The sequence below is a fragment of the Macaca nemestrina genome, chromosome 6 (genome assembly GCF_043159975.1).
Source record: "Macaca nemestrina isolate mMacNem1 chromosome 6, mMacNem.hap1, whole genome shotgun sequence".
Classification (NCBI taxonomy): domain Eukaryota; kingdom Metazoa; phylum Chordata; class Mammalia; order Primates; family Cercopithecidae; genus Macaca; species Macaca nemestrina.
This window is the reverse complement of record NC_092130.1, coordinates 119535229-119598749: the sequence shown is the minus strand read 5'-3', so window position 1 is coordinate 119598749 and position 63521 is coordinate 119535229. Positions and strand designations below refer to the sequence as shown.

At 38.3% G+C, this 63521-nt stretch overlaps 1 protein-coding gene across 1 annotated transcript; it reads right to left on the bottom strand.

Moving 5' to 3' along the window:
- Positions 1-8845: 8845 nt before the first annotated feature.
- On the bottom strand, positions 8846-63063 carry LOC105499399 (interleukin 6 cytokine family signal transducer). Its single transcript, XM_011771951.2, has 17 exons — positions 62884-63063; positions 51643-51730; positions 45086-45164; positions 38429-38734; positions 37132-37252; positions 33086-33252; positions 32284-32438; positions 29411-29570; positions 26211-26293; positions 25031-25241; positions 23800-23982; positions 21267-21368; positions 20947-21093; positions 20476-20616; positions 16159-16255; positions 11352-11433; positions 8846-10528 (listed from the first exon to the last, which is right to left on the bottom strand). Exons 3-17 carry the CDS (start codon positions 45147-45149, stop codon positions 9791-9793), a joined length of 2757 nt encoding a protein of 918 aa, XP_011770253.1. The 5' UTR covers positions 45150-45164; positions 51643-51730; positions 62884-63063; the 3' UTR covers positions 8846-9790.
- Positions 63064-63521: the final 458 nt, after the last annotated feature.

Here is a 63521-nt window from a genome sequence, read left to right as displayed (position 1 = left end):
GGCACACACCACCAAGTCCTCAAGCAGTCCCCTAATTCAATCAGCCGGGCTAATTCTTTTACTTTTAGTAGAGATGGGGTTTCACCATGTTGGCCAGGCTGGTCTCAAATTCCTGACCTCAAGTCATCCACCTGCCGCGGCCTCCGAAAATGCTGGGATTACAGGCGTGAGCCTCTGTACCTGGCCTCTCTTCATTATTTAAACACAAAAGTTCTGTTTGTGAAAGACCCATTCACCAAAATGACGTCATCCAATGTTAATTTTTAATTTTGAGAGGCTCATGGAGATCACCAGAAGGAACTGGCATAAAAGGAGACAAAGTCATAGAACAGGGATTTAGTCATTATTCCTGGGATATGATCTCAATATTAACTAGGTTAGATTTCAGTGTAAAGTTTTTTAAAGACCATTTTAAAAAGCAAAATGATAAGAGGTTACATTACTGGGATGGGGGAAAGTCTCTTAAGATAAAAGTGGATACTTAAGGCTTGAATACTGTTTTCCATGACAGCATCGTCTGCTGTCTCTCACACAACTAGATAGAAATGTTAGGAACGAGCTCCCAAAACCTGTGCCGATGATTCACAAAGGGGATCTGGTAATGATGAGGAAGGACCTCAGTGTCCAACTGCAGGTGAAGAGTTGCATGGAACTATCATGAGGTACGAGTGAAAAAAATCAATTCTGTATTTCTGCATTGTTCCACATCATCTTACTTAAAATACGGATCATAGGCAGACATCTATTTAATCAACATCTGTAAGGCTTACACAGTTAAGTTGTCCAAAAACTTTTCTTAGGATCTTCTCATTGAGGAATTGGGGGATTGTTCTGTATTTGGGGCTGCCTGATGTTTGGCCAGGGGTTAGTCGTAGTCTGCTTTGTGTGGCCCGAGCCTGCTTGCTTGCACTTTCCGATGTGTTCTTAAGGCGGAGCCTGATCCTGGTTCACTCCGTCTTCCTCGCTAGACAGTAACTTCCCAAAGGGCAGTGCTGTCCTTTTATAACCCACAAACCCAGCCTTTTCTCCTGTGCTGTTGGAAAGTTTACTGGCCCCTCTTCTCTGGACCTCATTTTCCTTGTCCAGGATGAGGAGTTTGGACAAAATGATTAGTAAGGATCCATCCAACTTTAATTTTCTCTAAATTTTTGCTTTTGGATTGAGTATGTATTTTGCTTCAAATGAAAGCTCTTGCCGAGGCATGGTGGCTCACAGCTATAATCACGGCACTTTGGAAGGTCAAGGATGGAAGATGGCTTAAAGCCAGGCATTTGAGACCAGCCTGGGCAACACAGTGAGCCTGTGTCTACAAAAAAAAAAAAAAAGAAAGAAAGAAAAATTAGCCAGGCATGGCAGTGCTGCTTGTAGTCTGAGCTACTTGCAGGCTGAGGTAGGAGGACTGCTTGAGCCTGGGCAGCAGAGCAAGACTCTCTGTCGGTGGGGGTGGGGGAAGCTCTTGCCTGTAGCCAGGGTGGGATGGGAATCAGGAAATGATCCCAGGTTGGAGGTGCAAACGAGGCAGATTCCTGACTGCCCATGGCACTGTGCAACTCTGGATTAGATGAAACCTGAGACATATTTTAAACATTTTTTTAAATTAAAAATAACCTGTTTATTCACCCACTTACCTCTTCATATAAGCAAGCTCTGCCAAACACCAAGCACTATGCTGGGCCAGGAGAGGACTGAGCCGGGGCCTCTCTCCAGAGGCCCAGCAGTAGGTGTCAGGGTATAGAAGGCCCTTAACTCAGGGGGAAGGAGAGAGGAGAATGGAAGATTTCCCTGAAGAGGGTATCTATTTAAGTTGATTTTTGGTGAACCGGTAAGAATTTCCCAGCTTAACAGGAACTGGGGACTGGAGAACATTCTATGAGAGGAAATCATGTGCATGGGCTAGGTTAGAAGAAACTCAGTATGTTCCGGAAACTATAAAGTGTGGAGCTAGGGGGTTGGAAAGGTCTAGCGAGGCCCCAAAAGGACAGAAAGCAAGCATGGGGAATGAGGTTAGCACAGCGGGGCAGCAGCAGGCAGCCCCTCTGGGAGTGGCAGGAGATGGAGTGGAGTGGCTGGCGGCATTGTGAAGGTGAGGCAGGCTGGGACAGGTGCTTGCGCTAGGCAGCAGGCCCGGGGAAGTCTGCCGACAGAACCACCTGGGACTGGACCGTGGACTGAGCACCCAGGAAAGGCCCCTGCCAGAGATCCTCCTGTCACTAGTTGCCATGGGCTAGATTCCACCATTAGAGGAGTCTTTCTTTGGCCAGAAGAATGAGACTCTAGGGGTCATGTGAGGGTGCATTCTCAGGAAAGTGGGACACATTGACGTCTTTGCCAGGTGTTGCTCTATAGGGTCAGAGCAAATGTATGTGCTAGTAGGGGTGGGGAGCCGGCCGAGGAGTAAACCTTGAGGGCATAAGGAGAAACACTGCTCTGGGCTCAGTTAGGACACCTCAAGGTAGGCAGTGGCAGGGGGCTGCTTGAGGGCATGAGGTGCCTCATATTCACAAACAAGGGTGGTGGGGAGGGAGACGACGAGGGGAAGAGAACCTCAGAGGAGTTTGAAGGGCCTGGGAAGCAGATGTGCATTCTCCACAAGTTAGCCAGGGCATGACATCATCAAGGATTTTGCTTAAGTGGTTGGGTACAATTGGCGTACACATCAAAGAATGCGGACTTTGGATCAGGTTGGAGTTGGAACTCCACTGTTTGTCAACCACATGACCCTGGGCAAGTTATTCAACCTCTTGGAGCCTGCGTTTGTAAATGGTGCAGGTATTTACCTCATAAGTTTCTAGGATTTCATAACCCACAGTAAACACTTCATAGATGGCATGTATTTGCTCACCTTTGGACACCCTGCTCCGGCATGTGGCCCCCAGCAGGTGATCAGAAAGGTCTTCTGGTTCATTTGAAGAGGAGCGGTCCTGCACCCCCAGCAACAATGTCTAGTCTCGATTCTGACCGTGGCAGTTAGAGTTTCTCGGGGGTCCTTTCTAGGCACTAATGCTGGCTGGGTAGCCCTGGTGTTCATATGTCTAGATTGAACAACTGGCAAAATCCACACTGACCTGAAGAGTGGCTGACTTTTCATTCTCGGAATGCTTATGCAGAATTATGGTTTCTACTGTCAGAATCTCAGTGCCTTTTTATTTAAATATTCCCCTTCACGCCATGTATTTAAAAGCATTATCCCTCTCATAGAAGCTTATAGAGCCTATTTGCTAGAATTTTCTATGAATTCATTTAAAAGCTATCATTAGTCAACAGGCTGCTTCTGGCTACAGGCAAGACTGCAAGGAAAACCCTTTCCTACAGGGACAGGACCCAGATGTACACTTAATAGTTGTGTCTTGGACCTGTTACTAAGTGAAGAGTGTTCTAGGAAAGTAGGCCTGGACTGAGGTATTAGATTTCTAGTCAACAGGCCAGTCTCATTCAGTTCAAACCAGCACTCTGGGGGAGAAACCACTTGTGGCCACTGAATTACTCTGGCTAGCCTGTCTTAGGACCATCCACAGCCAGGGCTAATGAGACAGCTGAAGAGAAATACTTTACCTGAGGGGTTTTTTTTTTTTGGGGGGGGGCTTTTATTTTTGTGTTTGTGGATTACCACCATATATCTCACCATGTTATCCCAGAAATACTCCAATTTCATACAGAATGCACAGATGTTTAAGTAAGAAGCCATTTAAGTGAGGGGATAACTCTCACTAAAAAAACTCAAAAATAAGAAATGACAATTCTAGATAAACTTTTTTGACATGTAAAGTGACATAACCATAGTCACAGGGAATAGAAGAATCAGGTTTGAATGTCCACAGTTTCTAAAACTAAGCTCTGGCTTCATATCTGTCGAAAATCTTTAGCGGTTGGGGAAAATAGCTGTATTTAAAAATAAATATTGAATTTTGAGTTGAAAGGTAGATTTTCCTCCCTCGATGGAGACAGAACTTTTAAGCTATGGAGAACCCAAGCAGCCTTTCCATGATCTAAGTTGTCCAAGAGCCAACCCCAATCAGCAGCAACAAGACTCGAGCTGTTCACCCTGATTCCGAGTTGGCTGAGCTTCATGCTGCTTTCACACATTCTTCTTTTTCTACCTCAGTTCCTCTTTGCTCGTATTCTGTTCACTCCATTAACTTGCTTAAGTATGGACTTAAGTATGGAAGAGCCTATACATAGTTGTAATATGTTTCATATTTTGAAAGTGTAGAAGTTTGTATTAATTTAAAAAGAAAAAGCTTAAATGGAAAGTTAAGCAATCCTGAACAAGGAAACTGTTTCACTGCCTTTGGGCTAGGGAAAGAGGATGCTCTCAAGGAATTACATATCTTTTCCAAAGCAGGATGGACTGTATCCGTCACAAATTAGGATAAGATGAGCCACTCACACCTTAAAGAAATCAGGCTTGAGCCTACACAAGCCATAACCAAATAGAAGATTTTAAACAAAGGAGCACATAGCCCAAAGCTGACATGTTATTTCTATAAACTGGTATATATGTGAAGGACTTACTGTTGGCTGGCTTGTGGGTTTTTTGACTCACTGCATTTTTTTAGATAAAATCACAATGTGAAGGCACATTAATAGTTGAGATTTTCTTTTCCTTCCAGGTGGACTTGCTGACTGATTCGTTTCATATAATACTTAGTAACCTCAAGAAGTAGCAGGAGGATGCCATGTATCAATCTCCTTCAAGTCTCACTGCAGCAAGGATGGAGACTCCAGCAGTGTGGGGTGGGCACAGACGGCCACAAGATGGCGTAGCACCTCCATACTTGGGCTCTTGACAACCAAGTAGTTTTTTTTTTTTTTTTTTTTTTTTTTTTTTTTTTAAGTCCACTAGGAGGGGCCGGGCGTGGTGGCTCACGCCTGTAATCCCAGCACTTTGGGAGGCCGAGGTGGGCGGATCACAAGGTCAGGAGATCGAGACCATGGTGAAACCCCGTCTCTACTAAAAATAGAAAAAATTAGCCGGGCGCAGGGGCGGGCGCCTGTAGTCCCAGCTACTCGGGAGGCTGAGGCAGGAGAATGGCGTGAACCCGGGAGGTGGAGCTTGCAGTGAGCCGAGATTGCGCCACTGCACTCCAGCCTGGGCGACAGAGCGAGACTCCGTCTCAAAAAAAAAAAAAAAAAAAAAAGTCCACTAGGAGGTAGGATGCTGCGATTTCAGACCTCAGCTATTAAACAGTAAATCTGGAAAACTAGTGGATAAATCTGCCATCTCCATTCTATGTTATTAAGGCCAAGATAGTGTACTGGTTTTCTTTTAAATCACATTCCATTATGTCAAACATTTAAAATGTCACAAAACCCACATGAAGCACCTCATATATGCTAAGATGCTTATTTACCTAACACCACTAATGATAAATGCTGTTACAAATATGCGTAGTCAGATGATAGTAACCACATACAGAAAACAATTTGAACAAGAATTTATTTCTTAAACTTTACTTAAGGGATTAGAGCTGATATGTAATAGAACATTTAATATAACATTTGGAGTTATGTCAACATAAAAATAGCTGTGGTTACAATTAGCACATGCAATTCACTGCAAAGGTAAAAATTACATGCTATACTCTAGACAAGCCTTCCAAATGCAGTTGAGTAGATGGAATAAAACAGCAAGTGAACATGAAAGGATTGCACTTAGAAGAAAGTGGGACACAGCTAGGATATAAAAGAGACATACCTAATGCTAATCACTGCATTGTCCTACTAGCAAATTGCACATTTATTTTTAGAGTATATTCAATACACATATACATTGAGACTAGAGAATTTTCAAATACCTACCTTTGAAATATCCCTTTGTTTCTAACACATCACATTATGGTATTAATGTAACAGCACTTAAAACCTGTAGTTATCATTCAAAGCTTGTGTTTAAGAGATAAAAGAGTATCATTCAGACAAAGCTTGTGTTCAAGAGATAAAAAAAATCTATCACTATTGGCCTTAAATGCATCTTATCACGATCCATCAACTTTAATGAAATGGGTAATGAAGTTAAACTAACCAGTTTGTACAAACCATTGACTGAGAAAAAGCCCTTAAAAATTTAGGAACAAATGAATAACAGAAGAGCTCACCCTGAGCTGCCACCTTTTAATTTTTAATATAATGTATATGAGAATATCATGCTAATGCACATACTAGTATCATGTATGATGGAGAAATAGGTTAATGCAAAAGATAATATGCTTGGCTTTGTGAAGTTTTGTTTTGACTTACATCTATCTGAATTCTGTTTGAGTCTGAAAAGGAACTGCTGCCAAGGACCAGTCCAAAGATTAGGCTGTAAGCCTGCTAGTTCATACCTTCTTTGAAATCGATGACAATGCCCAATTTTAGGCTAACCCTAAAACACGTGCCATTTTATGATTCCATATTCTTTTATTTTACAGAAAAGTACAAACTTTTTAGAAAGTAATCTTACCAGAGCGATATAATCTAACAATCCCTATAATAGAAAGCTATCCCAGTAAAGTTTTTTGAACAATTGAACTTTTGTCTTATGTAGCTTATAACTTTGATATTTTATTCATCTCAACAAAATAAAACTTTATTGAAATAAAAGTGTATAGTTTAGGAATATGCTCTTAATAATAACTGAGCAAAATTAGAATGATGTGGACTATAACAGAATGAAGGAAGATCTCTCTACTTGATGTACTTGCTCAATGTTAGTAAACAGAAACATTTTAGGGAATTCTGTATGATTATTCTACTTCTACATTTACATGTCATGGTTTTAACTAGTTAAATGGGTAGAAAAAAGACATCTTTAATAATTGATTTCTATTTCTCAAACTAGATACTCTAAATATGAGCTTTGATAAATGTTTTGTAACATTTTTAAGTTGTAACATTTGTAATTATACTCCACTAACTTCACAGTAAGAGCTAGGGACACTGGATGACTTCATGTGGTAAAATCCCTTATCAAGGAACAAGGCTGAAATTAAATGAACAATTAGGTAGAGAAGAGAGATGAACACAGAATATGTGAATGAAATTTGCTTTTTTTCCTTGCTGTTGTTCGAGTGCTGACTGATCCATCATAAAAAAGGATAGGATTAAAATTTTAGGTCTTAATGGTACAAAGTGTGAAGTTTTATAGTTTTCTAATAATTATTCAGTATTATCCCTTTCAGAGGTGAGGGTAGGATACTACAGACATCAATAACTGACAAGTTATAATATCAACACATGTAACATTTGGGTCCTTTTTCCTTGCAGAAGCAGTGAGTGAACTAGTTTTGTCCAGACAAGGTTCTCTGATGTGCTAGTGTTACTTTAAACACCACTTTTAGACTCTAAAGATTTAAAGTGATAAAGTCACTAACTTTATTAGATTAGTTTTTACATAAATAACCAGATTTGTTTCTTTGCCTACCTAAAGTACAATTTACATGCATCAACACACAGATTACTCTAAGACATGCTCGGGAAAGTAATTTTGAATGTAAAACAAGTTTTATAATTTATTTTCTCCTTAGGGCAGAAGATGTACATTATATATTAGTGCTCAAATGAATGTTCATTTCCGGAATGCATTTTTGGACAGTAATCATATACCCATTTAATATGTATCAAGTGTTCTTGGGGATGGGGGTATTCACTCACTCTACCATGTTTTATACAGGCTTTAACATGTACATTTGTTTGTATCATGGCCTTCAATGATCCCCCATTCTCATTCCCATAGATCAAGAGTTCACATTGTATAACTGACTCTGAAATGTACAAACCTCACACTAAAACATTCTTCATGACACTATTTGTTATAAGTTGCAGCTAAACATTACAGTCATGTGACTTATTTTGAGAAAATGCAAAATGTAATAGGTATAAATTTCCTGACACATATAGCAAGACAAATCCAGCCCAGCCTTTGATGACCAACTTAAACGGTGGCAATATCATTATCTTGTTGTGTAAATTTGGGTCTATCTCTACCTTTACTTCTCTGTGCCTGATTTTCCTCATCTACTTTGAATTAGTGACTCTATTAATCTAATTTTGTCTCAAGTGGGAAACTGAATATATCAGAAAAAAGCATTTTTTTTCATAAAGACGATCATATAATATGTGAAAGAACTTTGAAAGGATCAGGTGTTATATAAATGCAAGAATATAAAAGATAAACAGGAAGCCTAATGTGAATAATATTCTGAGAGTAAAAAGTGTAATTATATTTCAATTGTAAATGTATACCAAGTTTTCTTAGCTTTCTATTCTCCAATAACCTCTAGAAACTATTCTAAGCATGCCTGGTTTCTGTAACTTAAATATGGCATTAAAAATCTGTTTCCTTTGAATTCACTTGATAGCAGTAGTCAATCACTAATAATGCTTGCTAATTTCCTCTTACTTTCTTAAGAAAGCCCCTATATTTAGCCTCTGTCTCCATAATGCCAAGTGGTGGTTAGGGGACAGCATAAGTACACTAGTGGCTTTAGCATTAAACTTGAGGCCTGGGTCACTTCTCCCTTGAAGAAAAAGGGTTTTAAAAATTCCTAAATCACAATGTAGAACTAAGTTCCACCCTACCTCAGAACTGCAGATATTAAAATACCATCTCTTTACTGTCTCTACAATAAGGATATTTGCTAAGATCAAGATGTACATTTTTTGGGGTTCTGTTTTGTTTTGGTAAATATTGCCCAAGTCATCTTAGTTTGCTTCAAACATTCACTAAAAATAAAAAGTTTTAAATCTTTACCTACTTAAAAATTTTAAAAAGTACTCTAAACAAATTTAAGCTGAAGATATATACTATATAAAGTGCTTCATCTACCCAATTCTCTGAAGTCTTAAGGTCAATGATATGTGTGTATATATGTGTGTGTGTATATATATATAAACATCAGCAATTTAAGCCTTTAAAAATGCCATTTTTTTAGATGCTTTGTTTTTTTTTTTCCTCTTTACTACCACTTTCTTTTTCCCCCTTTATTACTACAATTTAAGCCTTTAAAAATGGCAATTTTTTAGATGCTTGAGATAGTTTGGGGGATCCTTAGCTCTTATCATGGCACTCTGTTGAGTTTGTGAAATAGTTCTTCAAAGAGGTTGTCAATAATATGCAAATTTTTGAAAACTAGTGAGATTACTAATTATTGATGAATAAAAAATGAGTACTTTTAACCTGCCAAGTTAAAGCTCTAGAATTCCTTTTCTCCAGTAATAACTGGCAGCATCACTACCAATGGAAGGGACCTAAGGAATATTGTGTACATTGATATACACGAGGCTGCTCATTTTTTTTTGGCAGATTACAACAGCTGGGCTCATATAGTTATGGCCTATGGATCTCTTTTTAAGTTATTTTAGCTGAAGTAGATGGTCTACACCTTGCTCCTCTAATCTTTTATATTAACTGTCCCTAAGCCACTTTGATGACTCATCAAAATCAGTATAGCTGTGCTCACTAAGCATATCACTGCTTATTATTTAAATACCTTGTTTTTTATGTAGCAAAACAAAAAGTTTTATAAATTTCAGATAAGCTTTCTAGTTTTCTTCAGTGCAAACATCCTGAAACAGCACAAAATCATTCAGCTAGTCTGAGGATGAAGTCAGTTTATGTAGTGCTTAAAGTAGAATCCCAGATATTCTGGAATGGAAATAGCTCATGTGAAACTTCAGTTCATTTTTGTCCTTAAGGGCAAATGATCATCTTCAGAGAGTGAAGACTTTTTGAAATCTGAATTCACAGATAAAATAATTTTAGCTTTACTTTATAGGTACTGCTGAAGTTGCAGCAGGAACTACTAGTCCTTCACTGAGGCATGTAGCCACCTTGCCGTACAGTCTGTGGTAAGTAACTTTTAGGCATTCCTTCATCAATGGCAGCCTCCATCCCAATTGTTTCAAATCTTTCTACTTGTCCCTCAGTACCTGGACCAAAAGGATCTGCTGCAGAAACTTCCTGAAACATTTTCATTTCCCCAGATCCACAGGATTGTGAAATATGATCTGAAATCTGTTGTTTAAGTCTAACAAAATCTTCCTCATTGACTGATGAAACTTGCTTTGACCTTTCAAAATGTGAAATATCGGGACTGGATTCATGCTGACTGCAGTTCTGTTTGAAGTACTGTTGCCTGGGCAAAATGTCATCACTGCCATCTACATGATCTACTAATTGTAGATCTTCTGGCCGCTCCTCTGAATCTAACAAGGGCTGGGTAGACTCGGATCTTGAGAAGACTTGCACAGATGGAACTTGGTGTCTGTAGCCACTGTGCACCACAGTAGAATACTGGACAGTGCTCGAAGTGTTTTGTGAAGATTCATTTTCATCACTGCTAGAAATGCTTGGCCTAGAAGATGACATGCATGAAGAACCCCCAATACCACTGCTGTGTCCTTCAGTATTAATTTTTTCCTTTTTGAACAGGTCCAATGATTTCAGATCTTCTGGAAAAGGTTTTTTGTCATTTGCTTCTATTTCCACAACACTTACATCAGTGAAATTGCCATCTGAATACATTTGATCTTTTGAACTAAAGTTGTGCTAAGGAAGAGAGAAAATTGTATATGGCAAGTATTAGTTAAAGCCACAGAGATAATGCATCTCTGAAACTTCCCAGTAACTCTCAGTGGTACAGAAATAACCTGCATTATGTCACTAAGTCACTGTCAACTACCCAAAATGCAGATACTGTAAAATGAGTCTAAGTAGTCTAAATCAATATTGTTGGTGCTACATTTTGATAAGCTAATGGTCTATAAATAGTATTTAATATTTCATGCCTAGACTAGGCAGCCTAGGATTAACCAGACAGAAAACTAGAAAACATTAAGGAAAATCAAATCTGAATGATGGAGATTTTGTAGAATATAAAAATACATAATACATTTTACTCTGTTAATATAAATTTTAAGGACTACTGGAGGATAATAAATACAAACGAGTTCCCCTTTGGGGCATATTTAAAATTCAGAGTTTAGAGTAGGTTCCCAGAGATCATTTCATCAGTGCTAAAATGATAGACTGTTGAACTTGGTCTTAATACTCAATCCAAAATGCTTGCCTTGAGGTAGTTACCATCACATAGCAGTTTCAGCACCTCAAGTTTTCAGTTTGCAAGTTCAACCAAACATCTGTAATGTTTACTAAACAATTTAAAATATCAGAACAAATACGCTATGATGGTGATACACCCCTAAAATGTGTCATACATATTAAATTTTGATTAAAATTTTCATTTATGTACCATTTTATTTTCATTTACTTTTTGACTCAGCTTGAATATCTTTTGGTACATCTGTAGATACTCAATATACCTACTAACATGTCGGTATATTATAAGCAACTCAGAAGCATTTTCTCTTACCCTTGGAGGAGTGTGAGGTGACCACTGGGCAATATGACTCTTTGAAGGATCTGGAACATTAGGCCAGATGTGTTTTTTAATTCTGAAGAGAAAAGAAAAATGGCCTATGTAAAACCACACATAATAAACGATGAACAGTCCCTATTTCTAAACATGTTCATCAAAAACAAACCAAACCAATCACCTAAATGAACAAAAAATACCTACTCTACCCCAAACAAAAATTATTTTTCTTATAAGGATTGTAATGTATTCACAATGAATTAACAAGGCTAAATCTAATCAGTGTTCAATTTTTTTTTTTAACTCTCAAAATTCTGCAATTAAAACAACTTAAAATCTTTATCCAGGCCACATGTTGTGGTATTCCAATTAAAAGAATCCAGATAACAAATTAATGTTCCCACTGATACCAAATTATTTTTAATAAGAAAAGGCTAACAATATTTAAAATTCATTTAGGATATCCATATAATCAAAAACCTACTGAAATATGTCTTCCTTACAGTTAATACAGTTCCTAGCTCAAAGGCGTTCATAAGTGCACAGGAAATGGGTCATCTTGAGAATAAGTTCAAATATAAAAATCAAATTTTAAAAAGTGACTACTGAGAATGGTACTTCAAAGAGTGAGAGCCTACCAGACTGACTCTCCTGTAGGAAATACCTATAACATTTGGAAGTAATATAAAAAGCAGTAAAGCTGACAACCTAGACAAACCCATGAATGAATCCTCGAAAGACACAAATTACTAAAACAGACTGAAGAAAAAGAAAGCTATGATATATTTATAAAGAAATTGAATTTTAATTAGAAACCTTCCCACAAAATTCTGGGCAAAAGGAAATAATATTAACACTATACAAACTCTTCCAGAAAATAGAGAAGGTAACATGTTTCCATTCATTTTATGAGGCTAGTATTATCCTGATTTTAAAACCAGACAGACAAGGCACAAAGACAGACTAACTTCACTCAAGAACACAGACACGAAGAGTATTAAACTGAATACAGCAAAATCCAAGGAATGCAAGGATGATATATGAAAATCAATAAAATTCACCATATTCATGGAAGGAAGGAGAAAAACCATATCACCTCAACAGATTCAGAAAAAGCACTTGACCAAATTGTGACACCCATTCATGATAAAAATTGCTAGCAAAGGAAAACAGAAATAAGAACTTACCCCTGGAAGTAGTAGTAAAGGGGAAAAAAACCCCACAAAGCAGCCGGGCATGGTGGCTCAGACCTGTAATTCCAGCACTTTGGGAGGCTGAGGCGGGTGGATTACCTGAGGTCAGGAGTTTGAGATCAGCCTGGCCAACATGGTGACACCCCGTCTCTACTAAAATAAAAATACAAAAAAAATTAGCCGGGCATGGTGGTGCATGCCATGTAATCCCAGCTACTCAGAGGCTGAGGCAGGAGAATCGCTTGAACCCAGAAGGTGGAGGTTGCAGTGAGCCAAGATTGTACCACTGCACCCCAGCCTGGGCAACAAGAGTAGCAGTCAGTCTCAAAAAAAAACAAAAAACAAAAAACAAAAAAAACCCCACAAAGCAAAAACTTCAACCTACAGCTAACATCACATGTGATGGTGAAAGACTAAATACTTTCACCTCTAAAATTAGGAACAATGCAATGCTCTTATATGGTCTAGATATATGTACTAGAGGTCTTAGCCAGTAAGAACTAAAAGCATAAAGATTAGAACAACTATAATTACTCCCAAGAAGCATGAATGTGTATGTAGAAAATCCTAAAGAATCCAAAAAGCTACTAGTAAATGAATTTATCAAAGTCTCAGTATATATGATGAATATATTTTAAAAAATCAATTGCATTTCTACATACTAAGAATTAGAAAATATTTTAAAATATTCCACTTATAATAACAAAAAATACTTTTGTCATGAATTCAAAAAAAGTTATGTAAGGCCTGTCTACTGAAAACTACAAAACACTGCAAAAGTAAATTAAACAAAACCCAAATACATAAAGAAATAAACCAGGTTCACAGACTGAAAGACTCAATAGCGTTAAGATTGCAGTTCTCTCCTATAGATTCAACAAAATCTGATCTATAGATTCAACAAAATCCCAATCAAAACTATAGTTTTAAAAAAAATTGACAAGCTGAATTAAAATGTATATGAAAAAGCAAAGAAATCTAGCCAAAATAACTTCTTTTAAAAAAGAACATACTGGAAGAATTCTACCTACTTTCAAAATTTACTATAGAGCTATACTAATCAAGACAATGTGGTACTGGCAGTACTGGCATAAGAACGGACATATATACATTTATGAAACAGAACTGAGAGTATGGAAATAGATACAGACTTATAAGGACAATTGCTTTTGGCAAAGGTATCAAAGCAATTCAATGGGGAAAGACAGTCTTTTCAAAATAAATGACAATGGAATTAGACATCTGTAGGAACAAAATGAACCTTGACGCTGACCTCCCACCATGCACAAAAATAGCCTGAAATGGATCATAGACTAAGAGCTGAAACTATTGCACTTGTGGAAGAAAACATGAGAAAATATTTTGATACTGAGTTTGGCAGAGACTTCTCAAACAGGACACAAAACTCAGGAACCACAGAAAAAAACTGATAAAATGAACTTCATCAAAATAAAAAATTTATGCTTTTTTTTTTTTTTCAGATGGAGTCTCACTCTGTCACTAAGGTTGGAGTGCAGTGATCTTGGCTCACTGCAACCTACGCCTCCTGGGTTTAAGCAATTCTCCTGCCTCAGCCTCCCAAGTAGCTGGGACTACTGGCGCGTGCCACCATGCCCGGCTAAGTTTTTGTATTTTTAGCAGAGATGGGGTTTCACTGAGTTGGCCAGGATGGCCTTGATCTGACCTTGAGCCGCCAGCCTCGGCCCCCAACGTGCTGGGATTACAGGTGTAAAACTTCTGCTTTTCTAAAGCCACAGTTAAGACAAAAAGGCGGCCGGGTGTGGTGGCTCATGCCTGTAATCCCAGCACTTTGGGAGGCCAAGGCGGGCGGATCACAAGGTCAGGAGATCGAGACCATCCTGGCTAATATGGTGAAACCCCGTCTCTACCAAAAATACAAAAAATTAGCCAGGTGTGGTGGCAGGCGCCTGCAGTCCCAGCTACCAGGGAGGCTGAGGCAGGAGAATGGCGTGAACTTGGGAGGCGGAGCTTGCAGTGAGCCAAGATCACGCCACTGCACTCCAGCCTGGGCAACAGAGCAAGACTCTGTCTCAAAAAAAAAAAAAAAAAAAAAAGACAAAAGAGCAAAGCATAGACTGGACAAAAGTCTGTAAAACGTATTTAATAATGTTGTAATCAGAACATATAAAGCACTTTTATAGCTCAACTGTAAACAAAATAACCAAATTTGAAAATGGGTAAAATATTTCAATAGACACATCACAAAAGAAAATATGTAAGTAACACATGAAAAGATCCATTACTAGTCATCAGAAAAATTAAAATTAAAATGATATAGTATTACACACTCACTAGAATGAAAGAAGTCTGACAGCACTAAGTGTTGGTAATAATATGGAATACCGTTGGCGGCAATCCAAGATGGTGTAGCCACTGTGAAAAAGTTTGGCAGTTTCTTATAAAGTTGAACATATACTTACCATATGACCCAGCACTCTCACTCCTAGTTATTTGTTCAAGATAAAGGAAAACACGCTCACAGTTTTGTATGTGAATATTCATAGCAACATTATTCATAATAGCTGAAAATTAGAAACAACCTAAACTTCCATAACAGATGAGTCTAAAAGTTTTGATGTATCCATACTACAGAATACTAGTCAGCAATAAAAAGGAAAAAGGTAGGCCAGGTGCAGTGACTCATGCCTGTAATCCCAGCACTTTGGGAAGCCGAGGTGGGTGAATCACTTGAGGTCAGGAGTTCGAGACCAGCCTGGCCAACATGGTGAAACTCCATCTCAACTGTAAACACAAAAATTAGCTGGGCATGGTGGCAAGTGCCTATAATCCCAGTTACTCAAGAGGCTGAGGCAGGAGAATCATTTGAACTCAGGAGGTGGAGGCTGCAGTGAGCCAAGATCATGCCATTGTACTCCAGCATGGGCAACAGAGTGAGACTCCATCTCAAAAAAAAAAAAGAGAGAGAGAAGTATATGCAACAACATGGATGAATCTCAAAAATATTACGTGAAAGACATACACAAAAGACTACATGCTACTTATTTGTATTTATATAAAATTCTTGGCCATGGCTCATGCCTGTAATCCCAGCACTTTGGGAGGCAGATAAGGGTGGATCACTTGAAATCAGGAGTTCGAGACCAGCCTGGCCAACATGGTGATACCCCATCTTTACTAAAAATACAAAAAAATTAGCTGGGTGTGGTGGTGGACGCTTGTAATCCAGCTACTTGGGAGGCTGACGCTGGAGTCTGAATCAGGGAGGCAGAGGTTGTAGTGAGCTGAGATTGCACCGTTGTACTCTATCCTGGGCAACAAGAGTGAAACTCTGTCTCAAAATAGATAAATAAATAAAAATTCTAGAAAAGGCAAAACTATCGTTACAGAAAAGCAGATCAATGACTGCCTGGGGTTGGGTTGTGGAGAGGACAGATTATAAAGGAGAACAAGGAAGCTTTATAAAAGTGATGAAAATGTTCTATATTGTGATTGTGGTGGTAGTTATACGTCCGTATGTAATTACAAAAATTCATCAAACTGTACACTTAAAATGGATAAATTTTATTGCATGTAAATTACAGCTCAATAGAGCTGGGAGAAAATGCAAAAATATGAATAAGGGTACTTACAGGTCTCGCTTATTAAAGCAGAACAGCACTCCCAGAAGAGTTGTCAATAGGAACGCTAAGCAAACAGGCACGACTATGGCTTCAATTTCTCCTTGAGCTTAAAAAAAAAAAAAAAAAAAAAAAAAAAAAAGGTGTGATGGGAAATAATTGTTGACACATGCACTAAGGAGATATAATACAACTTCCCAACCAGACTTGCTGTTGAAAAGATAAAATACAATCCTAATTATTTTTCAAGGTCTCTTCAGACTTGATGTTTTTTACCCTCTTCTCTCTTTGGTAAATCACATCCCAACCATTTATGTCTTTCAGTAACCTGGCCGCATAGCATAAAATGTTGGTTGGGGGATAAAAATGATCAGTGTATTGGGTAATCTACTGGGTAGGTTAGAGCTTTCAAACATAACCATTTGTAACATTTATGATCTGCATTCGGTAGAATCTTAGTAAAAGTTTATCTCTCAGTTCTAATATTGTATAACAGAGAAATTATGTCAGAACAAATATAAATACCGGGTAAAATGGAAAAGCTATAAAAACATAATTGAACTACACATTTAACCTTCTAAAAAAATAAAAATGCACTCTCAGAATTTTTAAGAGTTATTTACCATTTTTCAAAAAGACAACATATCTGATACAGGGCTAAGAATTTTAGGAGCTGCTCAACGGGCATGAGGAGTGGCACAAGTAGGAATAAACTAAAAAGTAAACAAGCCTAAGATCCCTAAATACCACACAAATCCTCATCTGCATTTAAAAGAGTACTTATTCATCAAATTAATCACTAATTGGGATAATTAATATTGGAGATTTTTTAAATGACTTTCCTGATGGTTGTTTCTGGTGAATTTTGAATTTTAATTAGTCTTTTACAGGAAAAATGTATGAAAGTAATATTGCAGCCATATACTACTCACTTAATTTTATCCTTCCACCACACATATCCCTTTGTAAGTAACTACTATCCTATGAAGCTCAGTAGAAATCAAGAAATCAGATAAATGCTTGAGAATAAACTATGGGTTGGCAAATATTAACTCTTTAAATGCTAAAGATTATATATATGGGTGGACGTATATATATTTATGTGTGTATATATACTGATATATGTGTGTATATATATTGATATGTGTATGTATGTTTGTGTATATATATATATATATAAAATGCCAAATCTAATTTAGGCAGAAACTTTTATTTATTAAATATCTGCTTTTATGTTTTCAAGCCTGTGCCTTTGCTCATGCTGCTAAGATGCCACCTTCTTCCTATTTGTCCACATATTAACTCAAGGCTCAAGTATTTTCTTCTCCATAAAACCTTCTTTGAAGGTAAAATTATCCATTACTGGTATATTTACATTCCTACTCTATTTACTGTCTACATAGTTCACAGGTTCTCCTTTTTCTGATTTACTTATGCAAAATTTCTTCAACTAAGCTATAAGGTCCTCATTGGCAAGACTCATGCCATGTGAAGAAGCCATAATGGATCCATGAGACTATACATAGAGAACTGAAAAAAGTAGGTTATAAAGTAATACTAAGTATAATTTAATTTTTGGAAAAAATATATACAGAGAAGAGACTAAAAGGATATACAAATATGTTATTTTGGGGTAAGGGACTAGGACTAATTTTTCTTTCTACATTTTACTGTACAGTCTAAATTCTCTATAATGAACATAATAAAAAAATGTTAGGCCAAGCATGGTGGTTCATGCCTGTAATCTGGCACTCTGGGAGGCTAAGGCAGGAGGACTGAGGTCAGGAGTTCAAAGCTAGCCTGGGCAAGATAATGAGATTTTATCTCTACCAAAAAATTGTTTTAAACTAGCCAGGTGTGGTGGTGCCTACCAGCAGTCTTAGCTACTTGGGAGGCTGAGGCAGGAGGATCGCTTGAGCCCAGGAATTTGAGGTTACAGTGAGCTGTGACTGCACCACTGCACTCCAGCCTGGGAGACAGAGCAAGACTCTGTCTCAAAAACAAACAAAAAATATATATATGGGTTTTTATGTGTGTGTGTGTATACACATACATATATACAGAGCTCTGTAGAGATGGCTGGTCTCCACAGAAATACGTAAAATATACATTTTTATTTTTTAATTTTTCTCAAGATTATGGTATAAAGTTTTATTTTAAATAACATATCTATTAACACGCCACCATATGGGACCAACCTTATCCCAGAAACTATATTCATTACTGGCCCTAACAGCAGAGCTCAGGATCTTTTTTTATCATTTATTTTATGTAGTCACTCATTCATTTATTCTCTCATTCAGCAAGTATTCAACCAACAAAGCACATGGAACTTACTACTTATCATTCAGTAGGTTGGCACTTGGGGGTGGGGGTTACAATTATGGTAAAATAAGGTAATTTTCTATAATGATTCAAAATGTAGTGGGAACAAGAAAGAATGTTGGTTAAGTTTGCTTTAGGGAAGATACAGAACAGCCAGATGATGAGGTGAAGACCTCACTGAGGGCAACGCACTAAGAAAAGAAAAGTTAGCACAAGGAGCTTGCAGTTGAAGTAAATGATGATGAAAGGGTACGCACAATCAATAGGACTTGACACTCAGCTTATGTGAGAGAAAAATACATTTATTGTAATCACATCTAAATTTCTGGCTTTGGCTAGGAGTTGGATAGTTGTGGCATAGAACGAGGGAGGGGAAATGTATTTGGGAAGGAAAGAGAGGATGGCTAAAGCCATGGACAGAGTTTGAATAGGCAAGTAAGAAAACAGGGTCAAGTGCGGTGGCCCACGCCTGTAATCCCAGCACTTTGGGAGGCCGAGGCGGGTGGATCACGTGAAGTCAGGGGGTCGAGACCATCTTAGCCAACATGGTGAAAACCCATCTCTACAAAAATACAAAAAATTAGCCAGGCGTGATGGTTACTAACCCCAGCTACTTGGGAGGCTGAGGCAGGAGAATCACTTGAACCTGGGAGGTGGAGGTTGAAGTGAGCTGGGATTGCGCCACTGTACTACAGCCTAGGTGACAAGAGCAAAACTCTGTCTCGAAAAACAAAAACAGAAAATAGGGTCAAGAACAGAGCTCTGAGGAAAACAAACCATTTAAAAGTTAAAAGTAGATGCCAGCCACAGTAGCTCACGCCTGTAATCCCAGCACTTTGGGAGGCCGAGGCAGGCACAACACAAGGTCAGGAGATTGAGACCATCCTGGCTAACACGGTGAAACCCCATCTCTACTAAAATAATACAAAAAATTAGCCAGGCGTGGTGGCACGTACCTGTAGTCCCAGCTACTTGGGAGGCTGAGGCAGAAGAATCACTTGAACCTGGGAGGCGGAGGTTGCAGTGAGCCAAGATCGCACCACTGCACTCCAGCCTGGGTGACAGGCTTTTTTTTGGTCTCAAAAAAAAAGAAGAGCAAAAAAGGAGAATGAGAAGAAAACAACAGAGAAAAAGGAGACTCAGGAGACTGTACTAGTAGAAAAAGTATGGTTAGAAAACCCAAGGGAGGAGGGAGTTTCAAGGATGGAAGGCCAACAGAGTCAAATGTTGAAAGAATAGAAAGGCTGGAGGCAGTGGCTTATGTCTGTAATCCCAGCACTTTAGGAGGCCAAGGCAGAAGGATCACTTGAGCCCAGGAGTTCGAGACCAGCCATCTCTACAAAAAAAAAACTAGCTGGATGTGGTGGCGCTGGTCCCAGCTACTTGAGAAACTGAGGTAGGAGGATCACTTGAGCCCAGGAGGTCAAGGCTGCAGTGTGCCATGTTCATGCCACTGCACTCCACTGTAGCTTGGGCGACAGAATAAGACGCTGCCTCCAAAAAAAAAAAGTAGAAAAAAGATGAAAACTAAAAAGCATGCAGTAGATAAGACGATCAAGAGGTCTTCTGAGTGACACCAGAGAGGTTTCAGTGCAGGGGTAGGGCTGGACCCCTAATTTCAGTATGCTGAAGACTGAGAGGGAGGTATGGAAGTAAAGAATAAAGTGGACTAGTCCTTCAAGTAATCTGTCTATAAAAGAAAGAAATGAGGATAGAGAAGGAAAGAACACACCCAAACCAGTGAAAAAAATGAACCCACTTGGAAAGATATACGAATTCTTTTGGGATTTTCAGTATAGCTGAATACAGTCAGAAGTTGTTAATAAAATACCAAAAAGGTGAGAAATAACACTTTCTATAAAGAAACAACCAACCAAAGCCATATAATATAAAAATCATGATGACTCCAAAGATGTACTTTTTAACACAATTTTAGCACATAAACTAAGTTCATTTCTAATCTAAGTTTGAGAAAGAAAAAAACCAAACTTCATTATTTCTTACCAAACTTTGGGGTAGTAAAAGTGAATTCTGGACCATCCTTCCCACCTTCATCTGTGTATGCTGCCATTCGTACCATGTACAATGTGTCACTAGTCAAAGAGGACAATGTATATTCTGTGTGGGAAGAATCCACATTCACAGCTGGAAGAAATAAAGAACTGTGCTTCATTCAACCATTCAATGCTTTTGCTTAACTGGCCTATATTCGGTATTGTGAAAGTATTAAAGAAGCGAAGTATTTTTGTCAGAAAACAACGTTTATAATGTTCTGACATAATTTTATGTTCTAAAGCACAATGCAGTACTTTTTAAATAAATCCATGAAAACCACCATAAGGCAAATTCTCAGGTGTCTCCTGAGGCCAACATACTATAATAAAATGTATAACATAAGAAGAACAGACTTAAATTAGTACTTAAAAGCTTAAGGAAAAAATAACTGATTCTTAATAACTGATACAGTTTTATTACCAGTTTCATTTCCAATGATGGTTCTATAAAATATAGTATAATTTCTGATAAATCCATTCTGAACATCAACAGGAAGTTGGTCCCACTCTAAGACAGCTTCGTTTTTCCCTACTTTCTTTGTCCGAACAGTAGGTCCTTTGGAAGGTGCTGTAAGAAAGTAAACACATTTGCTAACTGAAAATCATTTAGAATCTAGTAAAATTTCCTTGTCATAAAATTATTTGAACATATGAGATACATCTTTATTCAAAAGTGATAAAATGTGTTTGTTAATACAAAGCCCTAAACTTTTTTTTTCAAAGAAGTGAGTTTGGACTTACGAGCTTGTTTAAGGTATGCCTTTATGGATTCAGGGCTTCCTGGTCCGTCAGCATATACTGGAGTAACTGTTATCAAATAGCATTTGCTCTCTGCTAAGTTCCCTAAAGCAAGAACAGCAGATTAAGCATGTTTTTCCATAATGAAAAAGTCAAGTTAAAACCACAATTTATTTTACATTGTAATTTCATGACCACTTAATTTTCTTTTAAAACTGCAGTTGTCTAAGTACGCATTGCCTTTTGTGTACCGGATTCAAGCTTAATCTCTGTAAAAGTATTGCCAATGCAGTGGATAAAAAAATATATTGTTAAGAATAATGATGGTATTTATATCTGTAATTTATAAAACAACGATCTCAGATTACTCTGGATCTTACAGAGTCTGACAATTTTTGTATGGCTTACCTACAAGAGAGAACAGCCTAAGGAGCAAGATGACTAAACTAGTAAGACCTAGGGGAAAGCACTAATGGCCCTAGTTTATCAGGTGAGTTGGAAAAAAGGGTATCTTAAAAAACTTCCTCGGCCGGGCACCGTGGCTCACGTCTGTAACCCCAGCACTTTAGGAGGCTGAGGTGAGTGGATCACTTCAGGTCAGGAGTTTGAGACCAGCGTGGCCAACATAGTGAAACCCCACCTTTATTGAAAATACAAAAATTAGCTGGACACGGTGGTGGTCCCAGCTGCTTGGGAGGCTGTGGCAGGAGAATCACTTGAACCCAGGAGACGGAGGTTGCAGTGAGCCAAGATCGTGCCACTGCACTCCAGGCTGGGCGGCAGAGTGACTCTGCCTCAAAAAAAACAAAAACAAAAACAAACTTCCTTTATTTTTATCTTTTTTAGCATGCACCACTAAAATTTTTTTTTATACAGTATATTATCTGTACATATTAGAAAATGTTTTACTGAAATTTATACCTTCAACAAGAATGTATATTCCTTAACTATTACGCATGAAGTTACTTGCTCCTTTATCTTCTTAAACAGTGATTTTACCTTTTCTTGATGACTCAGTATTACCAAAAAATGAACAATTTCTATATTCTACTCTAACGTGATGCTTTTAGGGTTACTGAGCAATATACGACTACCTACCCAAACTTAATGTCTCCACAACCTATGCTAGCTTCTATTTTTTTTGAGATGGAGTTTCATTCTTGTTGTTCAGGCTGGAGTGCAGTGGCGCGATCCTGGCTCACTGCAACCTCCGCCTCCCGGGTTCAAGGGATTCTCCTGCGTCAGCCTCCCAAATAGCTGGGATTACAGGCATGTGCCACCATGCCCAGCTGATCTTGTTTTAGTAGAGATAGGGTTTATCCACGCTGGTCAGGCTGGTCTCAAACTCCTGACCTCAGGTGATCTGCCCGCCTCAGCCTCCCAAAGTGCTGGGATTACAGGTGTGAGCCTCCACACTGGCCGCTTCTTTAAAAAGTTTCTATTGGCTCTGAGCAGTGGCTCATGCCTGTAATACCAGCACTTTGGGAGGTTCATGTGAGAGAAATGCTTGAGGCCAGGTGTTGGAGATCAGTCTTTGCAACACAGTGAGATTCCCTCTCTACAAAAAAATAAAATAATTAGCTGAGTGTAGCATGTGCCTGTAGTCCCAGATACTCCAGAGGATGAGGCAGAAGGATCACTTCAGCCTGGGAGTTGAAGGCTGCAGTGAGCCATGATCATGCCACCATACTCCAGTCTAGGCAACAGAGTGAGACCCTGTATTTATTTTTTTTAAAAAAAGTTTCTATAGTTATTTCCAGCCTGTTTCCTCCCTAAGCTCTACCACATTTTTAATTTGATAAAGTCAGTAAACTAGAAAACCAAGCTTATTAAAACTGTATACTAATACTGTGTTATGACTAAAGTTCAAAAACTTTATGGCAGGAATCTCTCTGCTTAGGGCTTTTCTCTAACTAGCCATATTATTCACAGCTGAATTCTAATTATTAATTATCCTTCTTTATCAACAAAAGAACATAAACTGAATTTTTTTCTCTTCAAAGTTGTATCACTTTATAACCACTTAAGCAGCACCGTAACACACAGACTGGAGCGCTATGACTCATTACTTCTGTCCTTTGTTACTACTTCCAATTGAAAGACAAGGAAATCTGAGTTCTAGTTCTGCTTCCCCTATCTGACGGCTCTAAGACATTAAACAAGTCATCCAGATGCTCTAGGAAACTATTTTCTCATCTGAAGAATGAGGGTGTTCGGTACAGAGAACATACAACTATCAACAGCAAAGTTCGGACTATTATATTTCTCTATACTCTGTAGTTTTAGGAGTTTCCCCTTGACGATAAAATCATATTGGGGTACAAAAAGAAGAAAGTATTAACCCCACTCTGTTCATAAAGAGACTGTAATTCAGAGAGGTTAAGTATGACTTGCAGAAAGTCACACATCTAGTAAGTAGTGAGGCTATGATAAACTGGAAGCCTTTTCAATGGACCACAACACTGTAAGCAAAATAAAAAGCTGCCTAAAGAGTTAGAAAAAAGATATCAACTTAAATGTTTCTAGTCAGGTATACCTCTTAAATGGGTGCGATGCACAGTACCATCTTCCTGTTGCCAGTCTGCGATACAGGGCGCTTTATCTGATAACACACACCACTCAAGTATATATTTCTTTACAGATTCCCTTGGAGTAGTCCATTCTACCCAAAGCATGTTATCTTTGGGGAATGCTTTAAGATCCATTACAGGGTGAGTAGCTTTAAAACAAAGTTTGAATATTTAAATAATAAGTATTCACAAATTTGAAATTTCCATATTTTACAGTCATTTCCAAAACATGTGATTTATCAATTTTTGTAGCATTTAACATATATTTCCTTGAATAAAAGCACTTTATTATAACTTACAGGTAAAGTAGTCAATTAATTTTTAAACTTAAATTTTGCTTCCCCGCTGGGCATTGTGGTTCATTCATGTAATTCCAATACTTTGGGAGGCTGAAGCGGGCAGATCACTTGATGTCAGGAGTTCGAAACCAGCCTGGCCAACATGGTGAAACCCCGTCTCTACTAAAAATACAAAATTAGCCAGGCATTGTGGTGCATGCCTTTAATTCCAGCTACTTGGGAGGCTGGTGCACAAGAATCACTTGAAGCCAGGAGGCAGAGGCCGAGATTGTGCCATTGCACTCCAGCCTAGGCAAAAGGGCAAGACTGTCTCAAAAAGAAAAAAAAATTTGCTTTCCCTAAATTCTTCAAATGTTTTGTAAGTTTGTAATTGCAATTTTTCTTCTTTGAAAGCTACAAATAAAACTACAGATAAACATATTTCAGTCGTATGTATACAAAGTTCTCAAAATCTTGAAATAATATTTTAAAAACCAGGTAAGTAACCAGAATATGCTTAAATGAATGAAGTAGCTTACTGTGAAGTTTAAGTGAGCATGTAGTGATGGAAATGTTTCTTCCATCCTGATGAAATTTGTCTGCTGACTGATTCCTAAAAATGTAATCATTGGCTGGGTGTGGTGGCTTATGCCTGTAATCCCAGCACTTTGGGAGGCCAGGGGAGATTGCTTGAGCTCAGGAGTTTGACACCAGCCTGAGCAACCCGACAAAACCCAGTCTCTAAAATAAAGAAAATAATCATTATTTATAAAATTTTAAAAATTAAAAAATAAAACAGTGATTATCCCTGATACTGAGGAGACAGTCTTAGATAACTCATGTTTTTTATGGGAGCCCTGTCCATACCTAACCACCACTTTTCCATCCAAGAGTCAGGCTCCATCTCATAGATACAAACCTTGAAAGTCACAGGCAGGGATAGTTAAAACAGCTGCATCTGATTTGCCAACAAGATTTCTTGCTGTTAGGGTTGCTACATAGCGATCATTTGTGAGATTTACTGTCAGTTTTGTGTCATTAACTGTATAATTTTGTAAATGTGATTTCCATCTTGTGAGAGTCACTTCATAATCCAAGATTTTTCCATTGGCTTCAAAAGGAGGCAATGTCTGTAATAAAATAGTTTATTTTTAAAAACAATTTCATAAATCTTGAATAAAAATCAGTTTTTCTTCATATTCACAAATCGTGCCATCATGTCAAATCTCTAAATATTTAACTGCAAAGGATTCACAATCTCATTTTAAATTCGGTTCTGAAATAAAACTAGTACATACTAAATGAAGAGTAAAAGCATGACCTCAACTAAAAGAGGGTAAGTAGCATCATTCTGTTAGCTTTTGGTTCTGTATGCAATTCTGCACTGTGGCTATGTAGGCCTAAATTATTTATTTTATGCTTGAGTATTTTTCTACCTTCTTTTTTAGTATGATCTACTCATGCACTTATCAGCATACATTTTAATTATCACAAACTTTTATTATTTTCTGAGGTACTCCGGAAAATTCCAAAGTACAAAACAACATCCCTCTTCTTATAGAACTTACACTTTCACAGAACTGTAATTAAATACCTGTAAGGTATTATTTGTAGTTCATGAACCTGACTTCTACATAATATATATAAAGCATTACCTTTCTATTTAGTAAAAATAGTAATCAAATGCTTTGCTATTAAGATGAATAAAAATTTATTTAAAAGACCTCCACTCATAATACCATACAAAATACATTTATAAGGGCTGGGTGTGGTGGCTCACCACCTGTAATCCCAGCACTTTGGGAGGCCCACACAGGCAGAACACGAGGTCAAGAAATCAAGACCATCCTGGCCACCATGGTGAAACCCCATCTCTGCTAAAAACACAAAAATTAGCTGGGTGTGGTGGCGCGCACCTGTAGTCCCAGCTACTTGGGAGGCTGAGGCAGGAGAATCACTTGAACCCAGGAGGCGGAGGTTGAAGTGAGCCAAGATCACGCCACTAAACTCCCGCCTGGCAACAGAGTGAGACTCCGTCTCAAAAAGAAAAAAAAAAAAAGATTTACAAGAGATAAAGGACTATAAATGTGGTTTTTTACCTTCCACATGAGTTGTACAGTTCTATAGCCTTGAGCATGGGATGGATCTATTTTATACCAGAAACTTGGTGCTTTAGATGGTCCTAAAGAAAAGACATAAACTTCTTAAAATAAAAAGGTTTTAACAGTAAAATAAGATTCTGCAAATTATTTTTACTTTGTTCTTAGTACTCTTGCCCTTCAACTGCATGGTGTCTCTACCTCTTTATACCAGCATTTTCCCACCCCAGCATAACACACCGGGCTCTTCCTTTAGTCAGGGTGATAGCCTGATGATTCCAATTATACTGGAACTCTTTTCTAACCTCAAAATTGTAAAGGTAAAAATGTATCCTGAACAACAACTAAATACGCATCATTCTTTCTTATAACTTCATGCTCTTTATTCTGTTTGCGTACTGCACTGTATTCTTGTGTATTTATCTACTTGAATCTCCTGTACCAGCAGCCTTTTCCCAGCCTTCCTGGGTCTGCCTGTCCTCACTTCTGTTTTGTCATCTGTAATTGCCTCTTGATGATCAACACATCACTGCTTAGATTTTATTCAACTCCTCTCTTATTCTATTAAATACCAGGTCTTCTGATTATAAAAATTTTGAAAAATTAGTTTGTATGATTTTTAAAGAAAACATGAACTTTTTGAAACAAAGTTTTTAACAGTGAAAAATAAAAATGAAACAAATATAAGTTGATACTACTTATCGCTGAAAATCAAACTGGAAAATTTACTTAAACACATTGCTTACCCCTAAATATTCATAGGAATAATAAAACAAATTAAGATAAATGTACTAAAATAAGTTTATTACTTTATGTAAGGATGATTGAGAGTGATGGGATGTAATAAAAACAAATGCATAGTATTGTTATGATAATCACTAACCATCTGAAAAAGCACTCCATAAAACAGTGTTTTTTTCCAGAGACAGTGTCTGGCTCTGTTGCCCAGGCTGGAGTGTAGTGGATGACTGTAGTGCACTATAACCTTCAGCTCCTAGGCTCAGGTGATCCTCCCACCTCAGCATCCCAAGTAGCTGGGGTGTGGCCACCATATCCAGCCAAAACATAAATTGTTAAATACCAGTAATTAAATTTGGTTTTAAAAATACCTGCAGTATTTATTTTTTAAAACTTTTATAGTAGCCATTAAATGTAGAGTAGTATATAATTTTTAGCAATAAGTAATATCAACTGACATTTCATTTTTACTTACCATTGTTAAGCTTTTTATTGTAAAAAGTTTGTCTTTAAAAAATCAATGGCATTAACTGGTTTCTCAAAATTTTTATAAATATAATAGCAAGATATGGTAGTCAGTAGAATAAGAAAGGAGTTGAATAAAATCTAAGCAGTGAGGCTGGGTATAGTGGCTCGTGCTTGCAATCCCAGCACTTTGGGAGGCCGAGGCATGTGGTTCACTTCAGCTCAGTAGTTAAAGACCAGCCTGGGCACCAAGGAAAAACCTTGTCTCCACAAAAAAATGCAAAAATTTGCTGGGCATGGTGGCGCGTGCCTGTAGTCCCAGCAACGTTGGGGGCTAAGACAGGAGGATCGCTTGAGCCTTGGAGGTTGAGGCTGCAGTGAGCCGTATTCATGCCACTGCACTCCAGCCTGGGCAACAGAGTAAGGCACTATTTCCAAAAAACAACAAAAAAATCTAGGTACTGATATGTTAATCATGAAGAGGCAATTACAGACAACAAAACAGAAAGGATAGGACAGGCAGACCAGGAAGGTTGGGAAAAAGGCTGCTGGTACAGAAGTTCAAATACATAAATTCATATGACTACAGTGCAGCACCCACACAGAATAAAGAACATGAAATTCCAAAAAAAAAAAAAAAAAAAAATTGAGCTGGAAATATTTCCTAATATAAAGAGAACCCAGAGACTTCATTCACTCATTGATTTGACAAAGATTATGTACATTTGTCCATTAAAAATGCACACAGGCACTAACCACAATATTGTAAGTATTTCATTAACTCCTCCCCATGTATCTCATTTTAAGGATTCCTGGTTAAGACAAAGCAATCTGGCTGAGGACTCCCAAAGCAGCAATAGCAAAATTGCTTTCTTTCTCAGCATTTATGAGTTAGAGAAAATTCTTAGGGGAGGAGGGTACTTTTCTGCCTTTGACATTCTCAAGTCACATGACCTAAACCTCTAGAAGAGCTGGAAGTAAAGGGATATAGGTGGTAGGGGACTTTTTTCAGCCACAGCTAGTGCCACTGATAACTAAGAGATGAGTCTGTAATAGGAAGGTCTCAAAATGAAAAATCTATGCCACAGGATTATTTCTTGAACTTAGTAACATCAGCTGCTTTGCAGTGAAGATCTTACTTTAGACTGTACACTCTTTTTGTGCCTTTTAAATTCTATACCATATACATTATCTATAGGAGAAAAAGGGAAAATAAAAACTAACCAACCAAAATTCCAGGATCAACCGCTTCCCAGGGGCTTATCAAATGCTATTAGAAAAAAAATGAATAAAAGGTATAATACAAATATCTTTTTAATAGTGAGGATCTAAGGTATAGTTTGCTAGACTGTGTGATTTTAATGATTCAGGATGATTCTCTAGTTAGGAGTATCTCTGGAGAAGTCTCCTTGAGTAAAATGTTCTAGACTTATCAACAGTTAAGTCAACGGTTTTCTGATTATCTAAGTCACCATTCCATGATGACTTTTTTTTTTTTTTGAGACGGAGTCTCGTTCTGTCACCCAGGTTGAAGTGCAGTGGTGTGATCTTGGCTCACTGCAACCTCCGCCTCCCAGGTTCAAGCGATTCTCCTGCCTCAGCCTCCCGAGTACCTGGGACTACAGGCGCCCGCCACCACGCATGGCTAATTTTTGTATTTTTAATAGAGAAGGGGTTTCACCATATTGGCCAGGCTGGTCTCAAACTCCTGACCTTATGATCTGCCCACCTCAGCCTCCCAAAGTACAGGGATTATAGGCGTGAGCCACCCCACCTGGCCTCCATGATAATTTAATTAGGTATCAAATAGACTTATACTATCAATGATCCATATTAAATTTTACATCTTAATGTCCTTAAAAATGAAAACATAAAATACTGCAGTTTGAATAAAATGATCACAAACCAAGAAGCAATGAGGCTATATTATTAAAACCAGAACCAATTCACAGATGGAATTCCAATAGCTTTACTTCTTCATATACTTATTTACTTACTATCTTCATAGGTGATCCCATTTGCTTCTTCACTCCAGTCACTCCAGTATCCCTTACCATCTTCCTTCATACAGCAAATCCTAAACACATATTCTGTAAAAGGTTTAAGGTCTTGGACAGTGAATGAAGATCGGGTGGATGCTGTATCTTCAGGGGGAATCTGAAAAAAAGCAAATCAACCAACAGAAAATCTCAATTAGTAAGGTCTTCTAAGTTGTGTTAAAATTTAGAAACTTTTTTTTCTGCAGCACAGCCTTGCTCTGTTGCCCAGGTTGGAGTGCAGTGCTGTGATATTGGTTCACCACAACCTCTGCCTCCCAGGTTCACGCGATTCTCCTGCCTCTGCCTCTGAGTAGCTGGGATTGCAGGTACCCACCACCACTCCCAGCTATTTTTTGTATTTTTTAGTATCAACGAGATTTCACCATGTTGGCCAGGCTGGTCTGGAATTCCTGACCTCAAGCAATCCACCTGCCTCGGCCTCCCAAAGTGCTGGGATTATAGACGTGAGTCACTGCGCCCAGCCTAGAAACTATTTTTATTTATTTATTTTTGAGACAGAGTCTCCCTCTGTGGCCCAGGCTGGAGTGCAATGGCGTGATCTCAGCTCACTGCAACCTCTGCCTCCCGGGTTCAAGTGATTCTACTGCCTCAGCCTCCCGAAACTATTTTACTGAAACAAGACTAATACATTAAACTCAACCTCTGGAGAGAAATAAGTGTAAGTTAAAAAGCAGTCCAAATCAGTAAAGTTATTAAGTTTGAGGAGTATGGAAACATCTATTATCTTTCCTTTTTTCCCTTTATTTCTTCCACAGGGCCTATAGCTTAGGATTTCTGCAGGAAACAGATGGCACACTCCACTTAGAATAATTCAAGGAGGGCTTCATAAAGGGACTACGTGCAGAGTATATGGATCCTTAGAGAGTGCAGTTAGTACTCTGGTGCTTAGAGCTATTTCCACCTCTAGGCCCAAAGGGATGAGGAGAAGTACCAGAACCTGAAAGAAGGTCAGCTAGAGAGGGCTGACTTGACAGGCAGTGACCTTAAGTTGAAAGACAGCCAGCCGGGTGCGGTGGCTCACACCTGTAATCCCAGCACTTTGGGAGACTGAGGTGGGTGGATCACCTGAGGTCAGGAGTTTGAGACTAACCTGGCCAACATGGTGAAACCCCATCTCTACTAAAAATACAAAAATTAGCTGGACATGGAGGTTACAGTGAACCAAGATCATGCCATTGCACTCTAGCCTGGGTGACAAGAGTGAAATTCCAACTCAAAAAAAAAAGAAAAAAAAGACGGCCAGCTCCCAGGAAGAAGCGGGGAAAATCAACATGCCAATTTCACTGTTCTTCTATCTGTCTTCTCTCTTGCCTAGTCCCTTCCTTCCATGAACCAGTCACAAGGAAGCTACAAAGAATGGGAATCCACAGATGAAATCTATACAGGTCAGCATGACACAACAAAGAGAAGGGTACAGTATAGATGTGGATGGGCAAAAGGAAGATATCCAGCCCAAACAAGAAAAACAAAAGTTTTCCTGGCTTTTAAACTTGGCTTTCAGATAAAAAGAGGTGATTAAATATAGATAAATAACTGGTCATATCACTCTAATAATTTAATATTGGATACAAAATAAATGTCAGTCTTTTTTGTAGCACTGAATTAAGATTCTGTACTTAATATCACATTTTGAAGAACTTCAGGTATGTATATTCTCTGTACAACATGAAGCATTAATCCAATTTTGTTTTATTGCTTTTTCTGATTGTATTCTCAGCCCTTTAGATAAGTGGGGTAAGGAGACAAGTAGTAAAGTCATCAGCCCAATTCCCTTACAAGTTCACTGTGACCAGAGCAACAAAAGCAAAGACATACTGTTTGTGATAAATGGAATCAAAACAGAGAAGAGTATGGATAGCTGAATGCTATGGTGATAGCCTTTTTAAAAGCTCCAAGTATTTCTTTTGCCAGCAGCATCATCTATCCTTTTCAGTCCTACAAGTTCCCTACCAATCCCTTCCTCTACCTCAGTGGTTAACAAACTTTCTATAAAAAGGTAGATAAAATATTTACTAATATTTTAGGCTTGCGGGCCAGACAGTCTCTTTATAACTACTCAACAATTCCACTGTAGAATAAAAATAGAGACAATATGTAAAGAAATGAGTGTGGCTGTGTTCCAATAAAACTTTATTTACAAAAACAAGTCACAGGCTGATTTTGGTGAACTACAGCACACCAATCCCTACACTAGCTACCTTATCCTTATAATCTCTTTATTTTTGCTCCTCCACTTAACTTGCTTCTTATTACTTGTATTGTTTGTATCTCATATCAAAAATGCCATTTCTAGGCTGGTAGTGGTAGCTCACATCTGTAACCCCAGCACTTTGGGAGGCCAAGGTAGGATAATCGCTTAAGGCTAGCAGTTTGAGACCATCCTGGGCAACATGGTGAGACTCCATCTCCACAAAAATATAATAATAATTTTAAAAAGCCAGGTGTGGTGGTGCACACCTGTAGTGAGACTAAGGCAGGAGGATCACTTAAGCTCAAGTTTGAAATTGCCGTGAGCCAGCGGCCTGGGCAAATGGACACCTTGTCTCTAGAAGAAAAAAAAGAAAAGCCATTTCCTATCACCCTATATCATTTTCATGTTTTACTTAAAGGCTACTGTATTTAGCAAAGCTGTATTTTCTATCTGGATATCTTCCTGATTCCCCTTGTTTGAAATAAAGACCCAGAAGAGGTGTCAAGCAAAATATTTCACATAACCAGAAACTTAAAGACATTTAGAAAATGACTGAACCTTTTTAAGATTAGAGGGCTGAAAGAAGGACTATTTGAACAAACAGTAACTTTCAATTTACCTGGCTCCAAGTTGAGGCATCTTTGGTCCTATATTGAATGTTATATTTTAGTCTTATAACACTCTTAATACTTGGGTTGGTCCATGTCAATTTTAAGATACTAGACAGTTCCTCTGAGTTGATCACTGATAAATTATGTGGCGGATTGGGCTTCACTGAAAAATAAAATAAATCCTAAGGTTTACTATGTTTTATAATTTCATATAGAAACTCAAATATACTCTTTATATTGTCCTTCCTTTATTTTACAATATTCGTTTATCCTTACCAAATGAACTAAATTCTCTGAAAATTATGCTATGCTATATGCCTTATAATGGAAACAAAAAAGACTTCCAAGGAATCTTTAGTTTTCCTTGTTAGTTTACTACATTTGTTAATCTCTTCAGGTTCATATGTCAAAAGACAAATACCTATGATATCAAATTTTTAAAAAAGAGAATAAAAATGGAACATACATACTGTAATTACAATGGTGTAAGATGTTTGAGAACAGAAAATATTCAAAGTGAAAACAGCTGTTAAGTGTGGTTGGATTACGGATATTTTTCTTTTTCCCAATTCTATTTGATATTATTGATAAAATTACTTCATAAAAATCACTAAGATAAATAAATGCTTGTTTCTACATTAATTAAAATCTAAAATCTACATTAATTAAAATCTAAAATTTAAAATCTAAAAACTACATTAAAATCTAAAAATCTACATTAAAATCTAAAAAAATCTAAATATAAAAACTACTTTAATTTATAAACTACTACAGTGTCAAATAAACTCTCAAATTCAGGTTTATAACTACCTTTATATACAGGATCAAAATTGATATGATCTGATGTAACCTTCCCAAGGGCATTCTCTGCTTCTACCCAGACTTCAATGTTGACAAAATACACAGTAGAATAATCAACAGTGCATGAGGTGGGGGTGTCACGTTTTGCTTTGCAATCAGCAAACTTGTGTGTTGCCCTAAATACAAAAAAATTGAAGAATCAGTCATTAAAAACACATCTGAAAAAATCAGAGTGAAAAAAACTACTTGCAAAGAATTTGATGAGAGACTTAGATTGTTGTGGCAAACTTTGCAATAAATTGTTGATCACTAACAAAATTTCTTAAAAATTAACCTTTCTTTAAAATTGACTTTGATCTATATCTTAAGACATAAAATTTTCAAATTTGTAGTCTAAAAATATTGTGCTTTAAAATTTTAGGCTCCATCCCCACTGATTCCTCTCCAAAAATTATTTCCTTGTGATCCTAGTGCTGTTTTTTCTTTTTCCTAAAACAGAACCCTTACTGTACCAGAAATTTCTTTAAGCACAATATGCTAGGTGACAGGAGGTTAGGGGTAAGAATTTCTATCACCCCTGCGCCTTTAGTCTGAGAGCTAAAGTCTCTTGGCCTCTTTCTAGTCAAACTTAGGCAACTACTTTCTGATTTCTATCACTATGGAAAGTTCCAAGCAATATTACTATATTTATTTTTAATTATATAAATTATGCCTCAATTAAAAATATTTATGTATAACACTCTTTTTAAAAATAGAAGGATAAACCAAACCCCAAATTGAACCAAAAGAAAAACAGTCAGCCTCTAAGGAGAAGAAGGAAATAAGGCAGAGGATTCAGGAACAGAATATAGACTTTTCTGAACATGTCTTAATACTATTAATATATTTGACTTTTTGGATTGTTTTATATAATTATTAAGAAAAATTCCTAAAAATCAAAAGCAAAATGAAACGTAAGAACTTGTGTACTGAGGATGTAGTATAACCACATAGAAAGGAACTATTCAAGTAACATTAAAACACAGTAATTTGACTACTACACATCCTTCATAGAGAAAAACAGTCTTAAAATCATTCTTAGTAATCATTTTGTTGGTGCTAATACTGGTGTTATTATTCTGCAGCTGCTGTATTAACCATAGGTTAAAGCAAATTAATAATTATGTTAGCGTTGTTGTGAACTATGTTTTTCAGTTCATAAGAAAGAAGATGTAGATGTCGGGTGAATGTAATTATGTAAAAACCTATAGTCCTAATTTTAAACTGAAAATATCAGTATGAATTCGTATTTTTAAAAGCTGTATTATATCTCATATCACAAAACATGTCCTAACTCTTTTGACTGAAAAAAATCTAAAAACTATGACAAACCAGTAGCGATGAATTCCTGTAGCACCCAGATTGTAGTCTATAAATATTATTTCACACTAAATGAAACCAGAGAGTTTTGGGAAAAGGTTGATTCCAGGTCTGGGTGAGGAAATACATAAGATGAGCCTGTAAAAAAGCATGTTGTATCAGAGAGCTATTAAATGCTAAGGAAGTTGTGTTAAGTGGTGGTGGGTGCCTATAAACCCAGCCACTTGGGAGGCAGTGAGCCAAGATCACGCCACTTCACTAGAGTCTGGTCAAAACAGCAAAACTCTGTCTCAGAAAAAAAAAAAAAAAGGATGAACAAGCCAATTTGAATAACGTGCCACTGATCAAAGATGCGACAATCCATAATGAATTAAAACACAACAAATATGTTTAAATATAAATTCATAATGAGAAAGAAAAGCCCGCATTATCTACCTTTGGTACCTTTGGAGGATACTAGGTAATCAACTAATTATAAAACTGGTAATTAACGAAAAATATTAAACCTATCTTGCTTCTCTTATCTGAACTGTACTTCAGGGTAAACCACAGCTGATAAAGGCAAGTTTCTCTTTAAGTATTTCAGCTAAAACAAACAAAACACAGAATACCACAGTTTTGTAATTTACATACAAATTATAATCAGGATGACTGCTCAAAGCTGTAAGGTAAATACTAGTGGGAAAACAATATGGTTAAATTTTGGAAACATTCTGTTGAGTTATAAAACTTTTCACAAAAGAGTATATACTATATGATCCCATTTATATGAAACATTCTGTAGCAGGAAAAAATAATCTATGGTAAAGAATATCAGACAGGTAGTTGCTCATGGGGTGGGGCAGTTGCTGAGACTGGCTGGGAAGGAGCAGGAGGGAACTTTCTGGGTGTGTTAGTAATGTTCTATGTCTTGATACTGATTTGAGTTACACAGGTGTCTGTACTTGTCAAAACTCACTGAATGACACACTAAGATCTGTGTTTTCACTACATGTAAACTTTATCTGAAAACTATACTGAACTCTAGTTCATGTAAATACCGAAGTGATTAAGAATGAGGTATATTAATGACTAACTCACTATGAAATACTGAAGTGATTAAGGGTGAGGTATATTAATGACTGCAACTCACTATGAAATACATAAAAAAGAGATCGATTGAGAGATGGAGAGAAGGATGCACAGATAAATAGGTGATAAAGCAAATACAGTAAAATGTTAATTGTAGAATCTAGGTGATGGGTATGCAAGAGTGTTCACTGTAAAATTCTTTCAGTTTATCTGTTTGGAAAAAACAAATGGGAAACTTAGTAAAATAAAGGAATAAGGCTGACAACACCCAAAACCACTGCTCAATCTTAATATCAGAAAAAAGAAAAACAGTGAAACATTATCTGGTCGTTCCTGATAGAAGTACATATCACTCCTACAAAATATTTTTTTGGGGGGGAAAAAAAATCAAACCCAAATCTGATGAAATTTGTAGATCTAACAGCAATTTTTTGGAAAGAAAAAGACAAGGGGGTCAGGTGTGGTGGCCACGTCTGTAATCCCAACACTTTGGGAGGCGGAGGCAGTCAGATCACAAGGTCAGAAGTTCGAGACCAGCCTGAACAACATGGTGAAACCCGTCTCCATTAAAAATACAAAAAAAAAAGTTAGCTGGGCATGGTGGCACACGCTACTCAGGAGGCTGAGGCAGGAGAATTGTTTGAATCTGGGAAGCTGAGGTTGCACTGAGCGGAGATCACGCCACTATACTCCAGCCTGGGTGACACAGCAAGACTCCATTTCAAAAAAAAAAAAAAAAAAAGACAAGGGAATATGTTAAACAATATACAATGTATAACAGTTTAACAACTGAATTGTAAGGAAAAAGAATAGAACCTATAGTTTAAGAGACACATGACATAAATTCACATATACACATATTTATGAAATGAAACAATGGGGGAAATCAACACTAACTGAAAATGTAATATTTTATATTTGAGTGTAACAATGGTATGTTGTTACACTTTTTTTAAAATGTCCTTATCTTTTAGAGATGTGTACTGAAGTATTTTTGGATGAAATGATATGATATGTCTGCGATTCTCTCTTCAAGACAATATGGGCAAAGAGTACCTTTGAAATAAGACTGGTCATGAGCTGACCAGTGTTGAAGCTGAATGATGGGTACGTATGGGTATTTATTATGCTATTCTTTCTACTTTATTTATCTGTTTGTATATTTAGAGATGAAGTCTCATTCTGTTACCCAGGCTGGACTGTAGTGGCGTGATCTTGGCTCAGTGCAACCTCCACCTCCTGGATTCAAGTGATTCTCCTGCCTCAACCTCTGAGTCACTGGGAATACAGGAACCTACCACCATACCTGGCTAATTTTTGTATTTCTGGTAGAGATGGGGTTTTGCCCTGTTGGCCAGGCTGGTCTTGAACTCCTGACCTCAAGTGATCTGCCCGCCTCAGCCTCCCAAAGTGCTGGTATTACAGGCGTGAGCCACCATGCCTTGGGGATTACAGATGTGAGCCACCGCGCCTGGCCTCTTCTTTTAGATTTATTTGAAATGTTACAAAATAAAAATTTAAATGTTTTAAAATAGCATTTAATATTATTACTTGGTAAAATAAAAATTCCAGCAAAAATGACTAACTTAATAAATCTAACATGAAACAAATTTAAAATAACATACCATTCAGATTTTAAAGTGAAGTTTGTCTCCAAGTGTGTTTCCCTTCCACGATTCCACTCACACCTCATTTTCTTTCCCTCATTCACAATGCAACTCAAATTTTTAGGTTTTTCTGGAGGCACTAAAAGGGATTAATTAACATCTTTCAGAAAGCTTTGTATCCACAAATATAATGCAATTTATATACTACCCAAGGCATTTGTCATCTAGATTAGATGAAAAAAATCAAACCCAAGCAAAAAGTATGAACACAATGAAAGGTTGATGAAAATTTCTTTTCTATCCCAACTCTTACACTTCTTTTTAGGTAGTAATACATATACATCCATCCTAACTGTCATCAACTGGTTTGCTTCACATTAATTTTCTACGTAAAATCAACTTTCATTTATAACTGGAAAAAATATCAACTGATTTCTCCATTAAGTGTATTTTTAAAAGTAATATTTACATATGTTTGTAAGAGGCAATTAAGTAGAAGTCAAAATGATTCATTTGTATTTCTCTTCTTATTGCTTTCCCAAACTCTGCTGGAAGAAAAGCAAATGCCAAAACAGTCAAGTCTGGGTGATCCACAAATTAGATAACCCACTTTTGGATCACAGTAAGTTTATTTTGTTTACTTTGTTACTCCAAGGCCAGGCACAGTGGCTCACGCCTGTAATCTCAGCACTTTGGGAGTCTGAGGCAGGTGGATCACCTGAGGTCAGGAGTTTGAGACCAGCCTGGCCAACATGGCGAAACCCCATCTCTACTAAAAATATGAAAAATTAGCCAGGCGTGGTGGCTCATGCCTGTAGTCCCAGCTACTTGGGAGGCTGAGGCAGGAGGATTGCTTGAACCTGGGAGGTGGAGGTTGCAGTGAGCTGAGATCACACTACTGCACTCCAGCCTGGGTGACAGAGTGAGACTCTGTCACCAAAAAAAAAAAAAAAGAAAAAAAGAAAAAAAGGATTTACTCCAGTATTTGTTCACTTTCTTCAGGTAGCTGCTTTACATGTGCATTTTCTCAGCAATTAAGGGATACTGAGAATTACCATCATTACGTCAATTCAACAATACTTTCTTGTGGTGGGGGGTCTCATGTCAAATATTTCTCTAGTAAACTGAAACTGCTTCACTTTCAGGAAAGACAGGAGACTTGTAGTTCCTACTTCTAAGCTTATTTTTTAAAAACAAAACATGTCCAAGTCACTAAGTCCACAATTACTACATTTTATAAAGAGGAAAGGACAACATTAAAGATGCAGTTCAATAGTCATGACAAAGTCTGAAATAAGACAAAAACAAAACTTACAGCCTGAAATTATTGTGATTCCATAAACATTCTGTTCAAGCTGTCCAAATGTAAGGATGTTGCAAGTGAGCTGAATATTTAATGAAGATATATCTGTAAAGGTGACACTGGAGGCTGTTCTGTTTATGATAGTATATTGCTCCTTAGGAATAGTAAAATGGTTTGTTTTCCAGACAATGTAATTAGCATTTACATGAAAATAATCCATACATTTTTCCTTTAGCACACAAACTGCAGTGAAATTAGAATGAAGTTGTACAACTGGAGATTCAGGACTGATATAACCACATGGATCTAGAAGTTCACCTAAAAAGGAACAATAGAAAATATATAAATGGACTGAATTTTTCTGGTACAAAATGATTATCTAGCTGGTAGCACTCAATATAGAGTCAGTCCCTCAACCTTCACTAAAATATCCCTAAAGACACAGAAAAAGACAATATACAACTGAAAATTAATATGGTTAGAATTTAATGCCTGAGTTTGTAAAGAAATACAAAAATTATAAGGATAATAGAGCTGAATTAAGAAAAACCCATGCTTTATAGCTCATGGTATAAACTATTTCTTTAAGAAACACAGACTGCCTGCAGCATTATTCATACTTGCCCCACAACCTATCCTGTCCCTCCATTTAGACCCCAGGTCTAAACTGAACTCTCCAGAAAACAGGCAGTGGTAGTCTCCTCTACAGTCCTGAATGCTATTGTGGAGTACAGTTGGGGGTCACAGACCGACAGTATACATTGTCCACACATCAAAACTCAGACAACAAAGGAAACAGCAAGGGACCAATACAAAACAGGAAGAATAGAACAAGATGGCCAAATAGTTTAGTTTTAAGAATAAATGCATGGGCCCGGGTGTGGTGGTTTATGTCTATAATCTCAGCACTTTTGGGAGGCCGAGGCAAGAGGATCGCTTGAGTTCAGGAGTTTGAAACCAGCCTGGGCAACATAGGGAGACGCCATCTGTACTAAAAATAAAAAAAAAATAGAAGAGTATGGTGGTGCACGCCTATAGCCCCAGCTATTCGGGAGGATGAAGTGGGATGATGGTGTGAACCCAAGGGGTCAAGGTTGTAGTGAGCCACTGCACTCCACCCTGGACAACGGAGTGAAAATCAATGCATGGGATGAGATCCCCTATTTAAAAACAAAGAATCAGCCTGACCAACATGGTAAAACGCCATCTCTACTAAAAATACAAAAATTAGCCGAGTGTCGGGGTGGGCACCCGTAATCCCAGCTGCTTGGGAGGCTGAGGCATGAGAATCACTTGAACCTGGGAAGTGGAGGTTGCAGTGAGCTGAGATCATGCCACTGCACTCCAGCCTGGGAGACAAGAGTGAGACCCAGTCTCAAAAAAGAAAACAAAACAAAGCAAACAAAACACAAAGAATCACATCAGGTAAAAAAAAAAATTAAACACAACTATACACTTTACCTATCACCTACTCCACGTTGATGACATCTCAATCCCCATCTGTAAGCACTAAACCCCCATGCCCATTAGACATATATCTTCAACAGCCCATTAGACATATATCTACCTGAGCTATCCCATAGCTATTTTTAAATGAGCATGTCCAAAACTATATGTATTATAATCTTTTCAAACTCACTATTTTTTATTTTTATTTCTCTGCCTCTGCTAACACTACCACTCCCATCCAGACATCTAGGCCAGATACTCTGTAGTCATCTTCCAACATCTCTCATCAGCCTCCTCTAACCTCCAACTTAACAATATTGCACTTTGTTGGTTCTATATGCTTAATAAGCATCCAACCTCTTCTTTCCAATGCTACTTTGACTGCTGAAGCACAGGGCACTGTATTATATCAGTCTGACCTCCTTCCAGTTTATCTTACATACTATTGTCATGGTTACTGTTCTAAAATAATTATGACATTTTTCTACTTTAAATTATTTAGTGCCTACCTATTATCAAGACAAAAGTTCCAACTATTTGACATGGTTTCATTCTTTTTCTCTAGCTTCAATGTCCACAATTTTAAGGTGGTTTTCCTCAATGAATCCTATTTGCTGTAGGGTTCCTGGGTAGTTACCCATGAAGTTTTTTTGAGATTAAAAATTACTAGCCTGGGCAACATGGCAAAACCCCATCTCTACAAAAAAAATACAAGTATTAGCCAGGCATGGTGCACATGGCTGTAGTCCCAGCTACTTGGGGGTGAGGGTTGGGTGCTGAGGCAGGAGGATTGCTTGAGCCCAGGAGGTCAAGGCTGCAGTGAGCCCAGGAAAAATTAAAAACAGTTTTTGCAGTCAAAATTGTATCCCCAAATGGAATCCCAGGACCTCTCATAAAGCTGGTAAAACCCAGAGCTGGAATGTGTATTTCTTTGTTTCAAACTTATAATGTGGCCTGTTTATATCATCTTGCTGTTATTTATACATGTCTACTGTAAATCTTAGTGCATATATTACTCTCAGTTTCCAATAGTATGGTCCTTCATCTAGTGGAGAATCTCTACTAAGTTACTCTGTGATACTGGGTCAGAACTTACAACTCCCTAGACATCACTTTATTCTTTGGCAAAATCACTTGTTAAACTTTCTTTAAAGTAATTATAGGGACGTTAAATATAAAATATACTCTAGAGTACTAAAAACATAAGATATAATTAGAGACTCAATATGATTAATTTTTACACACAGAATAAGAGAAATATTAAAAATGGGCAAATGGGTTGGGCACGGTGGCTCACACCTGTAATCCCAGCACTTTGGGAGACCGAGGCAGGCAGATCACGAGGTCAGGAGGTCAAGGCCATTGCGGCTAACACAGTGAAACCCCGTCTCTACTGAAAATACAAAAAATTAGCCAGGCGTTGTGGTGGGCACTTGTAGTCTCAGCTACTTGGGAGGCTGAGGCAGGAGAATGGCATAAACCCAGAAGGCGGAGCTTGCAGTGAGCCAAGATCACACCACTGCACTCCAGCCAGAGTGACAGAGTGAGACTCCATCTCAAAAAAAAAAAACAAGGGCAAATGTTCCGTTTTTCAAAGTGAGACACAGCTTCACTAAAACCATCCCATGCCAAATTAATTCCATTTTATAGGGCTACCAGGCTGAGATTAAATTGTAAAAAGAAAGTATTTTAATTAAGAAAGGTATCTGACAAAGTTATTTTGAATGTTTATAGGACAAGATGAAGAAGTGTGAATTAGAATACACTATAACTGAGTTGGACGCAGTGGCTCACATCTCTAATCCCAGCACTTTGGGAGGCCGAGGTGGACGGATCACCTGAGGTAAGGAGTTCTAGACCAGCCTGATCAACATGGTGAAACCCCGTCTCTACTAAAAATACAAAAGTTACCCGGGTGTGGTGACCCGCACCTGTAATCCTAGCTACTCAGGGGGCTGAGGCAGGAGAATTGCTTGAACCTGGGGGGGCGGAGGCTGCAGTGAGCTGAGATTGCGCCACTGCACTCCAGCCTGGGCGACAAAACAAGATTCCATCTCAAAAAAAAAAAAAGAGAAAAAAGAAAAAAAAGGAAAAAGAATATACTGTAACTGATATTACAATGAACATTAAGATATTACTATTTTGCTACTTTTATAGGTTCATACTCATATTTATATTTGATTACTCATATATAAAAATATTGACTAAGAAAAAAGTCAATCAGAGGGTAGTCTTAAGTAGAATATGCTGAAGTGCATGCCCTCAATTCTTGGAGAAGACTGTATTTTAAGAATGGCCACACCTACATATTTATCCCATCCCACATATTCTTCTTACAATGTCACGCATACTCTTTTCATGAAGAGGTGGGGACTGCATTTCCCCAACCACATCAGATCTGTATGGGTGCCTTGTGTTCACTCCAGCCAATGGAGTGCGCTATGAGACTTCAGAGGCTAGATCATTAAAAGAATACAGACTCCAATTAGCTTTCTTTCTCTCTCCTGGGATATCTGCCTTTAGAACCCAGTCACACATTGTAAGAAAGCCAAGGCCATAAAAAGAGGCCACGTATGGTGTTTTGGACAATGGCCCCAGCAAAGCCCTCAGCCTGCAGATACCATCAACAACAGATATATAAGCGAAGGAGTCTGCAGATGACTCCAGCTCCCAGTTTAAATATTGCAGCTGAGGCCCCAGACATTGTACAACAAAGACGAATAAGTCTGATTGTGCCTGCCTATCTATAGTCCTGTCCTACACAAACCATGAGAGATATTATTATCATTTTAAGCCTTGAAGATTTGGAGTATTTGTGAGGGACCAACAGGTAACTAATGCAGTCCTGTTATTTTCAACATTTTAATCCACAACTTGGGAAAAGACAGACACACGTGCTTATCAAATTAGCAGAGGACAGGACTACAAACAGCTGCTGACACTTCAGATGAAAATGTTGGGACTCAAAACTATGTTGAAAGAGTAGAACAACAGGCTAAAACTTATAAAATGAAATTAGCAACCGAGGAAATATACCCTATTTAGGTAATAAGAAACATACATAGGGTGAGGGAGAACTAGTTTAAGAGTAACTCATGTAAAAACCACCTGAGAATTTTCACTGATCACTAGCTTAACATGAAACAAGGGTATATCTCAGCTACCACATAGTTACATAACTTTACAAAAATGATGTTCACATCAAAGTAAGTATGAAAGCCACTGTAGTCAGACTGGTTTTGGTATATTACATTTATTTTTTTCATAAAGAACCTTTTATTCAAAGACAACAATAACCTTTATAATAAATATGCAGTAACTATCATTTTTATAATGCTTATTGTAGGCCAAGCACTGTCCACGTTTCCTCTATATTAACTTATTTTTAGTTGTTTTTTGAGACAGGGTCTCACTATGCCACCCAGACTGGAGTGCAGTGGCACAATCTCCACACACTGCAACCTCTGCCTCCTGGGTTCAAGTGACTCCCCCACCTCAGCCTCCCAAGTAGCTGAGACTTTCAGGCATGTGCTACCAAGCCCAGAATTTTTTTTTTTTTTTTTTTTTTTGAGACAGGGTTTCACTGTCACCCAGACTGGAGTGCAGTGGTGCGATCTTGGCTCACGGCAACCTCCACCTCCCAGGCTCAAGCGATTCTCCTGTTTCAGCCTCCTGAGTATCTGGGATTACAGGCGTGTGCCACTACCGCCTGGCTAATTTTTGTATTTTTAGTAGATATGGGGTTTCACTGTGTTGGCAAGGCTAGTCTTGAACTCCTAACCTCAAATGATCCACCCAACTCGGCCTCCCAAAGTGCTTGGATTACTGGCATGAGCCACCATGCCTGGCCTCTATATTAACTTCTTGAACCCTCACTAATAATCCTAGGAGGTAGTGACCATTATTATCACCATTTCATAGATCAGGAAACTGAGGCACAGAAAATGACTGACCAAGGTCCTATAGCTAGTAAGGGGGAGAGCTGGAATAGTATTATTTATATACACACACACACACACACACACGTACAGGTAAGTATTTTTCACGAGACAGGGTCTTGCTCTGTTACCCAGGATAGAGTGCAATGGCATGACCATGGCTCACTGTGACCTCGAGGTCCAGGGCTCATGATTCTCCTGGCTCAGCCTCCGGAGTAGTTGGGACTAGAGGCGTGACATAGTTTGAATCTGTGCCCCCACCCAAACCTCATGTCATATCATAATTCCCAGCGTTGGAGGTGGGGCCTGGTGGAGAGGTGATTAAATCATAGGGGTGGATTTCTCACTTGATACTGCCTCGAGATTGTGGATGAGGAATGAGTTCTTGTGAGCTCTGGTCATTTAAAAGTGTGTAGCACCTTCCCTTTCTCTCTCTCTTCCTCCTGTTCTCGCCATGTGAGATGCCTCACTACCCCTTTGCCTTCTGCCATGATTGGCTACTTCCCAAAGCCTCCCAGAAGCAGATGCCACCATGCTTCCTGTACAGCCTGCAGAACTGTGAGTCAATTAAACCTTTTCTTTATAAATTACCCAGTCTCAGGTCTTTCTTTATAGCAGTTTGAAAATGGACTAACACTTGGCTAATTTAAAAAAAAAAAAAAGAGATGGGGCCTTGCTTTGTTGCCCAAGCCGGTCTTGAATTCCTGGACTCAAGTTATTTTCCTGCCTATGCCTCCCTAAGTTCTGGGATTACAGGTGTAAGCCACCATGCCCAGCCAGTATTCTATTTTAAATGTAATACAGGCAACTAAGTGAAGAATCAGTAGGGTAATCAGCATGCACAGGGTTAAAAGCCAGATCCTACAGAATGACTGGATATCTGGGTAACTGTAGTTTGGGGACGAGGACTTAAGAGATGCAAGAAAGCAGCCCTTCAATACTTAAAGAGCATGTAGTATGAATGATGTAAAATTTAATAAGATTTAACTAATTTTCTCCTGTTTACTGAAAAACAGAACAACCCACACACTTTTTTCCTTCCCCATTTTAAAGTTATTAGTATTGATATACAGCATTTAAGATTACTGAATGACTGTTAACAACTCAAATTGTACAAAAACATTATTGAGAATATTTTTATTAAAATCAATTTAAGATATTCTCTCGATTATCCTAGAATATATGAACATAATAATTAAACATAAGCTTAATTATATAATAATATAAAAATATATATACCTAATTTGTGAAGTTAGAAGATAGGGTATTTCATGAACCTTACCTATTGATTCAGTGGTGAGAAAAATAAACAAGGCTTGCACTACCCAAGTCTGCAACGTCAACATCTTGTGCGGATATTTCTGCAACAGACACATGTAATATTACTTTTAATGTTTTTTCTCTTATATACACATAATTTAAGATACAATCTCGTTTCCATGCTGTAGCTATGTTTCTAAAAGGTGGTAACATTCTTACGCGAATGTAGAAAACTTGTCTTCACATTATTTTTCTTTATTCCCACTGAAGTTATGGCTACGGAAAATACTGCTAGAAAACATAATCTATACTTTAAGGTTAATTAAAAGAGATATCTTGTTTCTTATGTGAAGTCCTGTATTAGTAAATAACTGTGAGGTTAAGAACTTCAGAGTGACAAATTTCTACATGGCAAAACTCACCATAATATGTCTCCTTAAAAGATACCTGACAAATGGAAAAAGAAGTCTGTAATTCATAGCACAGTCAAAAATTTTCCCTGATATATAAAGAATGCCTACAAATCACTAAAAAATTCTATCACCTAATAGAACAACAGGCAAAAAGATTTGAATAGTTTATAGAAAAGGAAATACAAGTAAATCAAGCATACGAAAAGATACTTTCAACCTCACTCAAAATGAGAGATTAAAAATTGTAACTATTCAGATAGGAATGCAAAATGATACAGACACTCTGGTAAACAATTTGGTAGTTTGTTACCTAGTTAAAAGCACACCATAAGACTTGGTATTTCCACTCCAAAGAGTGTACTCCCCAAAATAAAAACATTATGCCCACACCAAGACTTATACTCAAATGTTCACGGCAGCTTTATTCTTAAGTCGCAAACTGGAAACAATCCAAATGCCCACCAAATGCTGAATGTATAAACACACATCCAAACAGTGGTAGAGGCATAGAATACTAATCAGCAAACAAACAAAAAAAAAAGAGTATGAACTAGTGATAGACGCAGTAGTATAAATGAATCTCAAAAGCATTACACTGAATAAACGAAGCCAGACACAACAGGCTATATATTGTATAACTCTATTTACAGGAAATTCTTTTTTTTTTTTTAAGAGATGGGGGTCTTACTATGTTGCCCAGGCTGTCTCAAACTCCTGGGCTCAAGTGACCCTCCTGCCTCGGCCTCCCAAAGTGCTAGGATTACAGGCATGAGTCATTGTGCCACTGTGCCTCGGAAATTCTTGATATGGCAAAACTAAGGTGACAGAAAGCAGATCCAGGGTTGCCTAGGGCTGAGGTAGAGGCGGCACATGTAAAGGGGCATAAAGGAAATCTGGAGTGATAAAAATAGTCTATGACTTGATTGTGGTGGTAACTATAAGACTCTATACATTTGGCAGGGAGCAGGGGCTCACGCCTGTAATCCCAGCACTTTGGGAGGCAGAGGTGGGCAGATCACTTGAGGTCAGCAGTTCAAGACCAGCCTGGCCAACATGGTGAAACCCCGTCTCTATTAAAAATACAAAAATTAGCTGGGCATGGTGGCAGTTGTCTGTGATGCCAGCTACTCAGGAGGCTGAGGCAGGAGAATCGTTTGAACCCGTGAAGCAGAGGTTTCAGTAAACCTAGATCACGCCACTGGACTCCAGTGTGGGCAACAGAGCAAGACTCCTGTCTCTCTCTCTCTCTCTCTCTCTCTCTCTCTCACACACACACACACACACACACACACACACACACATGAGCCAGGTGTGGTAGTGTATGCCTGTAGTCCCAGCTACTCATGAGGCTTGAGGCAGAAGAATTGCTTGAACCTGGGAGGCAGAGGCTGCAGGGAGCTGAGATCGCACCACTGCACTCCAGCCTGGGCAACAAAGAGAGACTCTATTTTTAAAAAAAAAGACTACATTTGTCAAAATTCACTGAATCCTGTGTCAACTATTTCAAAGGCACTGAGATTTTACCTTTCTTTCAAGCTAACAAATCAGGCTACCACAGTGTCATGGATACTGGCAAAAGGCATGACATTTTTGAGTCAGAGACAAAGGACTGTATTACTCATAACAGTAGTCAGAGTATCAGCATTTTCTTGTGCCAGCTGCTTGAGTCCCAACTGCCACAGGGCGTTGTGAAGTCAGATGACACCTGAATAGGCTATTTCACAGGAAAGACAGACAGACCTTAAGTAACCCCAGACTTGAAAAATGTGCAGGAAGCATATCTGCCGTTTACTCTAGAGGGAGACATTATCTCTATCTTTGAAGACTGTAAGTAAACCTGTCCTTTGCTTCATGGCTCTGAGAGTCTACCTTCCAACATTCTTTAAAAGGTTAAGTTGGCCGGGCATGGTGGCTCACGCCTATAATCTCAGCGCTTTAGGAGGCTGAGGCAGGTGGATCACGAGGTCAGGAGTTCAAGACCAGCCTGACCAACATGGTGAAACCCCGTCTCTACTAAAAATACAAAAATTAGCCAGGCGTGGTTGTAATCCCAGCTCCTTAGGAGGCTGAGGCAGAGAACTGCTTGAACCCGGGAGGCGGAGGTTACACTGAGCTGAGGTCACGCCACTGAACTCCAGCCTAGGCAACAGAGCAAGACTCCGTCTCAAAACAAAGTTCAGAAAAAAGGCAGCCATCAGGGTTTTTGCTGATAAGGAATGCAGAAATGTTAGACTCGTGGGTTTCCTATCAAGTTGTAACTAAAAAATGGTGAATTTTATTGTTTATAAATTAGACCTTAAAAACAAACAAAATCTGCCCAGATACGGTAGAGCCAAAAGAAATGAGTGCTTAATACCTCCAAAGACATGTACAAGAATGTTTACAGAAGTTTTATTCAAAATAGATGAAAAATAAAATCAACCAAATATCTATTTAAACACTAGGACGAATTACGGTATATTCAAGTAAATGAATCACAGCAATGAAAAAGAGTAACAGATACATGCATCATGGATGAATCGCACATATAATACAGAATGAAAGAAATCAGACAGGCTGGACACAGTGGCCCACACCTATACTATCAGAACTTTGGGAGGCTGGGGGGAAGGACTGCTTGAGGCAAGGAGTTTGAGGCCAGTCTGAACAAAATAGTGAGACCCTGACTCTACAAAAAAATTTAAAAAGAGAAAAAGGCAAGGAAGTATGCTCTGCATGATTTATTTTATAGAAGTTCAAAAAGAGGCAAAAGTCTACCATGTTTGGTGAGAGGTCAGAGCCGTTGTTTTCGTGAGGAAGTGTATTTTTATAAAAGGGGACATTCTGGGTACCGACCATGTTCTTTATCTTGATCTGGACAGTGATAAACTCACTGAGCTGTACACTTATGAGTTCTATTTTACAGTATGTAAAAAAAGGTAAACAAATCAAAAATCATCCCAATACCATTCTTACATATTATTGTTGGTAAAATATAAAAACCCAAAAGGTATCAACAGGGTGTTATGAAACTAAGCAATAAAAGTATTGTTACACACTACAGGTTACAGTGTAAATCGGCATAGGCTTCCCAATACATTGTGTACTTTAAAAACTGTCAGTTTTGTTGTTTGTAAATTAGACTTCACTTAAAAACAAAGAAAAAAGCTCTACCCAAACAAGGCAGAGAGCCAGTTTGGCAGTATCAATCAAAATTAAAACACACACATTTGAATCTAATGATTCTACTTTATCCTATAGATATGAATAAAATAACACAGGTACAAAGTTATTCACTGCATTGTTTTTAATAGTAAAAGACTGAAAAAACCTAATTATGATGGGACACTAAATTATGGTATACCAAAACCAAGTAAATGTAAATACTTGTAGTCATTAAAAAAAAAACAAAAAGAGGACGCTCTATATGTACAGAAACATAAAGTTATCTAAAATACACTGTTACATTGTTAAGGTACAGAACAATGCATATGCTGTTATTTGCGGGCAAAATAACACACAAGAAAACAAAACACACATTCGTTTCTTTATATATGCATACACTATCTCTAGGAGGATAAAAGTTCAAATACTGGCTGTGACAGGGTATTTGAGAGATCAGGGTGGGAGGGAGACTTTCCACCATATACTCTGCAGCCTTCGAATGTTGACCATGTGAATCTTTAGTACTTATGCAAAAAATAAATTTAAATTAAAAAATACTTAATGTTGGCTAGGTGCAGTGGCTCGCGCCTGTAATCCCAGCCTTTGGGGAGGCCGAGGTGGGTGGATCATCTGAGGTCAGGAGTTCTAGACCAGCCTGGCCTACATGGTGAACCCCGTCTCTACTGAAAATACAAAAATTAGCTGGGCGGGCGCCTATAATCCTAGCTACTTGGGAGGCTGAGGCAGGAGAATCGCTTGAACCCGGGAAGCGGAGGTTGCAGTAAACAGAGATGGCGCCACTGCACTCCAGCCTGGGCAACAGAGTGAAACTGTCTCAAAAAATAAATAAAATAAATAAATACTTAATGTTGAAACTATTGGGTACTATGCTCACTAACTGGGTGACAGTTCAATCGTACTCCAAACCTCAGCATCACACAATATACTCATGTAAGCTGCACATGTACTCTCTGAACCTAAAAGAAAAGCTAAAATTATTAAAGACAAAATACTTAATGTGTAATTTTTTTCTTCTAAATAAAACTATTAACTCTTCTTGAGAAATGGCTTCCTAGTTCTACACTTGGAACACAATATTGTTTTATTAAATATACATACTAACTTGATTTTATGCACTCCCTAATCATGTAACAGCTTGCCAGCATGCCCAGCTAATTTTTAAAAAAATTTTCTGTAAAGACGGGGGTCTTACTATGTTGCCCAGGCAGGTCCCAAACTCCTAGCCTAAAGTGATCCTCCTTCTTTGGCCACCTGAAGTGTTGGGATTACAGGTGCGAGCCACTGTGCTAAACCAAATGTACTATATTCTTGCAACAAAGCTGCTCCAGAACAAGAGGTCCATGAAGAATTTATGATTACTTCAAAGCAATTAGATTTGTTTGAGTAGTACCATGGAACACAAGTAAAGGGAACTAGGCAAAGGTAGATTTCACATTTCACATTTAGAAAGTAATCTTTCCTAATTTTTAAAAGATTGTCATGGAGAGGTGATGAAGAAACATCTATTATGGGACTTGATTTCATAGTCCAAACCTAAGAGATGAAGACACAGTAACACTATATAAAATATTTTATGCAATACAGTTAACTTCACTTGGGGCTTGTTTAAAAATTGACAGAATTATGGCCGGGTGCGGTGGCTCATGCCTGTAATCCCAGCACTTTGGGAGGCCGAGGCAGGCGGATCACAAGGTCAGGAGTTCAGGACCAGCCTAACCAATATGGTGAAACCCCGTCTGTAATAAAAATACAAAAATTAGCCGGGCACGGTGGCGTGTGTCTGTAGTCCTAGCTACTCAGGAGGCTGAGGCAGGAGAATCACTTGAACCTAGGAGGTGGAGGTTGCAGTAAGCCAAGATCACGCCACTGCACTCCAGCCTGGGCGACAGAGTGAGACTTCATCTCAAAAAAAAAAAAAAAAAAAAAAAAAGACAGAATTGACAGTACTTTGCTTACTTTTTCCCTCCTTTCCTTCTGTTGACACCAATACTTAATTTAAAATTCTATTAATAGCACTATTGCCTCACCTCTTGCAGAGTTTTCTAGGCATATATTATAACCATACATTGTATACACTATCCTTCCTTGAAATCTGCAGGTTACTTGAGAAGCTTCTATGAAGCCAAAACCTAACTAGTAACCATAAATACAGGAAAGATTATTTCTGAAAACCAAATGCTGTAATCATTCCTCAACTATGGTGATATAACATGGTAGTGTGCAGAAAGGAGCTAGACGATGTATAACAAGTATTGCTACTTTTAATGTTAGAGAAACAAAGTTTATAAATGATTTACTTAAAATAGAACAAATTCAAGATTATCCCTATAGTTGTTCATTCGCATTTCATTTCCATATATTTTCTCAAGTGGGAGAAAAAGCAGTAGAGTTACAATTGATAAATATTTAATGGTTTTTATAAAACCTTATAAATTATTTTTGTCACCTATGGATTGTGATTTTTTTTTTCATTTTCTAACTTAACCTAAGGATGAAATAAAAAGCATGAATACACTTAGATTTACACTGCAGGTGAAAATTACATTGTATATCAATATAAACTTTATTACTATGGTAACATTACTATTACAATTGTAGAATAGTATATGAACTAAAATTGCCAAATAGAAAGGCCAAATAATGCTTGTTGAATGAGTAAGTTGAGTGGGGATCAAGATGAAGAAAATTTCTATATATCTTTCACGGTACAGTGTTACTGTGAATGAATTGCCAGAAATTGGTAATACCTACACTAAATTAACTAATTATTAGTTTTTAAATTATCCAATTATCCACATTCTGTTCTCTTCCATTAGTATCAATTATGAGTTCATAACAATTAACACTAAGATACTATTTTATATTACACAAAATGTTTTCAAATAAATTATTTTACTCTAGCCTCCTAATATCCTAAAGAATTAGGTGAGTAGGGCAGGGATTATTTATTGGAACTTTACAAAACAAAAAATCAAAAATTCAGACAAGACCAATTACTTACCCAAATCACAAAATCACTAAGTGAAGGAGTAGGGATTTGAAGCTAAGTCTTCTGCTTCTAAATGTCATGCTTTTTCCATTGGGTTTCACTGTAAAGAGAGGAGAGTCATGTTCAGAAGGCTGGCTTTGATAATTTTATTACATAATATGTATACTTTTAAAATCCCCATCTGCTCTTAGGCTTTCGGGTTTGCAATAAGTATCCCACTTTAGATATGTTCTGAGCTTCAGAATAAAATAAACCCATAAACACTTGTATAAGAGTATTCAAATATCCTAGTGCTTTTTTTTTTTTTTTTTGAGACAGTGTCTCACTCCCATCACCCAGGCTCCAGTGCAGTAGCACAATCACAGCTGACTGCAGCTTCAACTTCCTGGGCTCAGGTAATTCTCCCACCTCAGCCTCCCAAGTAGCTGGGACTATACGTGGCACCATCATGCTTAGCTAATTTTTTAATTTTTAGTAGAGATAGTGTTTTGCCATGTTGCCCAGGCTGAGCTCAAGCGGATGTGACCATCTCGGCCTCCCAAAGTGTTGGGATTACAGATATAAGCCACCACGCCCAGCCATACTGCTATGATTTGATATATACTTACAAACATTATTGGCTCACCCACACCTAATGCAAACTTCCCTGATGTCTATGTAATGTCACAGAAACATGAAAGGAACATTTATGACAGAAGGAGTTCTTTAACAATCACATCTTTTTTCTTCTACTAGCACTAAATTAAGCCTGCTAACAACTATTCTATGTAACCAGAGATAAAAATTCATTTTAAGATTTGTTCACTTGAATTCTAGCTTAAGTACTAGTGCTCCTCTTTGAAGTAACTTGAAACTTAGGCAAGGAGTTGAATCTTCCATTATTGTTTCATACACATTAAGCCTTTGATATAACTTAATAACACATAAGGAATTAAATTTATAAAAATATTTTTTAAATGTCTAACGAAAAGAAATTGAAAAAATGCCATGTGAAAGTGCACTATAATCCCACCAAGAGATAACCACTATGAACATTTTGGTGGATATTCTTGCAAAATTTTCTGTACATGTATTATATAACTTTATATTGTATAAATATACACTTTCCTATTTTACAAAGATGAAATCATATTAAGTGAGAAATGTTTTATAACGTTTTTCACTTAACACTATATAGTGGACATCTTCCTAAGTAAATATTAATATATATGGAATAATTCCTTGTAGCCTTTGCTCAAATTCACCTCCTCATAGAGATCTTCCCTAACCACCCTGTGTTGCCTACACCCCTTTCCTGTTTGTTTGTTTGTTTTTTTCCTACAACACTTAACACCTTCTAAAACAGGCTAGCAAACATTTTCTATAAAGGGCCAGATAATAAATATTTCAGGCTTCACGGGCTTTAAGTTCTCTCTTGCAATTAGTTAACTCCATTATTAAAGTGCAAAAGCAGCCATACACAATATGTAAATATTAAGTGGGCATAGCTATATTCCCATGCAATTTTATTTACAAAAATGGCCGCAGCTGGATTTGGCTTATGGGCTATAGTTTGCCAACCCCTGTTCTAAATACAATACAATTAACTTGATTTTCTTGTTGTTTGTTACGGGCTGAATTGTTCCCCCAAAAAGAGAAGTTGAAGTCTTAACCCCAGTACCACAAAATGTTACTCTATGGGCAGATTTAATTGGATGTTATATTGGAGGATAATAGGCCTTTAGTACAATATGACTGGTGTCTTTAAAGAGACAGAGCCAGGAAGAATACCATGTGAATACAGAGGCAGACATCGGAGTTATGCAGCTGTAAGCTATGGAATGTCAAGGACTGATGGCTACCACCAGAAGCTAGGAGAGGCAAAGGAAGATTCACAGAAACATGAAAGAGTTTCTGTGTTACATTAAGTCCTAGCCTCCAAAACCTTGAGAGAATAAATTTGTTACTTTGAGTCACCCAATCTGTGGTACAGGTTGAACATCCCAAATCTGAAAACTGAAATGCTCTAATTCCAAAACATTTTGCACTCTGGCATTTTGGATTTCAGATTTTAGGATTTGGGATGCTCAACTGTAAGTATATAATGCAAATATAACACAATCTGAAAAAAAAATCCAAAATTCAATATACTTCTGTTACTATTTCAGATAAGGGATACTGTAACAAAGGGATGCTCTATCACAGCAGATCCTAGGAAACTAACACATAGTCTATGTCCCCAAAATAAAAGGTAAGTGAAGGGTGGAATGGCTAGGCCCTATGGCAGGTGTGTGCTTGGCTATATCTTCTTTGGTGATGTGTCTGTTCAAACATATTGATCAACTGGGTTTCCTGTTTTCTTATTAAGTTTTGAAAGTTCTAAGAAGATACTCTGGCCTTTATTAGAAAATGGATTATTGCATTCTTTTCTTGTATGCTTGCCTTTTCATTCTTTTAACAGTGTCTTTTGAAGAACAGGAGGTTTAATTTTAATAAAGTTCAATTCATCAATTTGTGTTTTTGATGTATCTAAGAAGTCTTTGCCTAATCTAAAATCACAAAGGGCCCGGTGCGGTAGCTCACACTCCTAATCCCAGCGCTTTGGGAAGCCGAGGTGGGTAGATCACCTGAGTTCAGAAGTTTGAGACCAGCCTGGGTATATGGTGAAACCCTGTCTCTACTAAAATATTTAAAAAATTAGCCAGACATGGTGGTGCACATCTGTAGTCCCAGCTACACAGGAAGCTGAGGCAGGAGAGTTGCTTGAACCCGGGAGGCAGAGGAGGATGCAGTGAGCAGACATAGCACGACTACACTCTAGCCTGGGTGACAAAGTGAGACTCCTTCTCAAAAAAAATAAAATATAAAAAATAAAAATAAAGTCAAAAAGGTTTTTTCCTATGTTTTATAGTTTTAGAGTCATTTAGGTCTCAATTATTTTAAGTTAATATTTATGTATGGTGTCAAGCTGAAATTTGAGTTATTTTATATATATATGGATAATTATTTCAAAACTATTTGTTGAAAAAACTATCCTTTCTCAAGTGAATTGCCTTTGCGCCTTTGTTAAAAATCAGCTGTTCACATAGGTGTGGGTTTATTTGGGTACTCTCAATTCCAGGGTGGGCAAGCTTTTCATGTATGAGCGAGGGGGTAAATATTCTAGGTTTGTGAGCCATAAGGTCTCTACTGGAGCTACCAATCTACTGTTATGACACAAAAGCAACCATAGAAAATACATAAACAAACAGGGGTGGTTGTGTTCTAACAGTACTTTACGAAAACAGAAGGTAGGTTGACTCCTACTCCATTTGTTCCACTGATCAATTTGCTTATTTAAATGCTACCACCACACTGTCATGATGACTGTAGCCTTATAAATCTTGAAATCAATATGCTGTGTGCACTTAAAAAGCACTGCTGTTGCTGGTAGAGTGTTACATAAATGGCCATCACATGAATTTGGTTGATAGTGTTCAAATCTTAGATATCCTTACTGATTTTCTGACTATCATTGTTCAAAAGAGATATTGAAATCCCTGAGTATAACTGTGTATTTATTTCTCCTTGCAGTTTTTACCCTGTGTGTTTTGAAACTATGTTATTTGGTAGATCCTCTTGATAAATTGACCCCTTTATCATTAGGAAATACCCTTCTTTACCACTAGCAATATTCTCTCAAATCTACTTTGACATTACTATAGCCAATTGTGTCTTATTTTGATTAGTGTTATCATGATATATCCTCTCCCATTCTTTTTTGTTTAATCTGTATGTTTCTTCATATTTAAGTGGCACAGGTAGGGGGGAGGCTGCATGTGATTGTAGCCAATCTGATAATCTCTGCTTTTCAATTGGATGTTTAGACCATTTACATTTAATATAATTTGTGATATGATTAGGTTTAAAGCTATCAGCTTCATATTTGTTTTCTACTTGATTGTTCTTTGTTCCTATTTACTTTTCTGCACTTATTTTTGTTCATTATTTTTTATTTTCTTTTCCTTGTTAGCATTATAATAAGCTATAATTCTTTGTTTTCTTATTGGTTGCTTTAGGTTTATAGCGTACATCTTTAACTTCTCACAATCTATCTTCAAGTAATATTATGTCACCTCATGCATAGTATACAATAGTATACTTCCATTTCTCCCCTCAGACCTTTGTGTTATTTTAGCATACATTTTACTTTTGCATATATTAAAACTTCACATTGGTGGCTCCCACCTGTAATCCCATCACTCTGGGAGGCCAAGGCAGGAGGATCACTTGAGCCCAGAAGTTTAAGACCAGCTTGGGCAATATAGTAAGACTCCCGCCTCTACAAAAAATAAAAAGTTAGACAGTTGTGGTGGTGCATGCCTATTGTCCCAGCTATTTAGGAGGCTGAAGTGAGAGGACTGCTTGAGTCTTGGAGGTCGAGGCTGTAGTGAGCTGTGGTTGCACTACTGCATTCCAGCCTGGGTGACAGAGTGAGACTGTCACATATTTACTCATGTGGTTACCATTTCTAGAGCTTTTAATTTCTTTTTATAGATCCATATTTTCATCTGGTATCACTTTCCTTGGCCTGAAAAACTGCCTTTAACATTTTTTTGTAGTGTGGGTAGAGAAAAGCCTAAATAGATTTGAAAACAAAACCAAAGTGTGAATGCTAAGAAGTATTTAGCCTAAAATAACAAGCACAGTTCCAAGTGAGAAAAGATACTGCTAATTACTATATTAACGGATCAAAGGAAAATGACAGGGTCATTCCAACAGATGTTTGAAAAGCATCTGATAACACTCAACATTCAACAACTGTTCATTTAAAACTTAAAAATAACAACAAAGTGTCAGAAAACTAAGACTGAAAGAGACCATCCTTACCTTGGTGAAGGATAACAAAGAAGATACAGGAACTGTAGTACCAGATTGCCTGTTCAAATTTCAGGCCCTATATTTTAACATCTTAGGCAAGTTTTTAAATAGCCTTCACTTTTATTTCCTTTATCTGTAAAAATGGGGTACCACCACCATCTACCCATCTTGGAATGTTATGATTAAATAACTCAATATACATAAAGCACTTAGAATCATTTGGCTCATTGTAACTACTCAATAAAAGGTTAACAGCTGTTATTATTAGTGCAGCTTTTGCTGTTGCTGCCACAGGTACTACTACAAGAAACCCATAAGGCCAGGCATGGTGACTCACGCCTGTAATCCCAGCACTTTGGGAGGCTGAGGTGGGTGGATCACAAGGTCAGACCAGCCTGGCCAATATGGTGAAACCCTGTCTCTACTAAAAATACAAAAATGAGCTGGTCATGGTGGTGGGCATCTATAGTCCCAGCTACTTGGGAGGCTGAGGCAGAACTGCTTGAACCCGGGAGGCAGAGGTTGCAGTAAGCTGAGATTGCACCATCACACTCCAGCCTGGGTGACAGAGTGAGACTCTGCCTCCAAAAAAAAAAAAAAAAAAAAGGAAGAAAGAAACCTATAATAAGCATCTATAGGTTTACAGATAAAAATCAGAAGCATTCCTATTAATGTCAGGATTCAGACAAGATGCTTGAAGTCATCACTTATTCACCACTGCTCCAAAGGGCTTAAGCAAAAATATAATAAATAAGATCTAAAAACGGAAAATAAACTGTGAATGATATGATCATCTATCAAGAAAGAGTGAGAATCACATGACAAACTATTAGGACTATTAAGAATTTAACACAGTAGTCAAACAAAACATCATCAAAAAATAGCTCTCCAGCTGGCGCGGTGGCTCATGCCTATAATCCCAGCACTGCGGGAGGCCGAGGCAGGCAGATTACCTGAGATTGGGAGTTCCAGACCAGCCTGACTAACATGGAGTCCGTCTCTCCTAAAAATAAAAATTAGTCGGGAGTGGTGGTACATGCCTGTAACCCCAGCTACTCAGGAGGCTGAGGCAGCAGAATCACTTGAACTCAGGAGGAGGAAGTTGCAATGAGCCGAGATGTCGCCATTTTACTCCAGCCCAGGTAGCAAGAGCAAAACTCTGTCTCCAAAAAAAAAAAAAAAAGCTCTCCTACATACCAGTAATAACTAATTAGAAAATGTAACAGAAGGCTGGATGCAGTGGCTCACGCCTGTAATCCCACCACTTTGCGAGGCCGAGGTAGGTAGATTTCTTCAGCCCAGGAGTTCAGACCAGCCTAAGCAACATGACAAAACCCCATCTCTATAAAAAATTAAAAAAAAAAAAAATTAGCCGGGCATGGTGACGCATGCCTGTAATCCCAGCTACTCAAGAAGTTGAGGTGGGAGGATCACTTGAGCCTGGGCTACAGAGGCTGCAGTAAACTAAGAAGCCAAGATTGTGCCATTGGTGACAGTGCAAGACTCTGTCTCAAAAAAGAGGTCTCGCAAAAAAAAAAAAAAAAAAAAAAAGTCTAAAGGTAAACATAGCACTGATTGGCAAATGAATAGACAATTAAATCAATGGTACAAAACAACAGTTGTGAAAGGCTTCAGAAACACTTGTGATATACATAGTCAAAATGGCTACAGTCTTTTTTTTTTTTTTAACTGTGGCTATCTGGTATATCTTAGTAAGATTTAATAAGAAATTAGTTAGTTGATTGACTGTGAATAAGAGCTACATCAGTTTCTTTTTTTTTGAGACGGAGTCTCGCTCAGTCGCCCAGGCTGGGGTGCAGTGGCCGATCTCAGCTCACTGCAAGCTCCGCCTCCCGTGTTCATGCCGTTCTCCTGCCTCAGCCTCCCGTGTAGCTGGGACTACAGGCGCCCGCCACCGCGCCCGGCTAAGTTTTGTATTTTTAGTAGAGACGAGGTTTCGCCGTGTTAGTCAGGATGGTCTCGATCTCCTGACCTCGTGATCCGCCCATCTCAGCCTCCCAAAGTGCTGGGATTACAGGCGTGAGCCACCGCGCCTGGCCAGAGCTACATCAGTTTCTATGTAACCAAATAATGTAGTTGAATTCTTTCCTTTATCCTCTTTCTTGTCTCCTTTACTGAATTCTCTGCTAGCTTTTATCTCCGGGCTATGAAGGCAGCAAAAGATAAAAGTATTGGGCATCAACTTTTCTTTTTAAATACCAACTTCTTTGAAGACATATGACTTCAACTACTACCTTCAAACAAAATAATTTCAAGAATTCCGGCTTGGATCTTTCTTTTAATTCCAGTTACATTTCATCTTCTTATTCTGTCTCCGAGTTTTATCAATTTAAGAGGTCTAAAACCAATACACACAGATACATGCTCATGAACACATATACACATAAATGCCCACACTTTTCTTTTAACACTTTAAGTTCTAGGGTACATGTGCACAACGTGCAGGGTTGTTACATATGTATACATGTGCCATGTCGGTGTGCTGCACCCATTAACTCGTCACTTATATTAGGTATATCTCCTAATGCTATCCCTCCCCCATCTCCCAACCCCACGACAGGCTGGTGTGTGATGTTGCCCACCCTGTGTCCAAGTGTTCTCACTGTTCAATTCCCACCTATGAGTGAGAACATGCGGTGTTTGGTTTTCTGTCCTTGCGATAGTTTGCTCAGAATGATGGTTTCCAGCTTCATCCATGTCCCTACAAAGGACATGAACTCATCCTTTTTTATGGCTACATAGTATTCCATGGTGTATATGTGCCAATTTTCTTAATCCAGTCTATCATTGATGGACATTTGGGTTGGTTCCAAGTCTTTGCAATTGTGTATAGTGCCGCAATAAACATACGTGTGCATGTGTCTTTATAGCATAATGATTTATAATCCTTTGGGTATATGCCCAGTAATGGGATGAATGCCCACACACTTTAAAAAGTCACAAGGACTTACCGTTTTTCCCTATCTACAAACAACTTATCCTCTTCAACTGCCTAAGTCAGTGGAGTCCATCATTTCTCTCACTTATCCCGTACATTTTAGCTTTTCTCAGTTACAAATCTTATCCTGTCTTCTTTCCCATAATATCTTTTCCACCCGTCTCTTCTTTTTACCCTCTACCACAAACTAACCTAATTTGGACATTGATCAACTCACTAATTTCATCTATGTTCCTGCTTCCGGTTGTTTTCCCCCCTCCCAAGCATTCTCAAAATTGTTGGTGGATCACTCTCTCTAAAACATAACTAAACCTGTCATTCTTTTCCTCAACAGCTTTTTAAAGGGTGAATAATAATGCCAAATATTTTAACTATTTAAGAACCTAAAATTTTGGCTTTGGTGTGCCTATCCAATCTATCTTTTCCAATATTCAAGTTTCTCTATTCTAAAAAAAAAAAACAAACAAAAAACCTTTCCTCTGACTTCTCCCTCGAGCTACCTTACTACTATACTTCTAGAGAGAACTGCTTGCAATTGCAAGCAATCTAGCTTTTACTCCAATCATGCTGAAATCATTCTTGTAGCTTCCAAATTGCAAAGCAAATATTTAAGCTCCTCATTTTGCTTGACCACACCACGCCATTTATAATTTGGTCTCATCTTTCATCACTCCCTACTAACCATCCCTGTAGACTCAGCAAACCACTAGACTTCCTCTAACATACCTTGTTCTTTCAGTTTGTGCTTCTACATGTATTATTCCTTGCCTCTACAATGCCTTTCCTGACTGCTGTGCACTACAAACTGCTTATGAAATATCATCTCTTCTATGGAATTTCCCCCCACTTCATAAACATCTTTGCTCTCAGTGTACTCTCACATCGTTCCCTAATAGGATTCAGAACGCTGCACAGTAATTGTTTCACGTATCTTGATATCCTCAGAATCTAACATAGTTTGAGGCATCTAGTGGACAATTAAGGGTGGGTTTTTAAAGACTTTCTGGTATGATCTTATTATTCTATCTACTCACTGTTACTCAAGTATACTGGATGAAGGGGCAGGATGTATCATGGTTACGAGGTCAGATTCTGAAGCCAGGCTATGTATGACCTTTAGATCTACCACTTAGCTGGGCAAATTAATTAACCTTCTTGTGCCTGGGTTTCTCTAGGTGTAAAAAGAGGATTATTATCCTATTATTATTAGACTTACTTCATAATATTATGAAGATTAAATGCCTTAATATGGGCAAAGTGCTCAAAACAGTGACTGGCACAACATAAGCACTAAATATATATCACCTGTTTTAATTAATAGACCTTAGTTATTGCTGATTCTTTCCACAAGTTAGTCCTATATTATGTTCTATATTCTCCATTCTATATTATGTCCTCCATGTGCTATTATAAATGGGCTCTCTTCATTTTTCCCTTTATCCAAATCTTACCCAGGTTTCAAGGCCAACTTCTGGTAAATCCTTTGCTCATTCCAATCCTTAAATGTTCATTCCAATCCTTAAACGATCATTCCCTAATTTTAACATCTACAGGATTTTCTGCATCACTCTGCATTTAATTAAAACTGCTTTGATTCCTTGTAGTTTTTCTCGTATAAGTTTGTCAATTCAATTGTTAGAAACTCTTTGAAGGTCCTGATTACATCTCCTGCACCTTTGTGAGTTCCTATAGCAGGTAGTAATTGCTTAGTATTTGCTGTGTAAAATACTAAAGCACAATAGGAACCTCAACTCTGATCGTTCTGCCTTTGCAATCAAAGAAAGGGAGACGGCTGTGAGAACATTCCATGCTTCTCCAGGAGCCAAGCTGCAAATATATTAGGGCCAGAGAATTCTGACTCCCATTAAAATGAGCAGCTCTGAAAGAGGGAGGGGGGGAACCCTTCCTGCCACTGTAGAGGATTTATGGGTAGCCCTTAAGTTCCCAACCCAAATTGTGGCACTGGGTTTTTTATGAGAAATGTGTCAACATGACAAAATGATTCAGAGCACAGGATTTGGAGTCACACAGATCTAGGTTTCAGAGGGACTCCTGTTTCCTTCTCTATAAAGGGAACATTTTAACACCTACTTCACAGGTATTTAACTTTCATCCTAACACTGAACTGAAGTGCAAAGCCTTGGAAACAAATTTAAATAAACTGAAAACACTGCAATTCACAAATAAAAGTGAGAACATTTTTAGTTACATAAGAATATATTATATTAAATTAGGTGGCGGGAGTATTTATAATAATCTAAATGGCCTGTGAGAAAATTAAACTGGCATTGTCAATAATACATACTTGAGAAAAAAAATCCCACTACAAAGGTTGTCCTTTTTGACATTTTCTCCTTCCCGTAATTTTTTCTTTCACTCAAGATCAAAAATGTTCAAGATTATCCCCAAAGATAAATAGTTGGGCAAGTTGGTTCTATAAATGTAGTATTTCAGTTCATAGTTCAAAAATACTTCAAAATAGGAATTAACATGAATTTAAGAAATTAACACAAGACAGCTAAACTGATGATCTGAGTTCGTAATTTCAAATTAAGATTTGTTCCAACTTGAAGCTGGCAGTCATACAGTTTAAACGGTTTGTTAACAGCACTGACAAAAGCAAATACCACAATCTTTCAGAAAATTCACCCTGAAATTCTAATAACTAGTTATTTTAAGGCAGTATAATTGTTGGTATACTTCACGAAATGCGTTTCCTTCTGAAGGCAAAAAAAAAAAAAAAAAAAGTGACAAGTCTTATTTTTAACCTGTAATTTATTTTTTTCAGTTTCGGATTATGAAATAAAATGCTGTTCATCCACTGAAGGACAGACCCTTGCTTCCTGGACTATCTTCAAGCTTAGGTCGCAGGAGCTAAAATTTTAAAAACAGATTTGTTCTCCTCGGGATACAGTGGGATGTGGAATTCGTTAGGAATGACAATTATTAATAGAAGAGATCAAAAGAAGGAAAGAAATGTTAATAATGTTTACAAGCATTGTGAACTTTCAACAATGTTGAAACGTTACGATTTCAAGATGAAAAAACGGCTTTGGGGAAGGGAAATCCACCTCGAGAATAAAGGCAAGTGCGGAGCGAACAGAATTTCAGGGGAGATGTAAAGGGGATTGGGAAAAACGTGGGATCTGGTAACAAAAAGGGGGGTTTGTTCTTGAAGGGTGTTCTGCGGGGCGGGCGTAAGAGGGGTGCGTGCGTGCGCGTGGGTGAGGTTTGTACTCAGGGCTGAGATAATCGAGGTGACAAAGTTGTGGAAGTAGAATTCAGAGGTGCGGGAGCAGGGAGGGGAAGGAATGTGGGGATTTCCAGGCTGGGCTGACAAGTTCCGGGCGCTGCTCTCAGGAGGAAGGGAGGTCTCCTCGAGTGCCAAATAGCCCGTCCGCAAACACCAACCCTCTCCCTCCAGCTACGCGGCCCAGCACCCGGTCCCTCCTCACCTCAGGCCGCGCCGCCTCGACCCTCCGCGTCTCCACAGCGCACGAAACCCTTGGCGCCAGGCTGGGCCAGAGCCGTCGGCCTGGCAGGCGCGGCCCCCGGTTCAGCTGCACCGGGGCGGCCCAGCGCGGCTCCGCGGGCCTTTTGGCTGCTCGCCCCGGCTCCGGAACGCTCGCGGATCCTTCTCCGCAGAGGTAGCGCGCCGCCCCAGTCCCGCGGCGGGGCGGGGCGCTCCCCAATCCCGCCCAGCTGCGTCCCCCGCCGGCCCCCTTTGCGCCTCGCCCCCAACCGGGACCTAGGCGCTGATTGGCCCCTGAGAGACCCTTTGCGCCCAGGCATTGGTCCAGCGGCCGCCCGTCGACGAGGGGGCGGGACTCCGAGGGGTAGAGATTCCCGTAACGCGGCTCCCCGCGTCCCGGATTCCGGTGGCTGCGCCCGCGTCGCCTCTCCCAGACTAGATCGAAGGGTTCCCCCCACCTCCCCTCTGTGGGCGGAAAGAGCGGAATGTTCCATTTTTCTGTGGAATAACGGGGTCATGAACTGAAGCCCGGGTGCTGCCCGCTGCCCGCTGCCCCCGCCCTCCCTTCTCGCCAGGGCGCCTGCGGCCTCTCTTCGCGGCCTTCCCCTAGGGACTCGGAGC

Excerpts from the sequence above, each read along its gene's own strand:
- LOC105499399 (XM_011771951.2), bottom strand. The coding sequence starts at position 45,149 with ATGTTGACGTTGCAGACTTGGGTAGTGCAAGCCTTGTTTATTTTTCTC. Across the intron at positions 37,253-38,428 it reads AATCACAATAATTTCAGGCT|TGCCTCCAGAAAAACCTAAA; the intron begins GTAAGTTTTGTT and ends AATCCCTTTTAG. Across the intron at positions 32,439-33,085 it reads TTTTGATCCTGTATATAAAG|TGAAGCCCAATCCGCCACAT; the intron begins GTAGTTATAAAC and ends TTTATTTTTCAG.